The sequence below is a fragment of the Rhinoraja longicauda genome, chromosome 29 (genome assembly GCF_053455715.1).
Source record: "Rhinoraja longicauda isolate Sanriku21f chromosome 29, sRhiLon1.1, whole genome shotgun sequence".
Taxonomy (NCBI): Eukaryota; Metazoa; Chordata; class Chondrichthyes; order Rajiformes; family Arhynchobatidae; genus Rhinoraja; species Rhinoraja longicauda.
In genome coordinates, this window is record NC_135981.1 from 23,884,327 (window position 1) to 23,956,415 (window position 72,089).

The following is a 72,089-nucleotide window of genomic DNA, read 5'->3' on the forward strand; positions in this document are numbered from 1 at the left end:
GCATGTTCCACGGTACTGTTCAGAAATATTCACGTTATAAGACATGCTGAAGAAGCAATTAGACAGGTACACGGATAGGACAGGTTTAGAGGGATACGGGCCAAAAACAGGCAAATGGGACGAGTGTAGGTTGGTCGGTGTGGGCAAGTTGGGCAGAAGGGCCTGTTTCCACACTGTGTGACTCTATGACATGCGTGTGAAGTTTTGGTTCTCATTGGATAGAGGTCTAAAATTTGAAAACTTGATTGTGAAACATGATAATTCTGGAATCCAGCTTCAGAGTCGTACAGTACAGAAACTGGCACTTCAGCCGAACTTGCCAACCAATATTCTCATCTACAGTAGTCCCATTGCCAGCATTTTACCCATATCTCTCAATAGTCATGGAGTCTAACAGATTTTTAAAATCAATCTTCATAAAGCTGTAACATAGTTGTAGGGCTACACATTGAACATAGAACAGCACACAAACAGACCCTTTCGCAGAACAGTGTACTAAATTAAACTAATCCTTTCTGCCTGCACATGATCCATAGACGGCAGGGAAGAGAAAGACATTCTGGCCTTCCATCACAGTGAGGAGGTGACTGGAGGAGACTCACTGTGATGGATTCACAGAATGCTGGAGTAACTCAGCAGGTCAGGCAGCATTTCAGGAGAGAAGGAATGGGCGACGTTTCGGATCGAGACCCTTCTTCAGACTGATGTCAGGGGGGCGTTACTCCAGCATTTTGTGAATAAATACCTTCGATTTGTACCAGCATCTGCAGTTATTTTCTTACACTCACTGTGATGGATGTTTTTTGTTTTATGTTGGTTTTGTGATTGTGTGTTTTATTGCTTTCTTTTTATTGCTTCTTATTGTTGACTGTGGGTAATGTAATTTCGTCCGTGAACATGTTTTTGGATGACAATAAAGGTTATTCTATTCTATTCTCTCTGCATATTCATGTGCCTGTCAAAAAGTGCCTCAAATGCCACTATTGTATCTGCTTCCATCACCACCCTGGAAATATATTTCAGACACTTACCACTTTCTGTGTAAAAAAAGTTGTCTCACATATCTTCTCTGGTATTTAACATCTCCACCCTTGGGAAAAAAGATTCTGACTCTCTACCATATCTATGCCTTTCATAATTTTATAAACTTCTATCAGGTTTCCCCTTAACCTCCGGAGAAAAGAAAATCAGGTTTGTCCAACCTCTCCTTCTAGCTGCTACCGTCTGATCCAGGCAGCGTGCTGGTAACCCTCCTCTGTACCTACTCCAGAACTGCACACTATCCCCCAGATCTTTTTTACAGGATGTTATTTGAAGATCGCAAGTTCAGCTGAGTTGCAATGTGAGCAAGAGTGCCATCACTGGAGAAGGTTTGTACTGCACCCAATTACGTGCTGCCAAAGAAGTTCTCTTTGGCATATTCAGGATCCTGTCCCAGCCCAGACAAATACAAACATTGATAGAAATGCATGGAAGACAATTTATTGACGTGACACAGAACGGCTCAGCACAGGAACTGACCCTTGGTCCACCTGATGCCAAGCGAACTGATCTCATCTGCCTGTGCATGATCCATATCCCTCTATTCCCTGCACTTGTGTCTACCTAAAAGCCTCAAACACCACCATCGTATCTGCCTCCACCACCATCTATCTACTGAATCAGAAGGATTTGAAAAAATGTATAATCAGAAAAGTAGATGGAAGGGACAGGGATTCTGGACTCTTGTCTGCTCTTGCAATTCCTTACTGATTAAGAATCCATCTATTTATGTCTTAAAAATACCCAATCAGTTTCCCTTTGATGAAGAGAGTTCCAGATTCATGAACACCCAAGATCTCACTCGTCACCACATTAAACTGGTTATTTATTTATTCGTGTCATCACACAACTCTTAGTGCCACGTCATTGGCCTCTGCAAGATCCTTTACAGTGCATGTGTCATGCAGCATGTCACAGCTCAGGAGACGTTCCAGTCTGGAGGCCCCGTCTGCGCTCGCAGTCTGCCGCATCTTCAGTATATTCCCACTTCAGCATGTTCGATTTGCTCCTCCCCATGCCTGTCCCCAGTCTGTTGAGACTGCGGCAGGTTATCCACGGTTGGTCGGAACTTTGTGGGAGTTTCACAGAGGGATCAGAGGGACCACACCACACACTGTATCCATCGCTACCAATATTAAACTGCTGATTTAAAGTAGTGACGCCAGTTCTATGCACTGTCAAGACCCCACAGAATCTTAAATGTCTCAATAAAGTTACCTCTCCCTCTCTCTTCTCAAGAGGAGTGGATACAAAGTTAGCCTGTCTAACCTTTTCTCAGGCTACATAAATGTGCAGTGTTTCCCCTCAGAGAACTGGCACATCATCCCTCAGGCCTAATGCAAACTACTCATGACAGATAAATCTGCCAATGTCGTGCTTCCCTCTAACCTGGTTAACTTGCTCAACCCCATCAAGGCTAGTTTCCAAACTGGTGTCAGGTCCAGTTACAAGGTGTCCCCTGTCCCCCCCCTCCTCTCTGTGATGCTTCTGTGCAGGTGGAAACGGGCCTTTCAGTCAAACTTGCCCGCACCAACCAACATGTCCTCTCTACACTAGTCCCACCTGCCTGCATTTGACTCACATCCCTCTAAACCTGTCCTGTCCATGTACTTGTCTAAATGTTTCTTAAAGGTTGCAATACTACCCGCCTCAACTACCTCTTCTGGCAGCTCGTTCCATACACCCACCGCCCTCTGTGTGAAAAAGTTACCCCTCGGATCCATTCGCTGTAAGGCAGCAACTCTACCGCTGCGTCACCTTGCCGAGATACGAGGTACGAGACTATCATATCATATCATATATATACAGCCGGAAACAGGCCTTTTCGGCCCTTCAAGTCCGTGCCGCCCAGCGATCCCCGTACATTAACACTATCCTACACACACTAGGGACAATTTTTACCTTTACCCAGCCAATTAACCTACATACCTGTACGTCTTTGGAGTGTGGGAGGAAACCGAAGATCTCGGAGAAAACCCACGCAGGTCACGGGGAGAACGTACAAACTCCTTACAGTGCAGCACCCGTAGTCAGGATCGAACCTGAGTCTCCGGCGCTGCATTCGCTGCATTCGCTGTAAAGCAGCAACTCTACCGCTGCGCTACCGTGCCGACTAAGTACGTCTATCTGATCTATTCCCTTCATTATTTTGTCATTCCTCTCATGATTTTGTACAAGACAAATATTTGGCAAGTACTTCCTGAGATTCTTCAGTGTTGTTTTGTGGTGGGGCAGTCAGAATATCTATATACTAAAACTCTCGTTTGTTTGTTTGTTTGTTTGTTCCTGAACTACAGCCAAAACGGAACACGATAGCGCAACAATTTTAGGCCCACCTTACTCACCGTTGTTCCTTTGCTGCTAATGGAAGAGGTTTCATTGAGATCGGTGTTATATTTTTTAAGTTATTCACATTTTCAAGTTTAAATCTATCTCCAAGGAAGGAGGGGGGGGGAGGAGGGAGGATAAGGGGGTTGAGGGGGATGGAGTGGGCGGAAGGGGGACGAGCGAGGAGGGGAGGGAGGGAGGGGGAGAGGGGAAGGGGGTGGGTGGGAGGAGGGAAGAAGGGAGGGGAGGGGGAGGAGAAGGGAAGAAGGGAGGGGGAGGGGGGGAGGAGGGGAGGAGAGGGTGCTGCACCAATGCAGGAGAGGTTTGGGCCCAACGGGTCCACTTGGTCTAATATGAAAATATTTATAGATGGGTCATTTTGTTGTTCTGACGGAATATGCATCTTAAAAGTTCCGTGGACATCAGCACATGTTTATTCAATAATTCCTCAGGCTTGGCTGGGTTCCTGGACTGAATGACCACAAGGTCAATAAACAGCTTCTGTTTTGAGACTTTGAAGAGCTGGTTTTGTGAGGTACTTACAATATTTAACACTGATTTTCTTGTCATTAGACAGAAAATGCTGGGGTAACTCAGCGGGACAGACAGCAACTTTGGAGAGAAGGAATGGATGATGTTTTGGGTCGAGTTCCTTCTTCAATCTGAGAGTTGGGGAAAGGGTAACAAGAGATATAGACGGTGATGTAGAGAGATATAGAACAAGTGAATGAAAGATATGCAAAAAAGTAACGATGATAAAGGAAACAGGCTGTTTGCTAGGTGAGAACGAGAAGCTAGTGCAACATGGGTGGGAGAGGGATGGAGAGAGAGGGAACACAGGGGTTACTTGAAGTTAGAGAAATCAATATTAATAGCATTGACTTGTAAGCCGCCCAAGCGAAATATGAGATGCAGTTCCTCTAATTTGCATTTATCCTCACTCTGACAATGGAGGAGGCCTTGGACAGAAAGGTCAGTATGGGAATGGGACGTTAAGAGTCCACATCTTGAGCAACAGATACAGTAGATGGGGATATTGGAGGTGCAAGTGAACCTCAGCCTAGCCTGAAAGGAGTGTCGGGGTCCCTGGACAGAGTCGAGGGAGGAGGTATAGGGTCAGGTGTTGCATCTCCTGCTGTTGCAGGGGAAGGTACCTGGGGAGCTGAAACTGGCATCCTTAAACGTGCGCAGTGTGAAGAGCACTGTGCGATGTGTATCCGCCTTGCAGTACCTGGCCAAGGTAAAGGCGGATGTGACTTTTTTACAGGAGTGCGGGCTGCCACACCTTCGCTGCTATCGGAGGTGGTCGCGATGGTGGCCCCACGGACTGTCGGTATGGTCGGGGGGAAATGATTGTCGTGCGTCCGGTCTGGGGATCTTGCTGCGGGGAGGGGGCTTCACCATCACTGAGGTAAGGGAGGTGGTGGGGGGTCGTCTCTTGGTGGTGGATGTAATGTACCGTGGTTCTCCGCTCCGGCTGATAAATGTGTATGCCTCACCCAGGTGGAGCGAGCGGGTGGCCGTCCTCCAGCAGCTCCCACCGCTGCTGGCCACGTCTAGACCGCTCGTTCTGGCCGGTGACTTCAACTGCATCATCGATGCGGCTGGACGATCCGGCAGTGCCAACCACAGACTGGACGGCACCTCCAAACTCCTGGTGGAAACGGTCAAAGATGCAAAGCTGCGCGACGCCTTCAGTGACCCTGCAGGCGGAGTCCAGCCACGGTTCACCTGGTCAGGACCAAACGGTTCAGCCCAGTCCCGGATAGACTTCCTCTTCACATCGAGGGCCGTCACGGTCAGACACACCGACCTCGCCCCGGTGTTCTTCTCTGACCACTGCCTCCTTCAGGCCACCTGTCACCTACAGGAGGACCGGAAGGCGGGCAGAGGGACGTGGAAGCTAAACGTGGAGCTGTTGACCCCGGAGAACGTTAAGGAGCTAAAGAGGGACTACGCATGTTGGAGAACTGTGAGGCCCCTCTTTGACTCCCAGACACTCTGGTGGGAGGCAACAAAGGAGAACATCAAGAAGTTCTTCGTCTCAAAAGGTGTTCAGAGAGCAAGACAGGGTAAGAGGGAACTGTGTCAACTCCAGACAGATTTGCAGCAGCTACTCCTTCTGCAGAGGAGAGGGGTGGATGTGAGGGAGGAACTGAGAGAGTTGAAGGGCCGGCAAGCTCGGCTCTTTACCTCTGAATCCTCCAAGATCATCTTCCGGTCCAGGGTCCGCCATGTTGAGCAGGATGAGACGTGCTCACGTTACTTCTTCCATAAGGTTCACAGGGGGAGCTCTGTGATCAAAAGCCTTAGGGAGGAGGACGGCTCGGTAACATCCTCGCAGACAGACATGCTCAAGATCTGCAGATCCTTTTATAAGGATCTGTACGATGTAAAGACCACAGACAGCACCGCCTCCCAGAACTTCCTGTCCTCCATCACGGAAGTCTTGGACGACAGCAAGCGGGAGAGTCTGGACCAACCACTGACCCTGGAGGAGCTGACTGGCTCCATCCGTTCCTTTGACTCGAGTAAAACTCCCGGAGGCGATGGCTTACCGGCAGAGTTGTACTCGGCTCTGTGGGACTGGGTGGGCCCGGACCTGCTGGAAGTGTACAACGATATACTCCTAGCAGGCAGCATGTCAGACTCTATGAGGAAGGGCAACATCACCCTGATCTACAAGCAGAAGGGGGAGATGAATGACTTAAGGAATTGGAGACCCATCACATTGTTGAATGTAGACTACAAGATCCTGTCTAAGGCCATCGCCAACCGGGTCAAGTCTGCTCTGGGACAGGTGATCCACCCGGACCAAACCTGTGCTGTACCTGGCAGGAAAATCTCAGACAGCCTGGTGCTGCTGAGAGATACCATTGCCTACGTGCAGGACAGACGGGTGGATGCCTGCCTGGTCAGCTTGGACCAGGAGAAGGCCTTCGACAGGATATCGCACACGTACATGAGGGACGTGCTCTCCAAAATGGGCTTTGGGGAGGGAATCAGGAAGTGGATACAACTGCTCTACTCTGATATCTGTAGTGCAGTCCAAATTAATGGGTGGGAATCAGACAGCTTCCCCGTCAGGTCTGGAGTCAGGCAGGGTTGCCCTCTTTCCCCTGTCTTGTTCGTCTGTTGCATTGAACCCTTTGCCGAATCCATCAGGAAGGATGCGAGCATAAGAGGAGTGACACTGCCAGGCAGTGGGGGCACTCAGGTCAAGGCCTCCCTGTACATGGACGATGTCGCCGTCTTCTGCTCGGATCCAGGGTCGGTCCGCAGACTGATCAGCGTCTGCGACCAGTTTGAGTTGGCCACGGGGGCCAGGGTAAACCGCAGGAAGAGCGAGGCCATGCTCTTTGGCAACTGGCCCGACCGATCTTCCATCCCCTTCACCATCAAGCCTGACTTCCTGAAGGTGCTGGGGATCTGGTTCGGGAAGGCTGGGGCATGTAACAAAAATTGGCTGGAGTGGATAGCCAAGGTGGGGAAGAAGCTGGAGCTGTGGAAGCAGCGCTCCCTCTCCATCACGGGGAAAAACCTGGTCATCAGGTGTGAGGTGCTCTCGGGGCTGCTGTACTTGGCGCAAGTGTGGCCCGTCCCTCCCTCCTACGCCACGGGGATCACCCGGGCCGTCTTCCGTTTCGTCTGGGGGTCGGCGATGGACCGGGTGCGACGAGCCACAATGCACAAGTCGGCAGACAACGGGGGTAAGACGTGCCCAACGTCGCCCTCATTCTGATGGCCACTTTCGTGTGTGGCTGCATCAGGCGGAGCATAGAGCCAAAGCACGTGGGCACCAAATGCCACTACCTGCTGAGGTTCTACCTGTCCCCGGTGTTGCGAAGGATGGGCCTGGCGCAGATGCCACGCAATGTGCCAGTCAGCTGGACATTGCCGAACCATCTGTCGATTGTGGACAGGTTCTTCCGGACCAACACCTTTGACCACAAGTCCATCGGGCAGTGGTCAGCACGGAACGTCCTGCAGGCACTGCAGGGGAATGACTCCATGGATCCTGTGGCGTGGTTCCCAGAACAGACAGCCCAGCTTGTCTGGCAAAATGCCTCATCGCCAGTACTCACCAACAAGCACCAAGACCTGGCTTGGCTGGCGGTGAGGGGAGCCCTCCCAGTCAGATCCTTCCTGCACCGCCGGAACCTCACTACCAGCGCACGCTGCCCTCGGGACGGCTGCTACGGGGAGGAAACGGTGGCCCACCTCTTCAAAGAGTGTGGATTTGCCAGGAGAGTCTGGAGAGGTCTGCAGGGGTCCCTGTCACGATTCATTCCGAGCAGCTCCGTCACAGAGGACTCTGTGCTCTACGGACTGTTCCCAGGGACGCATTCCGAGACTGACATCGAGTGCTGCTGGAAGGTCATCAACTCGGTGAAAGACGCTCTTTGGTCTGCCCGATCCTTGTTGACCTCCCAGCGGAGCGAGCTGTCCGTCAAGGAATGTTGCCGACTGGCCCACTGCAGACTGCAGGAGTACGTGCTGAGGGACGCTCTGAAGCTCGGTGCAGCCAACGCCAAGGCCCTGTGGGGGAGGACCACAGTCTAGGGTCCTTCCGCTGCTGGACATGGGGGGCAGGGTGTGGTGGAGAGAGACGCCCCTCCAAATAAGGGATATGTATGTAAATGTATGTAAATGTCTAAGTAAATGCCTGTATTGAATATGTAACCTCCGGAAATGTCGGATGGGTTTGTTTAAAAATGATGTTTTGTAAATGATATTTATAACTTGAATAAAGTATTTTTTGATAAAAAAAATAAAAAGGTACCTGGGGAGGGGGTGGTTTGGTTGGGAAGGGACGAGTTAACCAGGGAGTTGCAGAGGGAACAGTCTCTGCGGAAGGCGGAAAGGATGGAGATGGGAAGACGTGACTAGTGGTGGGATCCCGTTGGAAGTGGCAAAAACATCAATTATGTGTTGTGTGCGACTAGGGGGAAGGGGAGCAAAGGCGCTAGCAGCGGGGTACCAAGGAGACATGTGAGGGCCTCATCTATGATGGAAGAGGGGAACCCCCGTTCCCTGAAAAATGAGGACATCTCAGATGTTCTGGTATTGAACACCTCATCCTTGGTGCAGATGCGGCGTAGACAGAGGAATTGGGAGTAAGGGACAGTCTTTGCAGGAAGTAGGGTGTGAAGAAATGTAGTGGAGATAGTTGTGAGAGTCATTGGGTTTGTAATAGACATCAGTCGATAGTCATGTCCTATGATGGAGACGATGAGATCAAGAAAGGGGAGAGAGGTGTCGGAATGGCAGGAAAGAGGGGGGAGGTGTCGGAGATGGTTTCTTCAGTGTAAATCAGCATCTGCAGTTCCTTCCTACATATTTCTATTGTCATTATTGAGTGCAATACTCCAGATGTGGTCTCACCAGACAGGGCCCGATACAACGGCAACCCTTGCAGTCCCTCTCTCTCCATCCCTCCCCCTTCCTAGTTTTCCCGTCCAGTCTGACTGTCCCGTTTAAATTTGTATGTTTTCTGTGTTGTCGCCTTCCCCTAGCTAACAATAATCTATTCTACATTTTCCTTGAGCCGCATCGCCTTTGATGTCTCGTTTTCACACCTTACATTTCCTTATCTCTGTCCCCCTCTCCCCTGACTCTCAGTCTGAAGGGTCTCGACCCGAAGGGTCACCCATTCCTCGGTTTTAACCAGGAGCTTCAGTTCCTTCCTACAAAATTCTCACTGTACCTTGGCATACATGGCGATAATAATGAAAATATTGATTTATAATCCTGCCGGGTCTTTTCCCTGACTGGATAGCAGCAAACAAACTTCTTCAATGTACCTCAGTACACTTGACAATAACAAGGCCGCCTCCCCCTGCCACGTGGTGTCGTCCCCCCCCCACCACATGACACCGCCTGTTCCTCCGCCTCCCCAGACACGTGACACCGCCTCCCCACCTCCTGGCCTCACCGTTCCTCCCCCGCCACGTGACACCGCCTGCTCTCGCCGTTCTTCCGCCCCCACCACGTGACACCGCCTGCCCTCACCGCGTCTTTCCGTCTCCTCCCCCCGTCTCTCCCTCCTCCCCCCCCGCACCACGTGGCTCCACCTCCCCGTGCCACTTGATTCCCCAAACGCTCGCGCGCACACTCCGCCTCCCGGGACCACGTGACTCCGCATCCCCTCCACCCGCACCACGTGACCCCCAGGAGCAAACACCGCTGGGATGACGTGGCCGCTCCGCGCGCGCCCGCCTATCACCACGACAGGCCCGGGCGGGCACGCACCGCAGCGGAAACGCGCCTCCCAACCGTCACCCGAGGACCCCACCTCCCCCCTCCCTGCGCGTTGCAGCCCTGAGCGGTGCCGGTTTATTTACACCTCCTTTATCTCAAGCTTCAAATCCTCCTCTCAGTGCCTCCCGCCCACTCTTCCCCCAAAACTTTTGTTTGTTGACAGTGGAGGGTGAAGGGCCAGACGGGGGAGGTGTGTGAGCGGTTCGGATGCGGCGGGCGGACAGGCAGGCGGGCGGACAGGTGGCGAGGCTGGGTCCTGGCGGCTGATGCCGGTTGCCGGGGAGCGGGAGTGGGAGCGGCCGGTGCCGCCGCCACCGGGCTCGGGCTCCGTGTCGCTGCTGCTGCCGCCACTGCCGGGGAAGCCCAGCACCGCCGGCTTCATGGACACCATTCCCAGCGACCGCCTGCGCCTCATCTTCTGCTTCCTCGCTGTCTTCGTCTGCTACTTCTACTACGGCATCCTGCAGGAGTCCATGTGAGTGGCGCCGGCAGGGAGAGAGGGGGAGACGGGGGGAGAGGGGGGGGGGAGAGAGGAGGAGGGAGAGAGGGAGGGGGAGAGAGGAGGAGGGGGAGAGAGGAGGAGGGGGAGAGAGGGGGGGAGAGAGAGGAGGGGAGAGAGGAGGGGGGAGGGGGGGAGAGAGGAGGGGGGAGGGGGGAGAGAGGAGGGGGGAGGGGGAGAGGGAGGGGGAGGAGAGAGGAGAGAGGAGGGGGGGAGGGGGGAGGAGAGGAGGGGGGGAGAGAGGAAGGGGGAGGGAGAGAGGAGGGAGAAAGGGGAGGGGGAGGGAGAGAGAGGAGGGGGGGAGAGGGGAGGGAGGGAGGGGAAGAGGGGGAGGGAGGGGAAGAGGGGGAGGGAGGGGAAGAGGGGGAGGGAGGGGAAGAGGGGGAGGGAGGGGAAGAGGGGGAGGGAGGGGAAGAGGGGGAGGGAGGGGGAGAGGGGGAAGGGAGGGGAAGAGGGGGAGAGAGGGTGGATGGGGAGAGGGGAAGAGGGGGAGGGAGGGTGGATGGGGAGAGGGGAAGGGAGGGAGGGTGGAGGGGGAGAGGGGAAGAGGGTGGATGGGGAAGAGGGGGAGGGAGGGTGGATGGGGAGAGGGGGGAGGGATGGGAAGAGGGGAGAGGGGGGGAGGGAGGTTTACACTGCTGGGTGGTTAGCTCACAACAGAAGCTTTGACAATAAACTCAACTGAAGATGCTGGAGTATCTCAGCGGGACAGACAGACTCTCCGTCTGAAGAAGGGTCTTGACCTGAAACGTCACCCATTCCTTCCCATAAGGTCATTAGTGATAGGAGCAGAATTAGGCCTTTCGGCCCATCAAGTCTACTCCGCCATTCAATCATGGCTGATCTATCTCTCCCTCCTAACCCCTTTCTCCTGCCTTCTCCCCATAACCTCTGACACCTGTACGAAGATGCTGCAGTTAGATCTGTTGATACTTAGATCTTTGGTGTCAACCAGCACCTGCAGTTCCTTCCTACAGAGAGAGGGAGGTTTCCTCGTACGGAGGGGCGAGGTTGTACGTTGAGCTGAGCTGCCGTCATGTGGGGATGTTCCTACAGAGAGGACAGAGGTTGTACAGCATCTCCCTTCTCTACAGAGGCCCAATGGGGGAATGCATCTTCCTATGTCGCACTTTGTAGTAATCGCAGGGCTATCGTGGCATTCGGACCTAACTCATAAGTGATAGGAGCAGAATTAGCCCATTCGGCCCATCGAGTCTACTTTGCCATTCAATTATTGCTGATCTAGCTGATGTAACTAGTAGAGTGGGACGATGTAACTAGTGGAGTGGATAAGGGAGAACCAGTCGATGTGTTGTATCTGGACTTTCAGAAGGCCTTCAACAAGGTCCCACATAGGAGATTGGTGTACAAACTTAAAGCACACGGTATTGAGGGTTCAGTGTTGAGGTGGATAGAAAATTGGTTGGCGGACAGGAAGCAAAGAGTAGGAATAAACGGGTCCTTTTCGGAATGGCAGGCAGTGACTAGTGGGGTACCGCAAGGCTCAGTGCTGGGACCCCAGTTATTTACAGTGTATATTAATGATTTGGACGAGGGAATTGAATGCAACATCTCTAAGTTTGCGGATGACACAAAGCTGGGTGGCAGTGTTAGCTGCGAGGAGGATGCTAGGAGGCTGCAGAGTGACTTGGATAGATTGGGCGAGTGGGCAAATGCATTGCAGATGCAATATAATGTGGATAAATGTGAGGTTATCCACTTTGGCGGCAAGAACAGGAAAGCAGAGTATTACCTGAATGGTATAAGAAAATAACTGCAGATGCTGGTACAAATCGATTTATTCACAAAATGCTGGAGTAACTCAGCAGGTCAGGCAGCATCTCGGGAGAGAAGGAATGGGTGACGTTTCGGGTCGAGACCCTTCTTCAGACTGATGTCGGGGGTGGGACAAAGGAAGGATATAGGTGGAGACAGGAAGATAGAGGGAGATCTGGGAAGGAGGAGGGGAAGGGAGGGACAGAGGAGCTATCTGAAGTTGGAGAAGTCGACGTTCATACCACCGGGCCGCAAACTGCCCAGGCGAAATATGAGGTGCTGCTCCTCCAATTTCCGGCGGGCCTCACTATGGCACTGGAGGAGGCCCATGACAGAGAGGTCAGACTGGGAATGGGAGGGGGAGTTAAAGTGCTGGGCCACCGGGAGATCAGTTGCGTAGATCAGTTACCTGAATGGTGACCGATTAGGAGAAGGGGAGATGCAACGTGACCTGGGTGTCATGGTGCACCAGTCATTGAAAGCAAGCGTGCAGGTGCAGCAGGCAGTGAAGAAAGCGAATGGTATGTTGGCATTCATAGCAAGAGGATTTGAGTTTAGGAGCAGGGAGGTTCTACTGCAGTTGTACAGGGCATTGGTGAGACCGCACCTGGAGTATTGTGTGCAGTTTTGGTCTCCTAATCTGAGGAAAGACGTTCTTGCCTTAGAGGGAGTACAGAGAAGGTTCACCAGATTGATCCCTGGATAGAGAGGGAGTCTGAAGAAGGGTCGACCCGAAACGTCACCCATTCCTTCTCTCCCGAGATGCTGCCTGACCTGCTGAGTTACTCCAGCATTTTGTGAATAAATCGATTTGTACCAGCATCTGCAGTTATTTTCTTATAGACTAGGCTTGTACTCGCTGGAATTTAGAAGACTGAGGGGGGATCTTATAGAAACATATAAAATTCTTAAGGGGTTGGAGAGGCTAGATGCGGGAAGATTGTTCCCGATGTTGGGGGAGTCCAGAACCAGGGGTCACAGCTTAAGGATAAGGGGGAAGTCTTTTAGGACCGAGATGAGAAAACATTTCTTCACACAGAGAGTGGTGAGTCTGTGGAATTCTCTGCCACAGAAGGTAGTTGAGGCCAGTTCATTGGCTATATTTAAGAGGGAGTTAGATGTGGCCCTTGTGGCTAAAAGGATCAGGGGGTATGGAGAGAAGGCAGGTACAGGTTACTGAGCTGCATGATCAGCCATGATCATATTGAATGGCGGTGCAGGCTCGAAGGGCTGAATGGCCTACTCCTGCACCTATTTTCTATGTTTCTATGTTTCCTTCAACATCATTGCCCTGCCTTCTCCCCACAACCCCTGACATCCTTACTGATCAAGAATCTGTCGATCTCTGCCTTATTATTGACTCGGCCTCCACAGCCAATCTGTGGCAATGTATTCCACAGATTCATCACCCTCTACGTCCTTTTATTCTGAGGCTGTGGTCCTAGACCCTCCCACAGGTGGAAACATCCTCCATATACACTCTATCCAGGCCTTTCACTATTTGGTAAGTTTCAATGAGGTCTCCCCTCATCCTTCTAAACTTCAGCAAGTACAGGTCCAGTGCCATCAAACACTCATCATATGCACTCAATTATTCCTGGGCTCATTCTTGTAAACCTCCCGACCCTCTCCAATGGCAGCACATCCTTCCTCAGATATGGGGTCCAAAACTGGTTCTCTGCACAGGCATGTATCTTTCCATATAATCATATGTTGTATAATCATATGTTGTATAATTTAGCAATTACTGCGTTGGCATGCATTGCAACCTAATTTAATTCAACGTTTTGAACGATACTTTATTGTCACGTGTAGCTAGGTAGAGTGAAATTCTTTGTTTTGCATACAACCTGATAAAATCATACCTGGGCAGAGATCAAAATCACGTAGAAGTAAATAGGACATGCAAAGGAGAGTCAGTGGATGTTGTTTACCTAGATTTTCAGAAAGCCTTTGATATGGTGCCGCATGTGAGGCTGCTAAGGAAGATGAGAGCTCATGGCATGAATGGGCAGATACTGGTATGGATAGCAGGTTGGCTGGATGGCAGAAGGCAAAGAGTGGCGATAAAGGGGGCTTTTACTGATTGGCTGCCGGTGACTAGTGGAGTTCCGCAGGGGTTGGTGCTGGGGCCGCGATTCACGTTGTATATTAATGATTTGGATGAGGGGATTGAAGGCTTTGTGGATGATATGAAAATAGGTGGAGGGGCAGGTAGTGCAGAGACTCTGCAGAAGGACTTGGACAGGTTAGGAGAGTGGACAGAGAAGTAGCTGATGGAATATAGAGTAGAAAAGTGTGGCGTCATGCATTTTGGTAGAAGGTATAAAGGCATAGACTATTTTCTAGATGAGGAGATAATCCAGAAATCAAAGGTGCAAAGGGACTTGGGAGTGCAGGTGCGGGATTACCAAAATGTTACTCTGCAAGTCGAATCGATGGTGAAGAAGGCAAAAACAATGCTAGCATTTATTTTAAGTGAACTAGAATACAAACACAGGGATGCAATGTTGAGGCTCTATAAGGCGCTGGTCAAGCTACATTTGGTGTATAGTGAGCAATTTTGGGTACTGTATCTGAGGAAGGATTTGCTGGCCCTGGGGAGGGTCCAGAGGAGGTTTACAAGAATGATCCCAGGAATGGGTTAACATGATGAGTGTTTGATGGTGACTGGGCCTGTACTCGCTGGAGTTTAGATGAATATGGGGGGGGGGCTGATTGATACGTACCGAATAGTGAAAGGCTTAGATAGTGTGGATGTGGAGAGGATGTTTCCACTAGTGGGAGAGTCTAGGGTCATAGCCTCAGAATTAAAGGACAATCCTTTAGGAAGGAGATGAGGAAGAACATCTTTAGTCAAAGGGTAGTGAATCTGTGCAATTCATTGCCGCAGAAGGCTGTGGAGACCAATCAATGGATATTTTTAAGGCAGAGATGGATAGATTCTTGATTAGCATGGGTGTCGGGGGTTATGGGGAGAAGGCAGGAGAATGGGGTTAGGAGGGAGAGGTAGATCAGCCATGATTGAATGGTGGCGTATTGATGGGCCGAATGGCCTAATTCTGCTCCTATCACTTATGACCTTTTACAGCAGGCCTCACCTAGGCACTACCCAAAGAGATGCCATGTTTCTGGCTCTGACAAAGTTACAAAAAGTTCATTGGACAATCTTATCTTCTTGCAGCAGCAATCCAGGCCTGCTGCCGCATGTCTCCCTCCTCGTCGGGTCCCCCTTTTGATCTCGGCGACCCCCCCACTGGTTCCTCCCATCATTCTCAAATTTTATTAATAAAATAAAAAAAGTTTTTGACTTTAGGGAAAGCGTCCTGGTGGGGGAAAAAAACATGTATGGGTCGTGCTATGTGTACATATCTTGTGCTGTTACAAGTAAGAATTTCTTTGTTCATTTCAGGATATATGACACAAAATCCTCCTCATAACCTACAAAGCCCTCCATAACCTGGCCCCATCCTACCTGACCGACCTCCTCCACAGGCACACTCCCACCTGCACCCTCCGCTCTGCCGCTGCCAATCTCCTATCCCCCCACATCCGGACTAAACTCAGATCCTGGGGGGACAGGGCTTTCTCCATCGCTGCTCCCACCCTATGGAACTCACTACCCCAAACCGTTAGAGACTCCCCCACACTCACCACATTCAAAACATCACTGAAGTCTCACCTGTTCAGTACTGCCTTCAACCACTGAAGGTCACCTCACCTTCTGTCTCCTTTCTCTGTTCATTTATTTATTTACTTATTTATCTATTTATTAATTTCCCTATGTTCCCAAAATCTCTGTAAAGCGTCTTTGAGTATATGAAAAGCGCTATATAAATAAAATGTATTATTATTATTAAATGCTCTTGACTTGAACAAAACCACTCGAAAACAATATTTACAAATATAAACAATTGTTAAATTGATTTTATTAAAACATTTTGATGAATTTCTGTCTGATGTGAAGAAGCATTGAAAAGATATTTTGAACATGTAAATCTCTGGTTAGTTTGCAGACTCCTGTCCTGGAATAAGTCTTTCTTCCACGTTAATTAATCTGCATGTTCAAAGTTGCATTTGGGCTTTGGCCCTGCATTTGCTGTGGTAGCTCCATAATTTGTATTTATTTGCATGAATATTTGATGGTTTAATCCCCACTAAAATTATTGCAAATTAATCCAATTTCAAGAATTTCAATGTTCTGTAGCTGATGCGTATGACGGTTAAACACTTGATACTTAATTGCACTCTTTATCCTTGTATTTGTGGGACACAAACTTGGATGGTTATGGTGGGCCAACTAGTTTAGCTGTTTACTGTCTGATCTGGATCACACAAAACACTATCAAGCACTTCTCTGCTAACTCATTCTCAGCCTGAAGAAGAGTCCTGACCCAAAATGTCACCCATCATTTTTCCCCAGAGATGCACTTAGTTATTTCAGCACTTTGTGTCTATCTTTGGTGTAAATCAGCATCTGCAGTTCTTTGTTTCTAAGTCAAACTGTTTGTCCTGAACTTCATGCTCATGAACAATGAGACTAGGCTGGATATTTCTTTTTTTCCCAAAGAGCCAAATTTTACCAACACTACCAGCTGCCTTTACAACTCCTGCCCCACCATGTGATGTCAATGTGAAGACTTTAGACACTTTTGAAGGTTGTTATTGTGTGCTGAATATGGTACAAAACCACTTATCACTCGTACCCGTATATGTCACTGGTCCTTGTACATGCAGACATGGGCTGAGTCATTATCCAAAAATGTAAAGCAATTCTTAATAAATGCCCACCTCATCTTTTGCCTTGCTTGGTTTTTGTAGTTGGAGTAATGGGGGAGCCTCAGAAATCTTGCACAAGGTTTTTTTGCTGCATATTTCTGATTACTTTTACTCTTTATTAACATAGCTCTGAACTTGCAACACTCTGGTTTTACTCCTTCCTTCCTCAATCCTGCTTCAACCTCGTCTTGTCTTTGAGTTCCACCATTTGATCTCACAATCCTACGACCTAGACAACCATGGTAACCAGTTATTTTTTTGTTCAATACATGACGTTATTGCCTCCCAGGTCTGGGCCCCATCCTTGTCATTTTCCTGTTTAGAACCTTAGCATTCAGGTTGTCAATCTTGCAGCAGTACTGAAAGGGGTCTAATCAAAATTATGGAAGACTTGCTCTGTGGATGTCTGTAATGTACCATGTCTCATCGTCATCCTCAATTTGTCCAAAGTTTTTGTGGTTGATTAGAAAAATCCTCTGGTGGGGTCGCAAGTCGCAAGGGAGATGTCACACACACTAAGACGAAAGGTCTTGATAACATCATTCACCATGTGTTTTGTTGGACATGATGGGATGAGAGTAAATTTAGAACCTGCTGCCAGGTAGAGGGGAGGGAACAGATTTATAATTAGAAGTACACCTAACTCTCCTTCATCAAAACACACAGTGGCATCTGAAAACTTTTGAACTTAATCAACCATGGTATCCCCAACATACCTAAGCCATTGATATCTTTATTCAGCATTCATGTTGCCTTTGATAATGAATTTTCAGTGAAGTGGTGCCAGGATAATAAATTAAAAGACCCACCGGAATTTTGCTTGCGTCTGGTCAATTTTCTCTGGATTTACTCCAGTCTTTCCTCAACTCTGACGGACACAGAATTGTGCTAGTTACTCAGTCATTGTTATATTGGAGGCCTTTGGCTGGCTGTGTAGTAGCATCTGACAGGTTGAATGTGGGCACCACAGATTTGGAGAAATTGGTAGAAGATTCGATAGAAGTTGAGGAAAGACATTTTTGCTTGAATAGTTGGAGATCAGAAACCTTTAACACATTTAAAGGATAGCTGAATGAGCAGTTAATGTGTCTTTTGCAAGAAAGGTTACAAGCCAAGAGTAATATGGGATTGGTCGCTATTGCGCGGTTTCAAATTGTGTGGAAATTTGATGAAAGGGATGTCTTCAGTAGTTGAGTAATATAATATAATATAATTATAAGATTATTAAGATTAATTATATGATTATAGATATATTTGCTAAATATAATCTTTACAACTATCAAATGTCTTCCTCTAGCCATAAATAATTTCTATAAGTAAATTCCCCCTAGTGTGTGTAAGGAGTGGAAGAGAAAATGGGATAACATAGAACTAGTGTGAATGGGTGATCAATTATTGATGTGGGCTGTGGGCCTGTTTCTGTGCTGTAGCTCTAAACTAAAACTAATTCTGATTTATTTTTCTCAGGTTTGATTAGTTTAAGATGCAAGGAATGTAAATTGAATTTGATTTGTTCTGTTAGACCTAGAAAGTCGTGTATATTGTACCCACAGTGAATGTGCTTGCGGTGCACATGACAAATTGGTTCACTTTACATACTTCCCCAATCAATTTGATATCAAGTTTGTTAGTGACGCTTGTACGAAAGCAAATCATGTGGATGGTACTAATCTTTTAGAACAAACAAAATACTGGAAATAATACATCAGAGAGAATCTTTTGGAGAATCTGCTGAGAAACATTAGTTCTTGTTTCTCTCTCCACAGATGTTGTATATATCAAGCATTTTCTGTTTCCATTGTGGAATTGGTTAACTTTACGTACTTAACCAATCTTCTTTGTTCCAGAACCAGAAGCAAATATGGAGAGCAAGAAGAATCATTCGTATATGCAAAATCGCTTGTATTTGTCCAGTGTGTTATTAATGCTATTTTTGCCAAACTAAGTAAGTAATTTCAAGCTGCTTCAAAAAATTGCATGAGTTGTTCAATAGATATTCTTTAATGGTTAATAGGCAATATCCTTTATCTGCAGTCATTAAACTGAGCAATGAGAAAAGAAAAAAGTCACAACTGTTTTAGATCAAAGACTGAAATTGTATTTTTCACATGTGCAACGGCATAGGAATGCGATATTGCTCGGTGGCAATCAGGAACAATTAAAATTGAAATCAAATGTTCTGGAAGTACATTGGGTCCAGTCCCGAAACGTCACCAATCCTTTTTATCTGAAGATGCTGCCCGACCCTCTAGCACTTTGTGTCCATTTTTGGTATAAACCAGCATCTGCAGTTCTTTGTTTCTACTTCTTAATATTATTATAACCTAATGGTGGTTTATTTTCAATTATTCCAGACAAGTAAGACATTCATAGTGGCAAATAGTTTGGTTTTAATGCTAGGTCTGATTCACAAAGTTGGGATGTTATAGAAATCATCAGAGAAACAATAAATAGCTATTTCAGGCCAATTTACAGATATACTTTTAAGTAAATCTGAACTATTTTTTGTAGTTGTTTAAATGATATATTTTCTAAATGTAAGTTTTACGACTATCAAATGTCTTCCTCTAGCCATAAATAATTTCTAGATATATAAATATGTTTGCACCATGTTTAAGTGACAGAATTTAATATTTTGAAAGACAACTGTTTACTGTACTCTGAATTGTTTTAATAAAATATTTTGTGTATCTTGTTCTAGTAATACAATTATTTGAAAAGCCATCAACTGAACGGACGCCACACTGGCTGTATGCAGTTTGTTCAATGTCTTATTTAGGGGCAATGGTCTCCAGTAACTCTGCACTGCAGTACGTCAACTATCCAACACAGGTTGGTATTGGATATTATGTGCAATTTGAAAGAGAATACATCCTTGAACTCCATAGATATTTATTTAGTTTTTTAGTTTGGAGATACAGCATGGAAACAGGCCCTTCGGCCCATCGAATCTGTGCCAACCAGCGATCCCCGTACACTACCACTATCCTACACACACTAGAGACAATTTACAAATTTACCAAGCCAATTAACATACAAACCTGTACGTCTTTGGAGTGTGGGAGGAAACCCGAGCACACCAATGCATTTGACATTTGGGAGCAAATAACCTTCAAGCAGTAAATTGGATAAGCAGTGCAAGATTCTTTGAAATAATTCCTTTTCCCTTTCTTCCACTTGCTGAATACTATAATGTAACTAAAAATAGGAAAATCTCGTTGCTCTTCCTTTTTTAAAAAGGTGCCTCAGTGGAGCATCAGGTAGTGCTGCTGTCATAGTTCCAGTAACCTGGGTTCAGTCCTGATCTTTGCTCAGGTCTAGTCTGTGTTCAATTTGCACGTTCTCCTTGTTAACATCTTGACATCCAACAAAGCTGATGGTGGTTTGCCAGTTATAAAAATCGTAATTGATTTCAATAGATTTTAAGTGTCTGAGATTCAGCGATATTCCCCGTACTTACGTAATTTTTAATAAGATTAACTAAAATGCATATGACATTTATTTAATGCATTTTTTTTAATTGCTCCTTACTGTTCCATTTGCCTCCTAATCTTGGCCATATAAGCTTAGAAATCACTAGGTCTCAGCTGATCCTGAATGTGGAGGAATTCTTCCTATCTTCTGATCCGGTATAACGCTGGAGAATACAAGTCAGAATCCACCTTTCACAACACATCCCCACATGGACTCCCACAGCTGAGAAAATGGACAAATTGTCCTCCTGAATATGTTATAGGAGGACAATTTATTTGTATAAAGAAGCCCTGGATTTGCTTCAGTTGCAATGACTGAACATTGACAATCTTGTGCTGTGCCTATTCCTCTGATTTAAAACAAAAATAACCTATTACTTGAATTGGAAACATTCTGCCAAATAAGTCATTCTCTTAAGTGCAAATTGTGATAATTCATGTTTAATGTATGTTTCATTACACTCAAATGAAAACATTTTTTTTCTTTTTGATGTTAGCTAATGGATATTTTTTCTATTTTAGGTTCTAGGAAAATCATGTAAGCCCATTCCAGGTGAGTTAAAATGAAGCGAATGCAAGAACCTGAACTGATTAAGTACTCTTTTGATGACAATTTGCATGATGTACATGGTATTTAACTGTTCGGCAATATTTGTTGCCGTACAGCCAAAGGGATTTCAACATCATTAACCGAACCAAATAATCAGATAATGGGAGTGGGTACATGGGATTAGAACAACTGCAAGTTTCCTCCAAGTCACATGTACATTTTGAAAAAAGTTTTGCCATTCCTTCTTTGTCACTGGGTCAGATTACCCGAACACTAACCATTAGCAATGTGCAAATATCTCATCCTAAATACTGCAGCTGTTCAATGTGGTCATTGAGTCATAGTTGTACAGAACAGAAACATATTTTGGCTCACCACATACATGCTGACTTTTTTTGTCTGTCTATTCTAATTCCATTTGCCTACCTTTCCTATTTTCTGCGTTTATCTAAATGCCTCTTAAACTTACCTTTCTCAAGAGTGTTTTATTGTCATGTGTCCCAGAGAGAACAATGAAATTCTTACTTGCAGCAGCACAATAGAATGTCAGAATATTGAGTATAAGTGTCAGGAAGTCCTATTACTGCTGTATACAACTTTAATTAAGCTATGTTTAGAGTATTGTGTGCACTTCCTGTGGCTGCTCTACAGGAAGTATGCGAAGATGTTGGATAGGGTTCAAGGAAGTTTGTCAGGATGTTTTCTGGATTAGAGAGTATTAGATGGAAAGGTTGGATAAACCTCAAGAGCATTTGGGGCTGAGGGGCAACCTGACGGAATCGCATAAAATCATGAGAGGCATCACTAAGATAGTCTTTTTCTTAGGGTAGAAATGTCAAAAACTAGAGGGCAAAGATTTAAGGTGAAAGGGACAAAGTTTAAAGATGATTTGTGAAGCAGAGAGTGGTAAGTGTCAGGGAAGTTGGCAGAAACAGTATTTAAAACCCTTGTGGACAGGCACATGAATAAATGGGATGGAGGGATGTAGACCATGTGCTGGCGGTTAAGATTAGTTTAAATTGCCATCATAGTCAGCACAGGCACCGCGGGCTGAAGGGCATGTTGCGGTGTTGTATTGTTTATGTAGTAAATGTATCTAATTCCACCTTGTGGAGATAAATCACTGCGTGTTTGTGTATGTTAAAAAAAACGTTAGCAACTCAGATCCCCTTTAAACCTCCATTCTTTTACTTTAAACCAAAAGCCTTTAATTTCAGATACCCTGTCAGGGGAGTAAGATTAGAATATTTACTTTTGTATGCCTCTGATAATCTTATACTTCTGTCTGGTCACCACTCGACCACCTTTGTCCCAGGGAAAACAAACCTCATCTATCCAATCTCTTTGCATAACTAAAATCCTCTAATCCAGGCAGCATTCTAGTGAATCTCTTCTGCATTCTTCACATCCTTCGTCAAGGGCATTTAAGGGGTTGATATTGAATGCTAGTTTTATCAGTAAAGACAAAATCCCATGTATGTATATATTAAAAAATCCAGTTTACAGGAAGGCAAAACTGTCATAATGAGACAAAGAGAGAGAAGAATATTTCATAGACTAGATTTGCAGGGATAGATGACCTGGAGTGTCTGGCCGCAGAGGTATTGGAATGCAATGATAATATAATATTTTCTAGGTATATAGAGAATGGGGGTGGCTGGAGATCATTGAAGTAACTGTGGAAATGGAAGAAACATGGAGAAAGGTTTAAGGGGCAAACGGACAACAAAACTGAGTTACTATTGTCCATGTGGATATGAACCTGCAAGTTCCATATAATTCTTGCACCCAGTAGGTTGAAGATGTAGGTAGTTTTCAAAATTGCCCTGCCAAATAATATTAACCCAACATTATGCTCCTGTTCTCCAAATGCATCTTTTCTATATGCTGATTAAAGGTAAAAATAAATGTGTTGATGCCATATTTGGTTAGAGAATCTGTTGAGAGACCTGAGAATTTTTCGTCCTAATCCTATTAACTGTTTTTCTCTCCATTGATGCTAGCTGACCTGTTAATAATCGCAGTTTTGTTTTTAAATTGCGAATGCTGAAAGTCTTAAATACTCCAAGATGGATTGGATGTTCTTTTAAAACTTCCTTACTTATTTTAATTTATATTACAGTGATGGTTTTAGGAGTCATTATTGGAAGGAAAAGGTACCCCTTGGCCAAGTATCTTTGTGTGTTGCTCATAGTTCTGGGAGTGGCTTTATTTATGTATAAACCCAATAAAGGGATGGACAGTGCAAATGACCATTTATTTGGATTTGGGGAAATACTATTAGTAAGTATATGCCTTTTTCTATTGTATTTAAAAAAAGAATGATTGTTTTATTATGCATTAACTTTCATCATTGGCAGACAAATACTTACCTGCTGAATAAGCCAGCCTTAAGTTTATAATGGCGAGGGTTAGAGTTCGGGAAGGATAATATGGAATTTAAATTTTTTTAAAATAAAAGTTAACATTTAAAATCCTGTTTTACTAATTTCACATGTTTTTCCTCTTCCCATTCTCTTACTATCAGTTATTTCTACTAATTATTTTTGGAACACCGAAAATCCTAAAATGATTCTTATTTCTTTATTCAGAGTCCATTTTAGAGAGAGGACTAGCTTTCAAAAATCACTGGTCCAAATTCATTTTTAGAGCCTTTCTGATGTAAAATTATGCCTGATGTGGCAGGCATAAGTTCAAATGTTCCAAGGCCTATACAAAATAAAAATCAGCTGTGATATCCTGAATATGGCTAAAAATATTCCATTAAAATTAATTGCACGTTAATTCGCCATTAATCAATTCGGCATTGAATACAACTGCAATTTTGCTGATCTCAATTGCTTCTGTAGAATTCCTAAAGAACTGGGTATATATTAGTTTAGAGATACAGTATGGAAACAGGCCCTTCAGCCCACCGAATCCATGCTGACCATTGATCACCCATTCACACTTGTTCAATGTTATCCTACTTTCCCACTTCCTATACACTGAGGGCAATTTGCAGAGGCCACTTAACCTACAAACCCATACTTCTGCCAGTTTCATTTAAATTCTTGCAGTCTTTATGTAAAATCCTATGCTCAGGAGACTGAATATTTGGTTTGTGTGGCCCAAATTTGGCATTTGTCTCTTGTGTCTATTCAACCATTCTAGTTGGGTATTTGTCCTCACAGGTATTCTACTGATGATATCATTCATAGAGCTGTGTTATGTAAATATTTTCCAATTGGAATTTCGCAACATTAAGAGTATCATTTCCAGTAATTTGATTATTTGTATATTTTTATTTGTATGTTTTTATTTATTCAATGGATGTTCAATTTTTTTCTAGTTGGTCTCCTTAACTTTGGATGGATTGACTGGAGTAGCACAAGAACACATGAGAGCTAATTTCCAGACTGGTTCAAACCAGATGATGCTAAATATTAATGTTTGGTCCAGTTTGTTCCTGGGAATAGGTAAAAATATTATTTTTCTTAAGACCTTATTCAACCAAGTAACATGGAAATAGAAAGAACATAGAAATTGTAAATAGAGAGCATGTGAGGATAAGTAAGTTGACAAATGGAATGGATGCCCCAATTAGTCCCTTAGGCAATAATTAATTTAAAATATATATTTTTAACAATGGTAATGTCTTGAATCAGCTTCTGAACTTGAGCTATTGTTTGAATACTGTGTGCGCTTCTGACCTGCTCTCTCATTGCATTAAACATTCACTATCTAGTTTAACTATCATGGAAGAAAGTTGTGCATGTACAGCAAAGCTCATACATATAACAAACCAGAAAACCAATCGCAATAGTGCAATGATAAACTGTATCACAGGTGTCGTAGCTTTCTATTTCTGTACTAAAATTCTAGTTTGTTTGTTCCTAAACTAAAGCCAAAACGGTACACGATAGCACAACAATTTTAGGCCCACCTTACTTACCGTCGTTCCTTTGGTGCTAATGGAAGGGAGGATGGGGGGGGGGGGGGGAGGAGGAGAAGGGAGGGGAGGGTGCTGCACAATGCAGGAGAGGTTTGGCCCAAGGGGTCCACTTGGTCTAGTTACAAACTAAAATCATACTCTAAAGGAGATTTTGCCAATTTTAAGTGCCTTAACGCATGAATTGAAGTGGTACTTAACATTTGTCATAAGTGACCCACACAGATTCTCACCCTGGCTGAATGAACGAAATGAAAGGGAGAGTTAAAACCTCTATTGACTTCAGTGCATTTAACTTATTTTCAGAATTGTTCATGGTAGCTATTTTCAAATGTTCCAATGTTTTGGTTACATTAATTTCTATAAATGTAAGCTAGCTCAATGAATGTTAACAGCTCAAGTACAAGCCTTGGGAATTTTCTGTGCTTTGCATCCGTCTGATAAATATTTCTTGAAATTTTCGCACATTTTTATTATTGACATTCCATGTATAAATAAGTAAAGTCGACAATGTTATGGACTCTTTTTGTGAAGGCCATTCTCCCCACACACCTGACCAGCCAGTAATGCCTTATCTTAAATTTTGTGTTGCTATATATTACCTGCTACTGGATATGTGAAAAAAAACTTAAGGATGCATGTTTGCTTTGCTACCACTTCAATTCATGCATTGGCAAAATCTCCATTGGAGTATCATTTTAGTTTGTATTAGAAAGCTACAACACCTGTGATATAGTTTACCATGGCACTATTGCAACTGGTTTTCTGGTTTGTTATATGTATGAGCTTTGCTGTACATGTACAAGGTTCTTCCTTGATAGTTAATGTTTAACGTAATGAGAGAGCGGGTCAGAGGCGCACACAGTATTCAAACATTGTGCTGAAGCTATAATTACACAGTATTCTGCATCTCCATTGAATGGAGTGAGATCAGTTTCCAAAGGGAGGTATTTCTATTCTGACTTGGGTGCCCTCTGATTAAATAAGCACGTTGTTTCTTAACCAGCTTTGGGGGAAAAGTGGTCTGTTTGGTAATGGAAAATTACACCTGTTATACATTTTATAGCTTGTTTTTATAGCTATAGCTTTTATAGCCAGAACAATGGGCCACAGTTTATGAATAAGTGGTAGGCCATTTAGAACTGAGATGAGGAAAAACTTTTTCAGTCAGAGAGTTGTGAATCTGTGGAATTCTCTGCCTCAGAAGGCAGTGGAGGCCAATTCTCTGAATGCATTCAAGAGAGAGCTAGATAGAGCTCTTAAGGATAGGGGAGTCAGGGGGTGTGGGGAGAAGGCAGGAACAGGGTACTGATTGAGAATGATCAGCCATGATCACATTGAATGGTGGTGCTGGCTCGAAGGGCTGAATGGCCTCCTCCTGCACCTGTTGTCTATTGTAGAATTATGCCATAATTCAGTTGCAATTGGTACGGGTACAGATTAAAAGAACCAGTTTGATGTTGTTTAATTTTTTTTTGCAAAATGTGGTTCGATAGTTTAAGTATTGAATCCTGGCTTGATGGGTAGATATATGCTCCTCTAATCCAGAAGAGGGTGCTGAAGCAAAGGTTCTGAATTCTGAAGGTTTTCCAACCAAGCTTCAAATTTGAACTCTAATTTTGTGTGGTACATAGTGCACTTTATTTTTTAAAATCTTAATTTGCTGCATGAGCTGTGGCCCATTCTTGTATATAATGATTTAGATTTTGGGATTTTTGTTCCACGCTGGGAAATTGAACATGAAGTGTAGGTTGGCAATCCAGTAGAGAATGGGAGGTGCTGCCCTTCAGATGAAACGCTCAGTCAAGGCAATGTGTGCTTACTTGGATGGACATAAGATCACATGTGTTTTAAAAAGAGCAGGGTGTTCTCCCAATGTCCTACTGTTTTTTTAAACTCTCAATCAACATCAAAATGGATGATTTAAATAAATCTTGCTATAATGATATAGTGTAGATTGCATTGCAATTTCTGCATTTAAAATAGTAAATTTCTTGTCTAAAAAAAAAGGGACCTGTTAAGATTGTGAAAAACACTATTTAAGAAGAGTAGGAAAATAAGCATTTGTTAACTGGAAGAAGATTTACAATTTGTATTAAACCAGTTAAAACATTATTGCGAGCATTCTGGCATTACTTTGTAGCCGAATCCCTTCACTGCAGGTTTTTGCTCTCACAGATGACAATTTTGCATGCAAACCCAGTTTGTAGCCTAACCAGTTCTCAGACATGCAGTGATTATGGGACAGCAGCCCCATTTAACATGGATGGTATGGGAGTGCTTTATGTTTTGCCTTTCAAATATGCCAAATGGCAGAGTGGGCAGGAGTAGAGTTGCTGTTCTTCCAGATTCAACAATGCAGTGACCTGAAACTTCCAGCGTGTTCAGTTTATTGATAGCCATGCTCAAATGTTTTTTAATATTCTTTAGGAGGAAAGGAGTTCAAAAAATCATAATGTTATGTGAAACATTGCTGCAGTTTGTTGTATAATTTAACTTGTATGTTAGTGAATGATATTGACAATTCAAAATATCTTTAGCAATCTTTTGTATTGAAAGGAAAGTAGGCCATTCCAGCAGGGATGTTGAAGATAAAATGATTGCTCTAAAATCTGAGGTATTTATTTCACAAAATGCTGGAGTAACTCAGCGGGTCAGGCAGCATCTCAGGAGAGAAGGAATGGGTGACGTTTCGGGTCGAGACCCTTCTTCAGACTGATGTCAGGGGGGCGGGACAAAAGAAGGAACTTTGGTTCCTTTGGACAAAGGAAGGTCCCGCACCCCTGACATAGGTCTGAAGAAGGGTCTCGACCCGAAACGTCACCCATTCCTTCTCCCGAGATGCTGCCTGGCCTGCTGAGTTACTGCAGCATTTTGTGAAATAAATACCTTTGATTTGTACCAGCATCTGCAGTTATTTTCTTGCTCTAAAATCTGAAATCTATTAGCTAAATATAGTTGTAATAACATAAGTTGTTGAAAATATTTCATTTCCCGCATGAAGTAAGTAATCTCTTCTAAGAGCATACCCTTTTCTCAGAATTGATGCCAATGATTTCACTGTCTTCCAGTTGTCGGCTTCCCCTGGGTGCTCCAATTCCCTCCCACATCCCAAAGACCTGTGTGTTTGAGGGTTAATTGGCGCCTCTCAATTGCCCGGAGTGTAGGGAGTGGATGCGAATGTAGGATAATATAGAATTAGTGTGAGGGGGTGATTGATGGTGGGCATCGACTCGGTGGGCTAAAGGACATGTTTCCAAGCTGTATCTCTTAACTGGATTATGTTCACCAGTGGAGTGAAAAATCAGCAATGGATCCAGGGAAGCTTGGCTTTGCAGAACCTGATTCCATGGTGTATTTCAATCAATTTATTAAACAAATGTTAGATTTTACAGCTATTCTGATTTTTGTATGGGAAGAAATAGCTTGTGCTGGTGTTTATGGCACAAAGTTAGCATGCTATCAGATAAATTATAAAGAAAAACACGTTTTTCATCTACATTAAATTTGTAACTGGGAAGGCTTGAGGATATTTTACATTATTTGTTATTTCAGTTTTATTAAATGTAAACATTTGAGGTATTAAAACAATTTAGCACTTAGGACAAAAAAGGAGAGGATCATCAAACATCTTGAGTTTTGACCTGCAGGTTGAAGCAGGGTATTAGAAATCTAAGTAACATGGAAATTATTATTTTTTTCAAAACTATCAGTTTTCAAACACAAGCGTATTATTTTCTAATTGAGTATTTTCATCCTAAGTTAATTTGTTATAAATGTTAAATGGAAATTCCCATTCATTTAAATTGGCTTTGTAAGGACTCCCATGGATTTTAATTTTTGTCAAAAAATGACACGTGCTCGAGTAATTCAGTGGGTGAGGCAGCATCTCTGGAGAACATGGATAGGTGACGTTTCAGGTTGGGACCCTTCAGGTTGATTGTGGGGAGGGGAAAGAAAGCTGGCAGAGAGTAGGGACAGGACAAGCCCTGGCATGCAATAGGTGGATATGGGTGAAAGGAAGGGGTGTTGATAGGCATATGATTGGACAACGGCCAGAGACTAGGTGTAAATTGTACCCCTAAGCCCACACCTCAGCAAGTTCCAGGCCATGTTCCCAGGAGATGCCACCTGCCTGCTGAACAGCTCTAGCAGTACTCCGGCAATTGATGTCTTTTTGTAATCCAGCATCTGCTGTTTATTGTTTCTATAATATAATTTAGTTTTGAGATACAGGTCGCAAACAGGCCCCTTTGGCCAATCGTGTCTGCGCCGATCAACGTTCCCTTGTGCACTAGTTCTATCCTACACACTAGGGACAATTTACAAAAGCCAATTAACCAGCACGTCTTTGAAATGTGGGAGGAAACAGAGCACCTGGAGAAAACCCACGCTGTCGATAGACAATAGGTGCAGGAGGAGGCCATTTGGCCCTTCGAGCCAGCACCGCCATTCAATGTGATCATGGCTGATTATTCTCAATCAGTACCCCGTTCCTGCCTTCTCCCCATATCCCCTGACTCCGCTATCCTTAAGAGCTCTATCCAGCTCTCTCTTGAATACATTCAGAGAATTGGCCTCCACTGCCTTCTGAGGCAGAGAATTCCACAGATTCACAACTCTCTGACTGAAAATGTTTTTCCTCATCTCAGTTCTAAATGGCCTACCCCTTATTCTTAAACTATGGCCCCTTGTTCTGGACTCCTCCAACATTGGGAACATGTTTCCTGCCTCTAACGTGACCAACCCCTTAATAATCTTATACATTTCGATAAGATCTCATCTCATCTTTCTAAATTCCAGTGTCATAGGGAGAACGTACAACTCCGTATGGTAGCATCAGTCAGGATCGAACCCGGATCTCTGGCGATGTAAGGCAGCAAGTCTATGTAAGGCCCCATCCTACCTGACCGACCTCCTCCACAGGCACACTCCCACCTGCACCCTCCGCTCTGCCGCTGCCAATCTCCTATCCCCCCACGTCCGGACTAAACTCAGATCCTGGGGGGACAGGGCTTTCTCCATCGCTGCTCCCACCCTATGGAACTCATTACCCCAAACCGTTAGAGACTCCCCCACACTCACCACATTCAAAACATCGCTGAAGTCTCACCTGTTCAGTACTGCCTTCAACCACTGAAGGTCACCTCACCTACTGTCTCCTTTCTCTGTTCATTTATTTATTTACTTATTTATCTATTTATTAATTTCCCTATGTTCTCAAAATCTCTGTAAAGCGTCTTTGAGTATATGAAAAGCGCTATATAAATAAAATGTATTATTATGAGATGTGGTATTATTTTAAATTTTATTCTTTCATATTCTACTTGAAGTTACAAATCGATCATTGTTTCTTTAACATTCTGTTTTATCTTTCAGGAGTACTTTTCACTGGAGAAATATGGGAATTTCTGAATTTCACTGAACGCCATCCCAGTATTCTCTACAAGATACTTCTGTTTAGTTTAACTAGTGCTCTGGGCCAGGTTAGTATCAGTTACAAAATTTAAGAGGGGGCAAATTCATTATTAAATTACTTTTTGAACTTGTTTTCATACTGCAAGTGGTTTGTGGTTTAAAAAATATATCTTAATGAGCTGATGGAATTTAGCATTTCTTCTTTGGCCTGATGACTCCTGAGAAGCTGGTGCTGAACCATCGTCTCTACCTATTGTAATCTATTTTGAGAACTGTCGGTAGGTAAGAGTTCCCGAATGTTGACCCTTGAATATGTGACATGCCTTCCCTGTTACATTATGATGTATTTCTAATGGGGGAAACAAAGTCCTACAGAGGGGAATGTGCATGTGTTTTTTAAATTCCAGTTGCTCTCTGCCTTTGTCATGCAATACTGGTCATGTGTTTCATAAATTATGTCAAAGAACCTTAGTCAGTGTGCCACGCTGTACTTTGTAATTGCTACTTATTTTCCATCATGTGTCATTATTGGATCAAGCAAATGCTTAAAATGGCAGACTGCTTTCAAGCAAAGCTAGTCTTATTTGGATGTTGATGAGTTGCTTGAATAGTGGAACTGCATTCACCCACACAAGCTATACTTGTCCATCGCATTCCTAAAGTGTGCACTGACACAGAGAAAGGAAAATGGAGTGGAGATGATTTGCTTACTGACATGCTTTAACCATTATTTTTGCAGCTGGCAGATTCTAGTTAATTGTGACTCCTCTGTCCTCCACTAGCCAAAGAATAGGATGGCATGGGGTTGTTGTCGTATATTTTATGTTAGAGATAATATTTATGCCAGGCTCGGGTTCAATCTGAATTTTTTACCATCTGGCACAAATTATTTGATTTTCTGCAGAATTCCAAATTGCCACTATTCTAACAATTTGGAATACTGACAGAGGTAGAGCTGCTGCCTCACAGCACCAGAGACCCAGGATTGATTCTGACCGTCTCTGCGGAGTTTTCACTTTCTCCCTGTGGCTGCATGGGTTTCCATCTGGTGTTCCAATTTCCTTCTATATCTTAAAGAAATTGACCTCCGTAAAATGCCGAGTCCGAGCCGGTTGTGGGCGACGGTCGAGATCGGAAGCCTGGCGGGTAGAACGAGCACGTGGGAATCCAGACTTTGAACTTGATGAAGTGGCTCCAACACAGCGCCGCAGCCATTATGTGCAAAATCAATTCCACTTTGTAATGGTTAATTGCATATGTGACAATAAATAGCCATTGAACCCCTCGTATAAAGGGAGTAGATGAAAAGTGGTGTGGTGGTCAGCATGGACGGTGGGCTGTTGCCATGTTATATCTCTAGGCTCTGAAGCTGCAGTTTATGAACAATGATCTCCCATTTTTGACATTGTTGGATAATGAAGATAGTTATGTCAAATCCCCTGAGGAACACCTGTAGCAATGTCATTTGGGGGGGGGGGGGAGTGATTAGCTTTCAGCAACCATAACTATCTGGTGAACAGTGTGTTATATTCCCAGTTGATATTCAATTACTTCAATCTTATCAGAACTCCATGATGTCAAGTGTAGTGAACCTTGTCTCAACCCTTCTTGTCCATTCTTGGACCGAGGCTGTTAGTGGAAGTCTGATGTTGAATATTCTTGGGAAAACACAAATTTCAGAACAGTGATCAAATTAATAGTGATTAGGTGCTCCTTAGAGCAGTGTTCACCATGACGTTCATCATTTTGAAAATTAATAATGTACTGATGTGGTTGTCAACAATATGTGTGTAGGATACTGGTGTGAAGCTATGACAATATAAATTATCTTTTTTAAATTATATCTTTTTCATGATGTGTTATTCTACAAAATATACCTGATATCAGACTTCATTATTCAGCATTGCCCAGGGTAGGGGACTATTGGTACCAATGAATCAAAACTCCAGTACATTAACACCTAAAATAAAGTAAATATTGTTTACAGAAATGCTGTATGATTTGGGAACAGAAAAAAACAACAACTTTATTCCATTTTATTCCCCTCCAGAGTTTCATCTTCATGACTGTTGTTTACTTTGGACCTCTGACTTGTTCAATCATTACTACAACCAGAAAGTTCTTTACCATCCTTGGTTCAGTGCTTATTTTTGGTAATCCCATTAGCTCCTTGCAATGGATGGGAACGGTCTTCGTATTCTTAGGTAAGTATTCTTAGTAGTCTTAGGTAAGTGACACAAACTTTTGCTAGAAGTCTGCAAAACCAACCTCCCTTTTCCTGGCTGGTTTTATTAAGGAGATGCTCCAAGTGGAGGGGTAAAATATTTGGCTCTGGCAGTATTACCAATGCTGTGGTTTAGCTATTGTGATGGAAAGTATATAACAAAAGTTTTTGATTCCCGAACAGAAATTCATTTGTTGAGAGATATGAATATCTTGAGGTTTGAAAATGTATTTTCTCATCTTTTTTTATGGAAATCCCTAAAGGCTTAGACATGGATTTAACTTGATCTAGTATCATAGAGCTGAAATATTGATGTAACATGATGTATATATTTGTTCATTTATAACAAAGGGTTCTAGTTGTGGGCCCAAGTCCATAACCACGTGTTGTCTTTGTGAATTTCGGTTTGGAAATTTATGCTCATATTTGTTTAAGGGTGAAGAAGAGGTTTGCTGAAAATGCTGTCTAGATTACAGGGGTTTTAGCTACAAGGAAAGGTTGGACAAACTCCGATTGTTTTCTCTGGAGTGTCAGATGCGAAGCAAAGACCTGATAGAAGTATATAAAATCATGTGACACATATATATGGTAGACAGAACCTTTTTTTCCAGGGTATATATGTCAATGACAGGAGGACATAGGTTTAAAATGGGCAACGCAAAGTTTAAAGGAAATGTTGGGGAGGCTTGGAGTCAGAGTGATACTGTGTGGAAACAGGCCCTTCGGCCCAACTCGCCCACACCGGCCAACAATGTCCCAGCTACACTAACTAGTCCCACTTGCCTGTGCTTGGTCCATTTCCCTCCAAACCTGTCCTATCCATGTACCTGTGTAATTATTTCGTAAACGATGGGATAGTCCCAGCCTCAACTACCTCCTCTTGCAGCTTGATCCATACACCCACCACCCTTTATGTGAAAAAGTTACCTCTCGGTAACAATAATCCCAAATGCTGTCTCACCAACGGCTTATACAACTGCAACATGTCCTCCCAACTTCTCTACTCAATACTCTGACTGATGAAGGCCGAAGTGCCAAAAGCCTTTTTGACCATCTACCTGCAACTCGACCTTCAAGGAACCATGCACCTGCACTCCTAGATCCCTCTGCTCTACAACACTACCCAGAGGCCTACCATTTACTGTGTAGGTCCTGCCCTTGTTCAACGTCCAAAAATGCATCACCTCACACTTATCGGTATTAAATTCCATCAACCATTCCTCCGCCCACCTGGCAATCCTTCACAACCATCTTCATTATCTGCAAAACCAGTCACTTTTGTATCATCAGCAAACTTGCTAATCTTGCCCTGTGTGTTCTCATCCAAATCATTGAAACAGTAACGGGGCCCAGCACCGCACCCTGAGGCACACCACTAGTCACAGGCTTCCAGTCTGAGAAGCAACCTTTCACCATCACCCTCTGCTTCCTTCCATGGAGCCAATTTGCTATCCATTCAGCTATCTCTCCTTGGATCCCATGCAATCTAATCTTCCAAAGCAGCCTACCACGCGGAACCTTGTTGAACGCCTTACTGAAGTCCATGTATACAACATCTACAGCCCTGCCCCCATCAACCTTTTTGGTCATGTCTTCAAAAAAATCAATCAGATTTTTTGCGATATGACCTCCCACGTACAAGACTATGCTGACTATCCCTAAACAGCCCTTGCCCATCCAAATGCCTGTATCCCTCAGAATACTCTCCAGTAACTTACCAAGCCCACCGGCCTATAGTTCCCAGCATTTTCCCTGCAGCCCTTCTTGAAAAGAGGCACATCATTTGCCACTCTCCAGTCTTCCGGCACCTCTCCTGTATTTGAGGACGACTCGTAAATTTCAACCAAGGTTCCCGCAATTTCCTCTAGTTTCCCGCAATGTCTGAATATATATACACAGAGTAGTGGGTGCCTGGAATGTGGTGGAGGCAGATACGACTGTTGCATTTAAGGTACTTTTGGATTGGCATGTGGATATGCAAGGAATGGAGGGATATAGACCATGAGGAGGCAGAGAAGATTACTTTAATGCAAGGTCATGTTCAGCAAGGACCTTGTGGGCCAAAATCCTTGTGTTGTACTGTTCTATGTTAACTCTGAATATATGCTTTAAAACAATATTCTTTGCTATTTGACAAGTAAATTATCTTTTAATTAAGGGAAACCAGTTTGAAATGCCTCTTGGTAAACCAACACTGCATAAAGATAGTAGCAAGGCCAGTTCATGTTTTATGAGACTGTGGTTTCTAATTTTTCTTTTCTCTTCTCTATTTAGGTCTTGGTTTAGATGCAAAATATGGAAAGACACCCCAAAAAAATCAATAGATACTGAAGAAATTATTCACTCGACGGTTTTGTTCACCAAAAATACTGCCTGAATTTCGTTCTGTGACATTTTTTTCAAAATCCCATGCTCCAGCTGTAAATTGGTTTAAATATTTAGCTCGTTTTACTTTTTTTTTTTTAAAAGCATTTTCTGACAAGCTCCATGTGTCTGTTTATTTCAAAATGTTGCACTTCATGCAATACAAAACATGGTGTGAGGCTCCTAGTGCCATCATCAGAGCTTTAGAACTAGTTATTCTGCAAATTTGGCCTGATTCGCAACTTAGAAATAATGAATTTCTAAACTGACATTGTTAATTTTTGAAGTGTGAAAATAAAACCACAGATGCTGGAATTCTGGAGTTAAAGGCAAAATGCTCAAAATAGCCAACAGGTCACAGACTATCTGCAGAGAGAGAGAGAGAGAGAGCGAGAAACAGGTACAATTTCAGGTCAATAACTTGATGATAGGTCATCATCCTGAAATATTAACTCGGTTTCTCTCTTCATGGACCTTACTGGATCTGCTAAGGTTTCCCAGCATATTCTGCTTTTGTGTAGAAGTCCCCATACAATCATTTTACTGAGATTAGTTTTTTTAATAGTCCATTGAAAATAAGTCAGAAACCTGCTCTTGGGTTTTAAAATTACATTTTATATACTTCCATAAGAAATAATGATTCTGCACAATGTTTATATGGTACAATTATAGTTGAAACTGATTATTTAAATGCCTTTTTTTGAACTGTCTTAAATGTTTATTTCAATGTAACGCCCAAGTATTTTAACAGCTTCAATCTTAAAAAAGATTTGCCAAAATCTAACACAGTTAAGAACTGTTAGAATAAAATAAAATCACCTTAATTTAAAAAAGAATTGATATACATTTCTCAAAATGTTCATGTTATTTAGATCACTTCTCTATCCTCTGATGTACAAGTAGTTGTAGATTGCTATGTGACTGTAAATCTGAGCATAGATGAGCAGATCTATCATATATGAGCATATTTATCATGTACTTTTAAACGCACTATATGCAAAATGATCTTCAGTTTTAGCTACTGCGATGGTGAATGGAAGGAGAGCCACTGTACATGTTGAGAAATTAGTCTGTTATTATATTTAATTCAGGACATCCCATGTTAGTGAGCCATCCTTTCGTTGCCCACCTCCCACTTAATTTACGGAAGTTTTACATAAGCAATTTAATATCTATTTTCAAAATAAAAACAAAATTAGTGCATTTGTTGCAGTCTACTGTGTACGTGTAGATTGTATGTAGGAAGACAAAGTGCTGAGGCAACGTCAGGCAATACCCCTGGAGAACATGGGGTGGGACCCTTCTCAAACATGAGTCTAATTGTTTGTTTCATTGATAATACATAAGTAACTAAGTTTCTTATTGTTAGGTTATGCTTACAGAATACTTGCAATGTAGCTTTTAGTCTGGAAACTAAATTGCTGGCCAGTGTTGAATATGGATATGATCACATGCTGTGGTGTCCACTTTGGCTTCATCCCCCATGTGAACAGCAACACGAATCCAATGTACCCAAATTGATTCTGGGAAGTGCAGACAAATAAAGTGAAAGCTTTTCATGAAAATGAATTGTAGTAGCAACTGGTTTTGACTCAAGATCACTCTCGGGTAACATTCTGACTTTGGAATAAGGGACACACTGAATCGATATTTTCTTTTAGCAGCATTTTTATCTTGTGTCAGAAGATGCAACAACAATTTATGGTTCTCCAAATACCTACTGAACTAGAATTATATTCAGCTGTTTTTTTAATTCCTAGAAACAAATGATTGAAACAACTTAATTGCACTTTTGGTTTATGGTATTTTAAAATCACTGTTACGTAAGTGTAGCTGCGGTTAAAATTGCATTAATTTTATATTTTAATTTGGCATGAGCTGTATTTAATCCAATGTTTTCTGGCAGTTTTAGTGATGCAGCATGTTTAAAATCAAAATGCATTGGCATTTTGTGTTTTGGGGTCTCAAAGTCTAACAAATAAACTGATTTAGATAAGAGACTTCTGTAGTAGAGAATGTTCTTTCGTCTCTTGCATAAGGACCAGTCAGCACTTCTTCACAGGGATCCACAGATCCCGATTCTATGGTGTAAATCAGTAGCTCATTAAATTCTGATGAAGCAAGCTGATGGTTATACACTTGGTCACAATATTTAGTGTGATAACATTACAGTTGAACCTTTTTGTAATGTACTGCATCTGTCTAATACTCTGACCACATTCACATATATAACATCTGGCTGTTAAGCTGTCTGGAATTCAAACTGTATAGATCCTTGCATTTCAGTTTACCCATATTCGTCAGTGCAAACTATATCCCAAATTTATACTTTGAATTCAGAATATATTTACGATTGAGTTATTTATAATTTTTGATCTACAATTAAGATGCAAATAATTAAAATTTCACAACTTAGAATCATGTTAGTTTCTTACCTGATTTATATTTTAGTTTGCTTTAGGACTGAGTACAGTTTAAGGTGGCACCTATAAACGTCAGAAGTTTCTGTTCCTTGAGAAATGTTCTCAAGGCCAAAACTAGTTCTCAGAAGCAGTGATAGACTTTGCAATATGTGAAGTGACACTTTTAGTTCACGGCATAAAATCTATTTAACTGGATTTCAGTAAATAACTTTGTTAACATGTAAGTAGTTAGACCTTATGCAATCTCCACTAGACGATCTCAAATGTAATACCAAAAGGACATGTGTTTAGTAACAACTGCAGTAAAAACAACAAATGGCACTGCTTTTACAAAATATAAATCTTAATTTGAGGCTATTTCATGACTTTTTACAATAAGCATTTTAAATTTAATTCAGCCACACCCACACCTCAATGTGAATCTCAGCTATAAGAATGCAAGACTGGGATATGAACCTAAGCTGCCAGATATCCAGATAGGAACAAGATAGTTTAAAGATCTGGAACAACTTGTGCTTTATTGCTATCCTTACTGTGTCCCTTGATATAATTGTGGTGTTGAAAAAATCTATCAAGTTCAAGCCTACAAGATGACCAGTAAAAATCTTTATGCAATACATCACATGCAAATGAGGACACCTTCCATATTACATTGCCCCAATTGTGTAGGAAAATAATGCAGATGCTGGTCCAAATCGAAGGTGTCACAAAAAGCTGGAGTAACTCAGCGGGTCAGGCAGCATCTCAGGAGAGAAGGAATGGGTGACGTTTCGGGTCGAGACCCTTCTTCAGACTGATGTCGGGGGAGACGGGGGGGACGGGGACGGGGGACTTTGTCACCCATTCCTGCTCTCCTGAGATGCTGCCTGACCCGTTGAGATACTCCAGCTTTTTGTGTTACCTTTGACATTGCCCCAATTACTCCCCTGGCTCTCAGTATTTGGTCTACAATGAATTCGGATTTGCCATAGAGCAAGGAGATCATCAGGGCTCGGACAATGCTGTTTGGTTTTATAGATGCCTATAATATTGCATGTGCGTGAATTGTTTCCCAAACCACCATCAGTCATGCTCAATAGACCCAAACTTCCATGAGTAGTTTGGGAACCAGAATACACATTATTACAAAGTAACAACTGAATTAGCTAAACAATGAGCCCATCATAATTTAGCTATCGTAGATGTGCTAGGAACAAGACATATTCCTTCTAAAAACATGTTGTGATCTCTAAGATGAGAGCAAAGTTAACTGGCATTAGCCAGGGCAGCTGTTAAATTGATACATATGGTCTCACTGCGTTGATTATAGAGTTGCAAAATAATCAAATGGCTCTTGTTCCTGTTAATTACTAGATCTTGGAACATGAATATGCATTATTATGAAGTGCAAAATTGGGCTCAGCTGTGATGCATCAGTCGTTGAAAAGGTTTTGGACAATCACTATGTGCTTCTGCATAATGTTGGTAATTGAATTAGGTATGAGAGGGATTTGCTTCGTAGCATTGAAATTCTGATAGAAGAAAATGAACAGTGGAAAATTCTTCATTTGTGCAGCTTTCCTTCAAATATTTTCTGTTCAACTTAGTTGGGCAGTTACTTTTCATATGAAATGTCCAAGACAGAATTAAACGGCAGTCTGAAGAAGGGTTCCGACCCGAAACGTCACCTGTGCCGTTTTCCCAGAGATGCTGCCTGACCCGTTGAGTTGTACCAGTGCTTCAGAATTAAACAGCATGTTTGTTCAGAAATGAAATTCCTAAAAAATATTTTGATGTTATTGCTGATTACTTGAGGTTCAAAACATAAACGATGCATTTTCTATTTGCTCATTACACAAGCATGTATTTACTGATGCATAGCTACTTTTATCCTGTAAAATACTATGTAAGGTTGATGCAATTGACTCAAGTAATATCATCTAGCCTTCAAGTGAACTTGCATGGGAACATATAAAATGTTCAACGCACAAACAGGCGATGCTGTGTTTATGTCGATTTCTCAGCCTCTTCTGGGAGGATTTTGGTCTCTACTCACAATGGGAGTTCAATTTCCTCAAGTAAATTTTTCAGGATCTGAGTATTTTCATGCACCTGAAACCCATATTATCCTTGGTGATACCAAAGGTGACCATATTGTCGGGCACTCTCGAAGTAGACCAGCCAAGTAACTGTAATTGTACAGGACCCTAGTGAGACCGCACCTGGAGTACTGTGTGCAGTTTTGGTCTCCAAATTTGAGGAAGGATATTCTTGCTATTGAGGGCGTGCAGCGTAGGTTTACTTGGTTAATTCCCAGAATGGCGGGACTGTCATATGTTGAAAGACTGGAGCGACTAGGCTTGTATACACTGAAATTTAGAAGGATGAGAGGAGATCTTATCGAAGCGTATAAGATTATTAAGGGGTTGGACACGTTGGAGGCAGGAAATATGTTCCCAATGTTGGGCGAGTCCAGAACAAGGGGCCACAGTTTAAGAATAAGGGGTAGGCCATTTAAAACGGAGATGAGGAACAACTTTTTCAGTCAGAGAGTTGTGAATCTGTGGAATTCTCTGCCTCCGAAGGCAGTGGAGGCCAATTCTCTGAATGCATTCAAGAGAGAGCTAGATAGACCTCTTAAGGATAGTGGAGTCAGGGGGTATGGGGAGAAGGCAGGAACGGTGTACTGATTGAGAATGATCAGCCATGATCACATTGAATGGTGGTGCTGGTTCGAAGGGCCGAATGGTCTCATGCACCTATTGTCTATTGTAGATTGGGCATACAGCACTCACTGATGGCGGAAGGAGTGAAGGCTTAATGTGAGGGAAAGGATACCAATCAAGAGAGCTATTTTATCCGGAGTTGCATTGGGATCCTTGAATGTTGGAGCTGCACATATCCAAGCAAGTGAAGACTATGCCTGATTTTTGCCTTGTAAATGGAGGAGATCTTTTGGGGTATCAGATGCTGAATTACAGTCCATAGAACATCCAGCTTCTGACCTGCTCTCGTACCCACAATATTTATGGGTCTGAAGAAGGGTCTCAACCAAAACTATCATCTACCCATGTCCTCCAAAGATGCTGCCTGACCCACTGGTTTACTTCAGTATTGTGTGTCATTTTTGCAAACCAGCATGTGCAGTTCCTTATGTCTAAATGGGGCTGGTCCAGCTGAGTTACTGATTGATAGTGACCCCTTGGATGCTGATGGTGAGTCATCCGTGTTGGTAATGCAACTGAATGTCAAAAACAGCTTTGTTTGGTGGTGATGGTCTTTGCTTGGCATTCCTGCAATGTGCGATTTGCCACATATCAGTGCATGCCTGAATATTGACAAACTCTGCTGCATTCTGCATGAGCTGTAAATGGAAATTAAACTGAAAGAATTTGCAATCATTGCTAACATTGGCATTTCTAACCTTATGATTGTAAACAATGTCATTAATGAAGCAGTTGATGTTGGTTGGGCCTAAGCTTGCCTTGGCAAATTTCCTGGGGCTTGGATGATTGCATTTTCAGCTATCACAGCCATCTTCCTCGTCTGGTTTATGACTTGGGCCGCTGGAGTGATTTTCCCCTTGATGTCCATTGATTTCAGTTTTACCGAGGCTTATGTGAATCACTAGACTTGGACATACAATTGACCTCCTCAGGCCCCTATATAATTTCAGGAACGCATTCAAAGTTTGTGCAATAAGGGCTAAGCTACCATCTGCTTCCAAAATACTTGCTGTTTTGAACATTAACTTAACAATGTTTCATAGGCAAGGATTTACTAAATACAGTAGCTCATTCCCATGTTGGTTTCTCCATATACTGATCTGGAAAACAATCTAGATTCACACGGAAGATAGACACAATGTTGGAGTAACTCCACGGGACATGCAACGTCTCTGGAGAGAAGGAATGGGTATTTTTGGACTGAAGAATGGTGTCAACCCGAAATGTCACCCATTCCTTCTCTCCAGAGGTGCTGCCTGTCCCGCTGGGTTACTCCAGCATTAAGTGTCTATCTTCGGTTTAAACCAGCATCTGCAGTTTCTTCCTACCCTAGATTCATACAGCATGGAAATATACTCTTCGGCTGTCGACCAAGTTGTCTACCTGAGCTAGTCCCGTTTGCCTGCGTTTGGCCCAGTTCACTCCAAGCTTTCCATATATGTCTTTTTAATGTAGTTGTCTACATGTCTTTTAAATGTTATAAGCATACCCACCTTTGACAGCTTGGTCCACATACCCACCACCTTTTATGGGGCCAATTTTGGTGTCATCTCTAATACAAAGCATGAATTCACCCTCCATGTTATATTCACAAAATGCTGGAGTAACTCAGCAGGTCAGGCAGCATCTCAGCGGGTCAGGCAGCATATAGAACTGCTGCCTGACCTGCTGAGTTACTCCAGCATTTTGTGAATAAATACCTTCGATTTGTACCAGCATCTGCAGTTATTTTCTTACACTGCATGTTATATTAATCAATACCTTTTCTTTGACTCACCATTTTAAAAAAACTCTTAAAAAGTGGATGTCTTCATATTTTTCCACATGATGTTCCATTTTCACATCCTTGTGCAGATGTCACTTGAAGTTAGTCTGCATCCTCCATGCCACCCAGCCCTGCATCATCTGCAAACTTGAGCATGTTAAACGGTGATCCCTTCATACAAACAACATGTGAAGAACTGGAGCTGCAAGATGTATTGAGGCAGTTTAAGTGAGTGAACAAGAAGTTGTCAGCAAGCGTATGATGCTGGAAGATATGAGGTTACCCACTTTGGATGAAGTATAAGAAAGCAAATTAGTTACTTAGAGTAGCGAGAGACTGACTGGCTGAATCCTGGACTACTTCCGTATGTTCTCATGCTAAGGGGAATAGATTAATTGCCCAAATACTATCTCGGTTCCTCACAATTTTATACATGTTAGTTATGTCTCACATCAGCCTTTTCTGTTCGAACTATTGTAGGTGGGGCATGTTGGTCGGCATAGGCGAATTGAGCCGAAGGACCTGTTTCCATGCTGTATGACTATGACTCTATTATGTTCTGATTCACATCTGCAGGAACCACTAAGATTGAGCTGCTTGGGTTTAGGATCAGCATGGAGTTAGTTACAGATCTGGGCCATCACGCTGACAATCAGAACTTCATCAACATAATTGCTTCCATCTGCTAACATGATGTTTATTTCCCATTTAACAGATGCACTGGCTAGATATTGCAAACACGCAATGCTTTATGGATTAGATGGGCTGTACTGACTTTTAGTTTAGTTTAGAGATACACCATGCAAAAAGCCTCCTCAGCCCTTTTAGTCCACGTCGACCATCGATCACTCGTTCACACTAGTTCAATGTTATCCCACTTTCTCGTCCACATTGGGGCCATTTTACAGAAGCCAACTAATCTACAAACCCATACGTCTTTGGGATGTGGGAGGAAACCGGAGCACCCGGAGGAAAGTTATGTGGTCACAGGAAGAATGTGCAAACTCCACACAGACAGCATCCAAGGTCAGGATTAAGCCCGGGTCTGTTACCTGTGCGACAGTGCTGCCCTACAAATGAGCCCTACTTCTAGTATTCTTACTGCAGAATAAAATACTTCAGCATTAAATGGTCACCCCACTGACATCTCTGCTTGAAAAAATGCAGAGCTAATGACAGCCAAGAAGCCTCCGGCAATATCAGTGACTGATAGTGCATGATATCTTGCAATGCATTATGACATGAAGCCTATTGAAGATGTGATTGTGACAAGCTTTTGATTACAGATCAGATATCAGGGCAGCTCAGTGGCACAGCGGTAAAGTTGCAGCCTTACAGCGCCAGAGACCCGGGTTCGATCCTGACTACAGGTTCTGTCTTTACAGAGTTTGTACATTCTCCCTGTGACCATGTGTGTTTTCTCTGGGTACTCTGGTTACCTCACACATTCCAAAGAGGTGCAGATTTGTAGATTAATTGACCTCTGTAAATTGCCCCTAGTGTGTAGTATAGAACGAGTAATTACTGGTTGGCGCAGACTCGGTGGGGCACACGTAGGGCCTGTTTCCACGCTGTCCTGAAATTAAACTAAACTAAGATATTCCATGGTTGAGTATGTGTGATAAGGAACGAACATTGAAATGTTTATCATATCATATATATACAGCCAGAAACAGGCCTTTTCGGCCCACCAAGTCCGTGCCGCCCAGCGATCCCCGTACATTAACACTATCCTACACCCACTAGGGACAATTTTTACATTTACCCAGCCAATTAACCTACATACCTGTACGTCTTTGGAGTGTGGGAGGAAACCGAAGATCTCGGAGAAAACCCACGCAGGTCACGGGGAGAACGTACAAACTCCTTACAGTGCAGCACCCGTAGTCAGGATCGAACCTGAGTCTCCGGCGCTGCATTCGCTGTAAAGCAGCAACTCTACCGCTGCGCTACCGTGCCGTTTATGAAGAACTAGCAAAGATCCATGGTAAGTGTCAATAGTTTAGCAGGCAAACGTCTCCATCACATATATCAGAGTCATCAGACTGGTCTTTGCTACAAAAGGCGGCCTCACCATTGCCTCTTCCGGGATCGTGTTCTTTTTGCTGTCGCAGTTCTTGCAAGGATTAGCCACATCATTGACTGTGGTCGACAAATCCTGCCATACATGCAGCACCTCTTCACTCAGGTTAAATGCCCAAAGGTCTCATGGTATGTCAGAGAGGATTCTCTTGAACTTCTACAGGTTTACAGTAGAGAGCATATTGGCTGGTTGCATCACGGCCTGGTTCGGCAACTTGAATGCCCAGGAGCAAAGAAGACTGCAAAAAGTTGTGAACACTGCCCAGTCCTCACCGGCTCTGACCCCCCCCCCCACCATCGAAAGGATTTACCGGAGTGGCTGCCTCAAAAAGGCAGGCGGCATCATCGGAGACCCACACCACGCTGGCCACACATTCATTTCACCCCTGCCATCGGGAAGAAGGTACAGGAGCCTGAAAACTGTAACGTCCAGACTCAGGAACAACTTCTTCCCTACAGCCATTAGGCTACTAAACACGACAACCACAAATAAGCTCTGAACTACATTGACTATTATTGTTATTGCACTATTATTGCTTTTTTGTGTGTGTACGCGTGTGTGCATATATATACATTTGGGTGTATTTGTGAGTAATGTGTCTTTGTGAGTATGTGTATATATACACACTGAACTTTTTTTTCTCTCGTTTATTATATTGTTTAGAGTGTACTACGTTTGCATATTCTGCTGTGCTGCTGCAAGTAATGATTTCATTGTTCAATCTGGGACATATGACCGTAAAACACTGTTGACTCTCACTGAAGTACCTTCACTTCACTTCACCAGCTATCACTAATTGCATCGTATGGAAGGTGCATTCCCAATCTCGTACAATGACAATAAGGATATATTGTATTGTATTGTATTGTATTGTAATGATGCACTGTGGTGAGTCTTGACTTGGTCCATGAATATCTGCTTCTTCACCTTGAGTTTGCCAACACTTATCTTGACCTATGCGGGTCAATGCAGTATTTGGAATTGTATTTTTAGTACAACTTTGAAAAGTTGCAAGTGTTTATCTTTAGTTTGGAGACAGCTTTTTAATTCTAGCCATTACCATGTCAAGGACGCTTATTTCCCAGTACTGTCCTCATGTGCTCAAGCTACAGTCTTTGTAATTTGGAAGCAGCAATCTTGCACAAATAGCAATGTGATAATGATAAAATAATCTATTTTAATGATGTTGATTGAAGAATAAGTTAGAGAACATTATCCTAATCGGAATTCTAAATATATATGATGTTCTTGTTCCTGTTGATTTTAAGGGCTAATTCTGTGGTCTGATCTGGGAGCTAAACTCAATGGGAGCTCAATGAGGCAAATTAAGAATGCACTTAACCATGCTCTGCAGACTATTAAAATAAATTGATAGAAAATCATAGACTGTACTCCTGCACTTCACCCACTATGAACACAGGATTTGCAAGCAACATCACATCAACCTACTCTGGCAATGATTGAACATGCACTTGAAAACATATATTGATAAATACTGTGAAATTAATCAAATCTGTTCATGAAATGACCTTTCACCAACCATTACCGAGGTGATATTACCTGGGATGCCTGCACCAACAACGGAGAGGACACCACAGACCCCACTGTGAAACCTCCGGGATTTGACCTCCATCGCAAGCAATGCCTAACCCTGAACAGGATCCGCACCCTCCATGCAAGAACAGCCCATCACCTGCACAAGGGGGGTGGATGACAAACAGCCCTGCTTGTGACTCCGGATGTCCAGACCAGACCAGACCATCCCACACATCGTGAATGACTGCTCACTGAGGCTTTTCCCTGGTGGCATCAAGGCCATCCACCCAGCAACTGCTGCTGCTGCCCTGGCCTGGCCTGGATGTCTACCCTTGGCCTACAACTTTAGGCTGTGAATGCCATACGCAAGAAGAAGAAGAACCTGGGAACTTTGCCTGGTATCCATTGTGTGAACAGGAGTCTCCGTTGATTCAATGATACTTTACTGTTGCATGTGCCTGAGTACCGTGAAATTATTTTGTTTTTGCATACGATCCGATAAAATGATACAGCAGACTTTGCCCAGGCAGTGCAAAAAGAGTCGCCAAGTTTCTGGCACCGACAAGGTTTCAAAAGTTCTTAGTACAGTCTTATTTCCTTGTGGTGGCCTCCCGCTGGATAACTCGCGTTTATCGCTGGTCCCCTGCTGGGGCCCTCCTTGCTCCTGGTGGCCCCCTGTTGGGTCCCTCCTAGCTCCCGGCGTCCCCCCACCCGCTCCCCGGCTGGGTCCCGGCTGGGTCCCTCCTTGCCCTCGGCCCCCTGCCCCCCCAACTGCTGGGTCCCACCTTGCTCTCAGCGGCGCCCCACTGGGTCAGCCTAAAGACAATTCTGCACTGGAGAATTGTGCTGTTATAAAATAAATAAATATCAACACAAGTCCATAGGAAGACACAAGTGCGGGAGTAACTCAGCAGATCAGGCAATATCTCCGGAGAACAGGGATAGGTGACATTTTGGGTCGGGACCCATCTTCAGACACACTTGGGAGTGTTGTGTTCAGTTTGGTCACCCTGTTATAGGTTACTGAAGAAGGGCCCCGATCTGAAACTTCACCTATCCATGTTCTTCAGAGATGTTGCCTGACCCACTGAGCTACTCCAGCACTTTGTGTCTTTTTATGTAAACCCGCATCTGCAGTTCCTCGTTTCACGCGTGTTCCAAAACCACCAATCAATGCAAATTAAAATATATTAAAACAGCCTGAATCAAATACATTTTATTTACTAGTTCATGGTATATGGGAACAAATGGCAAAGCAGGCAGTAACTGTTCATCCCCCATTGCCCCCGAGGGTGAGACACCTTCTTGACCCTCTCCTGTCTGGTCGTTTGAAAGGCCAATGCCAGTGTTCTGGAGTAGGGAGCCCAGGACTCGCCAATCTTCATTAATAATAAAGATTGTAAATGCCAGCATTCCATGTGGAATTAGCCGTTTAATGCTGAATACCTACCCTGAACTCAGTGTTCCTCGATGAACTTTCTATCTTCTATTTCTTAGAACATAAAGAAGTACAGTGTGTAGGAAGGAACTGCAGATGCTGATTTAACACAGAAAGATCAACACACAAAGCTGGAGTAACTCAACGGGACAGGCAGCAGCATCTCTGGAGAGAAGGTTTTCGGCTCGAGACCCTTCTTCCGAAAAAGTGTGTCGACCCGAAACATCACCCATTCCTTCTCGCCGGAGATGCTGCCTGTCCCGCTGAGTTACTCCAGCTTTTTGTGTCTGTAAAGAAGCACACAGCAGAGGAACAGGCCCATCGGCCCACAATGTCTGTGCCAAACATGATGCCAAGATACGACTTGTCCTTTTCATACCTTTCATTTATTTGTTCTTTGTCCCTTTTCATACTTCTAGTTTCCCTCTCCCCTGACTCAGTCTGAAGAAGGGTTGACCGAAACGTCACCCGTTCCTTCTCTCCAGAGATGCTGCCTGACCCACTGAGTTACTCCAGCTTTTTGTGTCTATAAACTAATCTCATCTGCCTGCACTTGATCCATATCCCTCCACATACTGCGATCCATGTGCCTATTTAAAGCCTCATAAACATCACTATTGTATCTGCCTCCACCACCTCCCCTGGCAGCACCCACCCTCTGTGGGTTCCAGGCACCCACCCTCTGTGTAAAAGAACTTGCTGTGTACATCTCCTTTAAACTTTGTCCCTCTCAACTTAAGGTTATGCCCCCTAGTCTTTGACATTTCCATCCTGAGAAGGTTCTGACTGTCTATCCTATCTATGCCTCTCATACTGAATTGGTGCATTTGAGACAATTACCTTCTCTCAAAATAACATTGCTTCCTTAAGACTTTTTAATGCTTTGACTCATCACTACCCTATGGGAAAGAAATACAGACGACCACAGCATCTGTTGTGACATTGTAATTAGCAGTCAGTTGTTGTCTAAGATTTATATGACGAGATTTATTTGCTACGTACGGTCCCTGGTCTTGAGAATGAATGCCAACAGTAAAATGCACCCCAAAATGTAATTTCTAAATTTCTGACATGGTCCATTCTACTCTTGTCTGCCACTGTACACACTATTCCAATTTATAGAACATTGGCACATTGGCATGCAAGTCTTGTTTGCAGGTGTCACCAGATTGTAGATTGGATCTGACTGCTCTGCGTAGATATCTGCTGCACAGACCTAATCAATGAGTGAGAGCCAGAGATTTTTCCAATTAGACCTGGAATCAGAGAGTGTTGTCCTTCCTTTTCAGTCTTATTTCATTACTGCACTGAGCCCCTTGGCAGGCTATCATCCTTGCCGCTTATCAGCAGGATGAAGGGCATGTTACCTTTCCCCTGACTTTAGTCTGAAGAAGGGTCTCGACCCGAAACATCACCCATTCCTTCTCTCCAGAGATGCTGCCTGTCCCGCTGAGTTACTGCAGCATTTTGTGTCTATTTCTGATAGCTGTATCTTCATGGGGCTACTTCAGGAGATGGGTGAATACTTGGTACATAAATACAAGGTTTTATCTCCTATTTTACTTCTTATCCACATTGAGGAAGTTGGGATTTTCTGTACTCTCTGAGCAGTTGCAGGCTCTTCCATCAAAATCAATGGAGTGCATGCAGTTTTTAACCCAGGATAGGGGGAATCAAAAACCAGAGAGCATAATAATAATAATAATAATATATTCCTTTATTCGTCCCACACCGGGGAAATTTACAGAGTTACAGCAGCAAAGTGGATAGCAGGGGAGAGCAAGAGATCATTCATTATAAATAAAAGATACATAAATTGTCATCAGTTTTCTGTGTGTTCTTAGCTGTTGACTCGTCTGCTGGGAGCAGTGCTGGTTGTGCAGTCTCACAGCAGCGGGAAGGAAGGACCTCCTATATCTCTCCTTCACGCACTTGGGGTGAAGGAGTCTGTCACTGAGGACAGTGCAGTGACAGTGTCCTGCATGGGGTGGGAGTCGTTGTCCAGCAGCAGTTAGCTTTGTCATCATCCTCCTCTCTCCCCCCACCTGCACTGAGTCGAGGGGGCAACCCAGGACAGAGCTGGCCTTCCTGACCAGCTTGTCGAGTCTTCCCCTCCGCCGCTGAGATGCCGCATAGAAAATGGCCGATGCAACCACCGTGCTGTAGAAGGTCCTTAGGAGTGCCCCCTGCACTCCAAAGGACTGAGTCTCCTTAGCAGATAGTCTGCTCTGGCCCTTTCTGTATAGCACATTGGTGTTTTCAGTCCAGTCCAGTTTATTGCTGAGGTGGACACCCAGGTTCTTATAAGAATCCACCCTCCCGATGTCCATTCCCTGGATGTTCACCGGTGTCGGGGGGACCTGGCTGTGCCTGCGGAATTCTACGACCATCTCCCTGGTTTCCCCCGCGTTGATCCGGAGGCAGTTCCGCTGGCACCAGTCCACAAACTCCTTGATCAGTTCTCTGTACGTCCTGTCCTCGTCGCCCTTGATGAGGCCGACGATAGCAGAGTCGTCAGAGAACTTCTGTAGATAGGAGTCTGCGGAGCTGTGCCTGAAGTCCGCCGTGTACAGGGTGAACAAGAATGGAGTGCTGCGGAACCCCAGTGCTGCAGCCCACCCTGTCCGAGACCAGGTCCTTTGTCCTCACATACTGTGGTCGGTTGGTGAGGTAGTCCAGAATCCAGGATGTGAGGTGGTGATCCACTCCTGTGCGCTCTAGCTTGCCCCCCAGACGCCCCGGCTGGATGGTGTTGAATGCACTGGAGAAATCAAAGTACATGATTCTCACAGTGCTATCTGGCTTTTCATGGGTTTAAGGTGAGAGTGGAAAGATTTATTAGGAACCTGAGGGGCAACTTTTTCATACAGAGTGTGGTGGGTGTATGGAACGAGCTGCCAGAAGATGAAGTTGAGGCTGGGACTAGAACGGCATTTAAAGGACATTTGGACAGGTACATGGATAGGAAAGGTTTCGAGGGATATGGACCAAATGTAGGCAGGTGGGACTAGTGTAGATGGGGCATCTGGTCCACAGGGGCAAGTTGAGTTGAGAAAAAGATGAGAAAAAGAAAAAGTAGAGAAAATGTTGTGGTGCTGGCTCGAAGGGCCAAATGGCCTCCTGCTGCACCTATTTTCTATGTTTCAGAAAAAGAATAGATGACGTTTCGGGTTGGAACCCTTCTTCAGGCTGAACGTAGAGGTGAGGAGGAGAGGTGGGGGGCAAAATAAACAGGTGGTGAAAAAAGGCCAGAATAAGTCAGGGCCGGCAACGATGACCTCAGGAAGAGTGGAGCCCACAATGGCCCATTGTTGGCTGGGGACGGTGTGATAACAAAGGGTTTCAAAGATGTGAACAGTGGAACTGGTAGGAAGACTAGGGTGAGGGAGGTGGGAGGGAGGGGTGGGGGGGGGGGGGGGGGGGGGGGGTAGTGAATGCAGGAGTTACTTGAAATTAAAGAAATCAACGTTCATACCGTTGTGTTTTAAGCTGCCCAAGCGAAAGATGAGGTGCTCGAAGGTGCCCAAGCAGCTCACATTTATATATGATATTGATGTACAAAACAAATGACAACATTGCTGAGTTTAGCTTGCAGATTTCATGGTGTGGCACAACTCCAGAATTAGGACCGAGTAACCATGAACTGGTGGGGAAGTAAACTTATAATCTAAACAAACATGTTCGATTTACCATCTGTCCATGGAACTTCGTTTTAGTTTAGTTTAGAGACACAGCGTGGAAACAGGCCACTCGGCCCACCGAGTCCGTGCCAACCAACAATCACCCATACACTAGTTCTCTCCGATACACTAGGGACAACTTACAGGCGCCAATTAACCTACAAACCTACAAGTCCTTGGAATGTGGGAGGAAACCGGAGCACCCGGAGAAAGGTTACAGGTAAAACGTACAAACTCCGTACAGAAAGCGCCTGTAGTCAGGATCGAACCAGGGTCTCCGGCGCTGTATGGCAGCAACTCTACCCCTGCGCCACCGTGTCATTCTTCCATGATTCAGTCATGAACTTCATTCAATCTTCTGTTGCAGTTTCAGTTTATACATTTACTGAATGCTGCCAGGATCAGGGGGTATGAACCACAAGGAGAGGTTGGAAAAGCTTGGATAGTTTTCTCTGGCATGTCACTGGTTGAGGGGAGACCTGGCAGAGGTATATAAAAATGATGAGAGAAATAAACAGGATAGAGTCTGAACCTTTCTTCCCCGGGTGGAATCGTCAAAGACTAGAGAGGGCATAGCTTTAAGATGAGAGGGGCAAAGATTAAAGACGTGCAGGACCAGGTTTTTTTTACACAGAGGATGTGGGTGCCTGGAATGCGCGGACAGGGGTGGTGGTGAAGACAGATACGATAGTGGCATTTTGGCATTTAAGAGACTTTTGGTTAGGCACATGGATATGCAGGGAATGGAAGGGTATTATTGCAGCATCGTTCAGTGGGCTGAAGGCTGTACAGTTCTATGTTCCATAATACCCCATAATGGTTCTGAACAATTTATTACTTGAGTTATGAAGTCAAAAGGTTATAGATTATTAAAACTAGTACTGTATTATTGAGGGAAATGTAAAATTTGACAGGCGAGGAAGTATTTATTCTTCTCCAATTAATTCGAAGAGAAGATTGCCGAATCTAAGACCGCAGAGCTACCATTACCCTTGGTGTCATCTGCTGTTCTCATTGTCTTGTGTTTGACTTTAGCTGAAGATGAATCGAACCTGGCAAGTTAATCCAACAAGTGACTGACAACAAAGGTTGGCAGCCTCCAGCTTTGCAGCAATAAACCATCCACAGTCCCCCTGTAAAGACAACGGCTTTTGTTCCATAACTACCTAATGACTTTCCCCCTCCCTCAATTTATTAAAAGAGACATTTCCTTTTAGTGGCTGTGATGAGAACTTAAATAGAAGCTGTCAAGGGGAAACAAATGCACAGATGCTTTGGGGGGAGATGTCAAAGAAGTGATGTGTAGTGAGCTCAGAACAATCAGGATCGTATACCATAATAACCATTCAAGCCTAATTGGAAAATCTGTACGGTCTTCAAAGGCCTTCTCATTTAGGATGCTTGCATCTCACCTGCATCTATCTATTTTTTCACACACATCAATAATCATGCTCAAGAATTACATGAAGTTTTGTTTAGTTTAGTTTAGAGATACAGCATGGAAACAGGCCCTTCGGCCCACCGAGTTCATGGCAACCATCGATCGCCCGTTCACACTGGTTCTATGTTATTCCACCTGCTCATCCACTTCCAACACACTAGGGGCAACTTACAGTCAAATTAACCCACCGACCCGCACAACTTTGGATGTGGGAGGAAACAGGAGCACCCAGAGGAAACCTACGCAGTCACAGGAAGAACGTGCAAACTCCACATACACAGCACCCGAGGTTAGGATTGACCCGGGTCTCTGGCACTGTTAGGCAGCAGCTCTACCAGCTGCCTGCGCCACTGTGCTGCATGTATTCCTTCCAGCTTATTGTGGTAGGAATTTTAATAAGTCCAAAATAGTTCCCTTTGGTGCAATATGCAACACTCTAATCTTCTGCCAAAAATATTAAATGCCCGCATGTGTAATATGTGCAAAATGAATTTTGCAGTGCAGTTGCATATGTAACAAATAAATCACTATTGACTATTAACATTTGTCAAAGTGTAGGTAACAGTTTTATAAATTCATTGATGTTTAAGTTGATGAGTGAATGTAAAAGAAAATTCAGTGGAACTAAATATTGGCGTTGGCTTTTTAGGGACAGAGCATCAATACGTTCTCACTTCCCAAGCTTCATTCTTTGTGACCGTTATTAAAGTTGTCACTTGGAATTGCTTCAATTGTCCTTGCATTGCAGTCTCTACTGCATTATCAGATGGTAAATTGGTGAGGTTCTAAACTGGATTTGGACTTATTTAGAGAAAGAACATTTCAGAAGATGCCCACACTCCTCTCCAACTCCAAAGACCAGACCATTGCATCTGAGCCACTTCCCCCATCCGGCACGATCTGGTTTCTTAATATCCTGGAGTTAGGTGCGAACTGCTAGCTGATTCTGTGGCTTCATGAGTTTCTCAGCAAGTTGATGCTCATCATGAGACTGCTCCAGAAAAATAAACTGGCCCAGTTCATCAATGCAGTCGCATCACGATTAAAGTAATAGGACGTGGAGAGGTAGACAGGAGGCCTGGAGCACCAGGTTCATCAGTCGTCTGGCCACTGCCTCCCAGTCAGGGTCATAATTCTCTCGTATCTGGGAGCACGTCATCAGCGAAGGAAGAAAAAGCTAAGAAACGGCAGAAAGTTACTCGCCTACTAGAATGGCGTGGCCCACATGTGTAAAAGGACCTCCATTTGTGGCTAATTACATTTCTAAGATGGATTGCACTGTCTTCAATAGTTGGCATATTGAATGAGCTGCCAGAGGAAGCGGTAGAGGTGGGTACAAGTACATTGTTTAAAAGACATTTAGACAGGTATATTGATAAGAATAGTTTAGTGGGATCTGGGCCAAACATGGGCAAATGGGCACTCGGGTAGGCCCCTTTGTCAGCATGGATGAGTTGGGTTGAAGGCTTGTTTCCCTACCATATTATTCCATGTGTTGAGGCTTGCTGGAGCAAAAGCACACTCACATACAAACATTGAAACTTTATTTTTCTCTGTCATATTTTCAGAACTCTTTCGAATCAAAAAACCACACTAATGAGACACTGCTTCTTGGCATCTATTTAGACAGACTTTGAGAATTTGGAGGTACAGTGTGGAAACAAAGAGGCCCTTCAGCCATCCGAGTCTGTGTTGTCCAGCAATCACCCTGCACACTAACACTATCCTACACCTGAGGGACAATGTACAATTTTACCGAAGCCAATCTGTATGTCTTTGGAATGTGGGAGGAAACCAGAGCACCCGGAGAAAACCCACGCCACTAAAACAAAGCCACAGTTCCTAGTGCAATCAAGGCAGTTCATAGTTTGGTGAAAAGGAGACAACGGGTATTAGATAAGGAGAGAAGAGGAGTGAAATGTAACACTAGGGGGATATGGGTGGAAGTCTGAAGGTTAGAGTCTGTGAGAAAGCCTGGAATTGTGCCATTTCAGGAATTAAAAGACAACTGCAAACCTGGCCAAAAGCTTAAAATGTAGAGCAGCCCAACAGTTCCTCTGGTGACGTGGAAGTTCAGGCTACAAACTCCAACGCACAGATATTGAAACTGAGTCCAGAAATCAGGCAACTGAACCACCCTCCCAACAACTAGAGAGCAGTCCTGAACTACTATCTACGTCATTGGAGACCCTCGGACTATCTTTGATAGGACTTTACTGGCTTTATCTTGTACTAAATGTTATTCACGTTATTCCCTTTATCTTGTATCTATACACTGTAGATGGCTCAATTGTTATCATGTATTGTCTTTCCGCTGACTGCTTAGCACGTAACAAAAGCTTTTCACTGTACCTCAGTACACGTGACAATAAACAAATGACTATGACTATGGAGTTTATGGACTGGTTGAAGATTTGAGAAAGAGTGCTTACAGAAAGGAAAACATATTATACTGAGTAGGCATTCAGTTTGTATTGCAATGAGCAATAAAAATATTTTATATTGAACCCTTTGATTAATTTAACAATACACATAATTGGTACTGAAGAAGACTATTATTAATCATTTAACTGGACTGCCAGCTTTTGGTTTAGCAAGTAATTCATGGGCATAATCCATGATGTGTAGGTCTGTCATTTTGAATCACTTTCCAGAAATACAGTTGAGTAAAATGATGCAGATTGTAGTAAATTACAATTCACACATGCTCACAGAAATGGGACTTTGTTATTTACTGACACTTATGCTTGTATATTCTTGACACTGTTTCTTCAGTAAGCTGTCCTGCATTTAATTAATCATGCTGATCAAGTTAACTAAATGTCTTCTGCACCCTCAGCTTCATTAAATCTGCCTTCACAATGCTTTCTCAGTCTGAAGAAGGGTCTCGACCCGTAACATCACCCATTCCTTCTCTCCAGAGATCTGGCCTGCTCCACGGAGTTACTCCAGCTTTTTGTGTCTATCTTTGGTTTAAACCAGCATCTGCAGTTCCTTCCTACACATTCACAACGTGAAGACCTATTGTCACAATCTTATAAATATTATTTTTATTGCTTTTTCAAATAGCTAACAAAAACATTTAACATAACAGAAAATAACATAACATAACAAGGCACATCAACAGCAAGGTCACTTTTAGGCACCTAAAGGCACTTTAAATATAAAGGAGGTAAGGCATGTTTCTGCTATATATATCTGCTATATATATATACTGCTCCCACCTTTAATAACCTAACCAGACAATAATCACAATGAAAGTAAAGACAGTCAGCAGTTCACTACAAGGCCTCAGTAAAATCTTTCCCCTCCAGAAATTTCATAAACGAGCCCCAAATCTTTTCAAAAGTGTCGTATTTCCCCTTAACTATATATGTAAGTTTCTCCAAAGCAAGACACTGCAGTAATCCATCAACCCAACTTTGCTCGTTTGGTCTATAAACTGATTTCCATGACAAAGCAATTTTTTGTTTAGCTTCAAGATGACAAAATATAATATTGTCACAATCTTAATTCAGATTCAGATTAATTTATTGTCATATATACCAAAGTGAAAATTAATTCCATGTTCACATGAAGCTCACAGAGTAAACAGTGTGCAGACAGTAATGATAAGTGCAGCCATATATACAAGGATGAGTGCAAAACAGCAGAATGGTGCAAGATTGTACTGCCAAAAGAACTAAAGTTTAATCATGGAATAACCAAACGAGGTAGAGTTAAGATTTAACCCCTCCAGGAAGGGGGTAGGAAAGAGGTCCTTTCCTGAATGTTAACCTATCCCTGTTCTCCAGAGTTACTGACTGACCCGCTGAGGTACTGCAGTATTCTGTGTCTTTTCTTGCAAACAATCATCTGCAGCTCCTCCTGAGCTCCACTATTCCTACTGAGCTTAATAAATAAATAAAAAGCAATTTATTAGTCAAACATTCTTAAGATGCTTCAAAAGTTAAAGCTGAAAAATTACCTAAAGTTGCTTGAAGCCTGTTATCCAAATGGAAGAATAATTTAAACTAATTTGTTCCTTTTTCACGCATTCTACATTTCTCACTCATGAAACCTTTACTTCTTAGCACCACAGAATATTTTAATTACTATAATGAGCTCTTTTAAGTCCAACGCTGAAATTCTCTGAAGATCAAACTTTGCACATTAAAGCACATTCAGACAGATGTATTTTATGTTCCATCTGTTAGCATGTTGGCTTCTAAACTCAGCAGATGGGACTATTATCTCCCCTCGGAATGCCAACTTCCACCGTTGCCTTTTTAAGGCTAATTTCATGCAAATTATGCATGGTTCATTCATTTTTTCTTTTGCCAATATGCCACACTAGATCATAAAAAAAGCACACACATCATATGAAATTAATTCACAAACAGAAATTTTGTTTTAAATAAAACTCTTCGGGATGGTTTAAAAACGTGCTTCTCAGCAATATAAACTTTATTTTGTGACGATCAAACCAAATTCTTTTGCTTTTACTCTTTACTAAATTTTTCACTTTTAGCAGGAAGGAACTGCAGGTGCTGCTTGATACGGAAGATAGATACAAAATGCTGGAGAAACTCAGCAGGTCAGGCAGCATCTCTGGAGAAAAGGGTTCGGGTCAGAACCCATTCTCACACTCAACATGGTCTGAAGAAAGGTTCTGACCCGGAACGTCTCCTATTCCTTTTCTCCAGAGATGCTGCCTGACCCCCTGAGTTACTCCAGCATTTGTGTCTATCTTATGTTTACTCCCAGCGGTATTGACATGCGCATGCATTTATAGTTAACTGACAGAGTTCCGATTTCTACATTGACTCCTCGCATGGTGAGTTCTTGGTTACACTTGATGAGACTGCTGGAACATGACGATAAGGCTGCCAACATCATCTGCTGTCTTGCCCCGCCGAGCAACTATCTGAAGACTGCAAATGCCAGGAATAAGTTGCACGCCCTATTTTGGCTGGAGACAAATGTAAAATTTGAAAAAAAATACTTGTGTGTTAGAAGTAAAAATGATGACAGGGAAAAGGAATAGGGAATTGGAGAGCAAAGCAAGCCCAACAAAATGTTAGTGAAGAATAAATGCAGATTGAGTGCTTGATGGAAAGATACAGCAGGGAAACAGGCCCTTCGGCCCACCAAGTCCACACCAACCATTAGCACTAGTTCTATAGGGAAATAACTGCAGATGCTGGTACAAATCGAAGGTATCACAAAATTCTGGAGTAACTCAGCAGGTCAGGCAGCATCTCTGGAGAGAAGGAATGGGTGACAAAGAAAGGATATAGGTGGAGACAGGAAGACCGTGGGAGAACTGGGAAGGGGGAGGGGAAGGGAGGGACAGAGGAACTATCTAAAGTTGGAGAAGTCAATGTTCATACTGCTGGGCTGTAGGCTGCCGAAGCGAAATATGAGGTGCTGTTCCTCCACTTTGCGCTGGGCCTCACTATGGCACTGGAGGAGGCCCATGACAGAAAGGTCAGACTGTGAATGGGAGGGGGAGTTGAAGTGCTCAGCCACTGGGAGATCAGGTTGGTTAAGGCGGACTGAGCGAAGGTGTTGAGCGAAACGATCGCCGAGCCTGCGTTTGGTGTCGTTGATGTAGAGAAGTTGACATCTGGAACAGCGGATACAATAGATGAGGTTGGAGGAGGTGCAGGTGAACCTCTGTCTCACCTGGAAAGACTGTTTGGGTCCTTGGATGGAGTCGAGGGGGGAGATAAAGGGACAGGCGTTGCATCTCCTGCGGTTGCAGGGGAAAGTGCCCGGGGAGGGGGTGGTTTGGGTGGGAAGGGACGAGTGGACCAGGGAGTTATGGTGGGAACGGTCTCTGCGGAATACAGAAAGGGGAGGGGATGGAAACACAAGTTCTATGTTATCCCACTTTCGCATCCACTGAGGACAATTGACAGAGGTCGATTAACCTGCTAACCTGCAGACCTTTGGGATCTGGATACATAACTGGTAATCAGGTCAAGTGCAATGATTTTGAACTAAATTTTATCCCCTCCTTTCACATTCAAGCAGAGCTAGAATCTCGACCGGAAACGTCACTTATGCAAGTTCTCCAGAGATGCTACCTGAACTGCTGAGTTGCTCCAGCACTTTGTGTCCTTAAAAGCTAAGTCCTTGTTTGGATATTTCCCCATAAACCACTACCATTTTCAGTGAAGCTGCTTGAAGAATTCTGTCCCGGATTAACAATTGTTAAATCCCCTGTTAATTATCCCCGGAAACAATTAAAGGAGAATCGTGACTGTTTCTCTGCTCCCACTCCACCTCCATTCCTTCCTCTAGCTTCTCAATTCACAAATTTTCAATTATTCTTGTCTCACACCTACTGTCTTTTCATCTCTGGCTTTTGCCCCAATTATCTGCCCATTAACCCCCCCCCCCCTCACCTGTATCAACCTATTACCTGCCAGGCTTTGTCCTGCCCCTCATTTCTTCCACCCCCCCCACCCCACAATCAGCCTGAAGAAGGGTCCCAGCCCAAAATGTCGCCTATCCATCTTCTCCAGAGATGCTGCCTGACCCTCTGAGTTACTCAGCGCTTTTTGTCTTTTTTTGTAAACCAGCGATCACCCCGTACACTAGCACTATCCTACGCAGTAGGAACACTTTTACAATGTTACCGAAGAAAAATTATCCTACAAATGTGTACGGCTTCGGAGTGTGGAAGTTGTGAATCTGTGGAATTCTCTGCCACAGAAGGCAGTGGAGGCCAATTCACTGGATGTTTTCAAGAGAGAGTTAGATTTAGCTCTTAGGGCTAAAGGAATCAAGGGATATGGGGAGAAATTGGAACGGGGTACTGATTTTGGATGATCATCCATGATTATCCCCGGAAACAATTAAAGGAGACGTGACTGTTTCTCTACTCCCACTCCACCTAGGGCGGCACGGTAGCGCAGCGGTAGAGTTGCTGCTTTACAGCGAATGCAGCGCCGGAGACTCAGGTTCGATCCTGACTACGGGTGCTGCACTGTAAGGAGTTTGTACATTCTCCCCGTGACCTGCGTGGGTTTTCTCCGAGATCTTCGGTTTCCTCCCACACTCCAAAGACGTACAGGTTTGTAGGTTAATTGGCTGGGTAAATGTAAAAATTGTCCCTAGTGGGTGTAGGATAGTGTTAATGTACGGGGATCACTGGGCGGCACGGACTTGGAGGGCCGAAAAGGCCTGTTTCCGGCTGTATATATATGATATGATATGATCAGATTGAATGGCGGTGATGTCTCGAAGGGCCGAATGGCCTCCTCCTGCACCTATTGTCTATTGTCTATTATCTATTGATTTCTAATTGTGTATTTTTGCACGAATGTCTTGTTTTCCATATAATCTTTTCTTTTCACTGCATAGTATAATTTAGATGTCATTCATATTTCCGTGTGTTATCTGAGCTATATTGCGATGCATTTGCAAATATTATTTTCATTGTATCTGTACATCTCCGTACTTGTGTACTCGACATTAACTAGACTAGATTGCTAAGGCTGATTTTCTAGCTCAGGTAGCAACTGTCCCAGCTATGATGAACTAACCTGGCACCCCCTCTATTTTCGTAGCCACTTAACACCTTCCAATACACCAAAATATTATTACAATAGTATAAGCCTGGAAAAAAAAGCCCAGAAAATATTGATACTCTTTTAATTGATTTGATAAATACCTCTTCTAAAATTTGAAATTATTACCAAGGCATTTTTTCACACCATTTTTACCGGCAAATGAATTGCAAACAACATAAAAGACCCAAATGAAATAACACTCATAATATTTGACAAACATTGAAACTTTACAACACTCTTACTCCCAGCCTCTTCCACTGATTCTTAAATCAGCATTAAATTTTTATGTTGTCTACTTTAAGCCTAGCCAGGAGAGAATCATGAATAATTTCTGTACAAGGATTTGTAAGATGTCAATATTACAGATATATAATAATAATAATAATACATTTTATTTATATAGCGCTTTTCATATACTCAAAGACGCTTTACAGAGATTTTGAGAACATAGGGAAATTAATAAATAGATAAATAAGTAAATAAATAAATGAACAGAGAAAGGAGACAGTAGGTGAGGTGACCTTCAGTGGTTGAAGACAGTACTGAACAGGTGAGACTTCAGCGATGTTTTGAATGTGGTGAGTGTGGGGGAGTCTCTAACGGTTTGGGGTAGTGAGTTCCATAGGGTGGGAGCAGCGATGGAGAAAGCCCTGTCCCCCCAGGATCTGAGTTTAGTCCGGATGTGGGGGGATAGGAGATTGGCAGCGGCAGAGCGGAGGGTGCAGGTGGGAGTGTGTCTGTGGAGGAGGTCGGTCAGGTAGGATGGGGCCAGGTTATGGAGGGCTTTGTAGGTTATGAGGAGGATTTTGTACTGGATTCTCTGGGGGATGGGGAGCCAGTGGAGTTTATAAAGGACGGGGGTGATATGGTCACGGATCGAGGTGTGTGTGAGTAGACGGGCAGCGGAGTTTTGAATGTATTGAAGTTTATTGATGATTTTTGAGGGTGCGCCATAGAGGAGGCTGTTGCAGTAGTCCAGACGGGAGGTGATGAAGGCGTGGATGAGGGTTTCTGCAGCTGTGGAGGAGAGGGATGGACGGAGACGGGCAATGTTTTTGAGGTGGAAGAAGGCTGTCTTTGTGATGTGTTTGATGTGTTTGTCGAAGGAGAGGGTTTGATCAAGGATGATTCCAAGATTCCGGATGTGAGGTGAGGTGGATACTGGGAGACCATCAATGTTGAGGATGAAGTTTGGGGTGGATTTGGTGAGCATTTTTGGACCAATGATGATGATTTCAGATTTGTTGCAATTGAGTTTGAGGAAGTTTGATTGAAGCCAAGATTTTATTTCAGTAATGCAGTTTGTCAGTGTAGAGTGTGTGGTGGAGGAGATTGACTTGGTGGAGATGAGGAGCTGGATATCATCGGCGAAGCAGTGGAAGTTGAGACCATGACGGCGGATTAATTGACCAAGGGGGAACAGGTAGAGGATGAAGAGGAGGGGGCCAAGGACTGAGCCTTGGGGGACACCTTGGGGGAGGGGAGCGGTGGGGGATTTACAGTTGTTAATGGAGATGAACTGGTGTCTGTCAGAGAGGTAAGATTTAAACCAGGATAGGGCTGTGCCGGTGATGTTAAGGGAGGTTTCAAGTCGGGTGAGGAGAATGGAGTGATTTATGGTGTCAAAGGCGGCGCTGAGGTCAAGTAGGATGAGGATGTTGAGGTTGCCAGCGTCGGAGGAGAGGAGAATGTCGTTTGTGATTTTGAGGAGCGCAGTTTCAGTACAGTGCAGTTTCAGTACAGTGGTTTGAGCGGAATCCAGATTGGAAAGTTTCATACAAGTTTCATATATCTGGTGGAGACTTCAAAACCAGCAGCAAGGTAAAGATGCCCAGGTTAACTCTACCAGTGCAATATGAATAGGGTGGCACAGTGGCCGAGCTGCTGGAGCCACTACCTCACAGCTCCAGTGACACAATCTCCCTGTCACCATATGAACTTCAAGATTCAAGATTCAAGATCAAGATTCAAGATATCTTTATTTGTCATCCAAAAAACAAGTTTTTTGGACGAAATTTCGTCACCCACAGTCCAACAATAAGAGCAATAAAATAAGCAAATTACACAACCCCAACCAACACAAAACCCCCCAAAAAGAAACATCCATCACAGTGAGTCTCCTCCAGTCCCCTCCTCACTGTGATGGAAGGCCAGAATGTCTTTTTCTCTTCCCCTGCCGTCTTCTCCTGCGGTCAGGCTGTTGTCGTTGCCATGTTCCAGGCTGCGCTGGATGGTGAAATGTCCGCAACGGGCCGACCCAAGCCCCGCTGCAAGTCGGGGCGGTCGGGGCTCCCGACATTGAAGCCCCCGCCGAGCAGAGAAAATTCCGTGGCCTATTTCAGGCCGCGCCGGACGGTGAAATATCCGCGGCGGGCCGACCCAAGCCCCGCAATCCGGGGCGGGCGAACACGCTGCCGCTGCCGGAGCTCCCGATGTCGGCATCCACGCGGCCCGAGCCTAAGGCGAGTCGCAGCCGCTCCCGCAGCCTCCGAGAACGGCCGGCTCCGCTGATGGTGAGTCTGGTCCGCGGGCTCTGCGAACCAGAGCCCTGGAGGCCGCCAGCTCCAGGAGTTGGGCCGATGGTAGGCCGCAGCAGGAACGGAGACACGGCCCAGAAAACAAAGGTCGGGTCTCCGTTCGGAAGGGATACATATTTACAATGTTACAGTTCCCCCCCTCCCCCCCCACACCCACACATAGTACACAAACACAAAAACACCACATCACAACTACAATTAAGACAACAAAAACAACAAAAACACAAAGACAAATGGACTGCAGGTAAGCCGCAGCTGCTAGGGCAGCGCCGCCACAACTTCCTCCAGATGTTCTGTTTCTCTCCCACACCCTAAGCGGGTGCAGGTTAGTGGGATGATTGACCACTGTGAGTTGCCCCCCTGTAAGTCTATGGTAGAATTGTTGAGAAAGTGGGAAGGTTAGTAAGTGAATGGGATTTATCCTTGACCTAGCAAGCTCCTTGACCGTTGAAAGTGAGGTGGATTGTCGTGAGCATAGGGGGACCATCGAGAGCGAGGAGGGGGACCGGCGCTGCAAGAACTACCTAGTGGGGCGCCGCCGAGAATAAATTGGAACCCGGTGGGGTGGGGGGGGGGGGGGGGGGGGGGGGTCTACACCACATGCGAAGGCAGGCAGAAGAAAGGACTTTTAAGGTGAACTTTTGTAACTTTGTCAGCACCAGAAATCTGGCATCTCCTGTGTACTGCTTAGGTGAGGTCTGCTGTAAACTTTTACCGGGTTGTATACAAAACAAAGAATTTCACTGTACCTAGGTACATGTGACAATAAAGTACCATTGAATCATTGCATAGACTTCATGGACCAAACATCTTAATGAAATATGGATTATAGGATACAACAATTCTGCAGTTCTTGGATTAACGTAGAAACATAAAAAATAGGTGCAGGAGGAGGCCTTCAAGCCACCACCGCCATTCATTGTGATCATGGCTGATCATCTACAATCAGTAACACGTGCCTGCCTTCTCCCCATATCCCTTGATTCCACTAGCCCCCAGAGCTCTATCTAGCTCTCTTTTAAATTCATCCAGTCAATGGGCCTCCACTGCCTTTTGTGGCAGAGAATTCCACAAATTCACAACTCTCTGGGTGAAAACGTTTCTTCTCACCTCAGTTTTAAATGGCCTCCTCTTTATTCTTAGACTGTGTCCCCTGGTTCTGGACTCCCCCAACATTGGGAACATTTTTCCTGCATCTAGCTTGTCTAGTCCTTTTATAATTTTATACATCTCTATAAGATCCCCTCTCCTCCTTCTAAACTCCACTGAATACAAGCCTAGTCTTTCCAACCTTTCCTCATATGACAGTCCCTCCATCCCGAGGATTAACCTTGTGAACCTACGCTGCACTGCCTCAATAGCAAGGACATCCTTCCTCAAATTAGGAGACCAAAACTGCACACAATACTCCAGATGTGGTCTCACCAGGGCCCTATACAACTGGTGAAGGACTTCTTTGCTCCTGTACTCAAATCCTCTCGTTATGAAGGCCGACATGCCATTAGCTTTGCAATGCAAACTGTTTTAATGTTAATTTAGAGAACAAAAATAACAAAATCAAGATTGAGGATGAATAATTAATGTTAACAAATTGATCCTTAAGTGTGAATAGGTTCTTGTGAAACAATTTTGGTCAATTATTTCCTCCATTTCAGCAGAGTTCTGATTGAATGAGCTTGTTTGCATTCTTCATTGTAGATGCAGCATATAATTGTGCAACCAATTAAAGACCCCTTCTGAATGCTTTAGCTATCCACAGGATCTCAATTTTCAGTTGCCGCATGTAATATTGCTTTCAGATGGCAACTTGTCAAGGAGTCACAATTTGAATCCCAAAATATCTCCAGGACAAAAAAGTACCACTTGATTCCACATCCCGCAACACTATTGCAATTATAAATCATCAAAATCTTCACAGGGGATAGGATGAATAAACAGATAGCACAGGTTACAAATGAGATTCCGAACAGTAGAGAAATTTATAACATTGAACCTAATTTCTGACAAGGATTCAGTGAGAACTCTCAAGAAAAAAGTTCAATAAAACATTTAGCTGAGCAATCTAACAAAAATACTGATTTCTTAAAAATTAATTTAATACTTTATATTGTTAAAATTATCTTTCAGTCTTCCTTCCTCGCATAGTTATTCTCAGGCCGTGAGGAAATATGGATTGGTTTTGTCCATTTTCAGTTGCTTTAGGCAGTTCGTGAACAACATTTGGCACGTTGTTATTAGCAGGGAGTTAAAGTGACAGCACGTTACCCACCAAGTTGAGCTTGAGGGGTTTTGTTTTCTTGCCAAGAATCTGAAAGTAGCTTGTTTCCTTCTTTCTGGAGAGAAACACGAATGTGACAATTTCTGGAATGAATAAGTGCACTCTTGAAAATTTGGCTGGGAACTGATGCATGGACACAGCCTCATATGTTTATCATGCCAGTTGTACATACAATGATATCATTTCTAATGCAACACATCCTTTGGATGGCAGGGAATCATAGAACATAGAACAGGCCCTTCAGTCCCACGATGTTTGTGCTGAACATGATGCCAAGCTAAATTCATCTCATCTGCTTGCACATGATCAATATTCCTCTGTTCAATGACACCAGATTGTCACATGTACCCGGGACAATATTGTCAGCTGTACGGAGGCAGAGAGGAAAGCTCTTCAGCGGGTAGTCCATAGAGCTCAGAGGACCATCGGAACACAGCTACCAGCCTTGGAGGGCATCTACAACACACGATGCCTCAGAAAAGCCACCAGCATCCACAAAGACTCCTCACACCCCTGCAACAGTCTGTTCGAACTCCTTCCATCGGGCAGACGATACAAGGCCTTCTACGCCCGCACCTCCAGACTCAGGAACAGCTTCATCCCCAGGGCCATAGCTGCTATGAACCGGTCCTGCTGAGCCGGATGGTCACATCGCACAGTGAACCGGCACAGATCTACTTGCACTTTATTCTGTTTTAAAACTGTTCTAATTTGTTTCATTGGGTTGTTTAAATTAATACTGATTAGCTAATTAATTTATTGCATCGTATGGAAGGCGCATTTCCAATCTCGTTGTACCCCTGAACAATGACAATAAAGATATATTGTATTGTATTGTATTGTATTGTATTGTATTGTATTGTATTGTATTGTATTGTATTGTACAATGAGATTCATTGTTTTTGCATACAACCCTCTAAAATCATACAGCAGTCTTCACCTCGGCAGTACACAAAGAGTTGGCACATTTCTGGTGCCGACAAAGTTTCAAATGTTTCTATTCTCTGCACTTTCATGTGCTGATCTAAAAGCCTCTAAAACGCCACTATCATATCTGCCCCCTCCACCACCCCAGGCAGCATGTTCCAGGTTCCCACTGTCCTTTGTGTAAAAAACTTGCTCCGTACATCTCCGTTAAACTTTCCTCCTCTCACCGCATAGCTATGCCCTCTAGTACTGGACATTGCCACCCTGAAAAAAGGTTATGACTGTCTACCCTATCTATGCCTCTCGTAATTTTATATACAGTGCATTCAGAAAGTATTCAGACCCCTTCACTTTTTCCACATTTTCCTACGTTACAGCCTTATTTTAAAATGGATTAAATTCATTTTTTAATCATCAATCTACATACAATACCACACAATAAAAAAGTGAAAACAGGTGTTTCGAAATTTTTACAAAGTAATTAAAAAGAAATAACTGAAATATCACATTTACATAAGTATTCAGACCCTTTGCTATGACACTCAAATTGAGCTGATGTTCATCCTGTTTCCATTGATTATCCTTGAGATGTTTCTACAACTTGATTGGAGTCCACCAGTGGTAAATTAAATTGATTGGACATGATTTGGAAAGGTACACACCTTTCTATATAAGGTCCCACAGTTGACAGTGCATGCCAGAATCCCCCCCCCCCAAAAAAAACCCACAAGCCATGAAGACGAAGGAATTGTCCGTAGACCTCCGAGACAGGATTGTGTCGAGACACAGATCTGGGGAAGGGTATAAAACAATTTCTGCAACATTGCAGGTCCCGAAGAGCACAGTGGCCTCCATCATTCTTAAATGGAAGAACTTTGGAATCACCAGGAACCTTTTTGGCCACCCGGCCAAACTGAGCAATCGGGGGAGAAGGGCCTTGGTCAGGGAGGTGACCAAGAACCCGATGTTCACTGACAGAGATCCAGAGTTCCTCTATGAAGCTGGGAGAACCTTCCAGAAGGATAACTATATCTGCAGCACTCCACCAATCAGGCCTTTATGGTAGAGTGGCCAGATGGAAGCCACTCCTCAGTAAAAGGCACATGACAGCCCGCTTGGAATTTGCCTATAGGCACCTAAAGGAATCTCAGACCATGAGAAACAAGATTCTCTGGTCTGATGAAACCAAGATTGAACTCTTTGTCCTGAATGCCAAGCGGCACCGCTCATCACCTGGCCAAAACCATACCTACGGTGAAGCATGGTGGTGGCAGCATCATGCTGTGGGGATGTTTTTCAGCTGCAGGAACTGGGAGACTAGTCAGGATCGAGGGAAAGATGAACAGAGCAAAGTACAGAGAGATCCTTGATGAAAACCTGCTCCAGAGCGTTCTGGACCTCAGACTGGAGCGGAGGTTCACCTTCCAACAGGACAATGACCCTAAGCACACAGCCAAGACAACATAGGAGTGGCTTTGTGACAAGTCTGTGAATGTCCTCGAGTGGCCCAGCCAGAGCCCGGACTTGAACCCGATCGAACATCTCTGGAGGGACCTGAAAATAGCTGTGCATCAACGCTCCCCATCCAATCTGACAGAGTATGAGAGGATCTGCAGAGAAGAATGGAAGAAATTACCCAAATACAGGTGTGCCAAGCTTGTAGCGTCATACCCAAGAAGACTAGAGGCTGTAATCACCGCCAAAGGTGCCTCAACAAAGTACTGAGTAAAGGGTCTGAATTCTTATGTAAATGTGATATTTCAGTTTTTTTTTAATTACTTTGCAAAAATTTCTAAACACCTGTTTTTGCTTTTTTATTATGGGGTTTTATTATGGGTGTGTAGATTGATGATTAAAAAAAAAAAGAATTTAATCCATTTTAAAATAAGGCTGTAACGTAACAAAATGTGGAAAAAGTGAAGGGGTCTGAATACTTTTTAAATGCACTGTACTTCTATCAAGTCTCCCCTCAACCTCCGATGTTCCAGAGAAAACAATCCAAGTTTATCCAACCTGTCCATGCAGCTGAAATTGCGGGAGCCCTGGTTGAAATTTACAAGTCGTCCTTAAATACAGGAGAGGTGCCGGAAGACTGGAGGGTGGCAAATGTTCTACCTCTTTTCAAGAAGGGCTGCATGGAAAATGCTAAGAATTATAGGCCGTTGAGCTTAACATCTGTAGTTGGTAAGTTACTAGAGAGTATTCTGCGGGGTAGGATATACAAGCATTTGGATGGGCAAGGGCTGATCAGGGATAGTCAGCATGGTTTTGTAAGTGGGAGGTCGTTTCTCACAAATCTGATTGATTTTTTTGAAGATGTGACCAAAAAGGTTGATGAGGGCAGAGCTGTACATGTTGTATACATGGACCAGGCTTTCGACAAGGTAGGCTGCTCTGGAAGGTTAGATCGCATGGGATCCAAGGAGAGATAGCTGAATGGATAGCAAATTGGCTCCATGGAAGGAAGCAGAGGGTGATGGTGGAAGGTTGCTTCTCAGACTGGAGGCCTGTGACTAGTGGTGGGCCTCAGGGTTGGGTGCTGGGCCTGTTACTGTTTGTCATCTACATCAATGATTTGGATGAGAACATACTATATTATCAAGTTTGCTGATAATACAAAAGTTAGTGGTTTTGCAGATAGTGAAGAAGATGGTTGTGAAGAAGATGGAAGATGAAGATGTCCTCTCACACATCAAATCCAGCATACCTGACTCACTGGACCCACATCAATTTGCATACAGGGCAAATAGATCTACAGAGGACGCCATCTCTCTGGCTCTTCACACTGTCCTGACTCACCTAGAGAGACAGGGCACGTACGTGAGGATGCTATTCATAGACTATAGCTCCGCCTTCAACACGGTCATCCCCACCAAGCTCATCACCAAACTCCACCAGCTAGGCCTTAGCTCGTCATTATGTGACTGGATCCTGGACTTCCTGCTGGAACGACCGCAGGCAGTGAGAATGGGCCCGCACCTGTCCTCCACTATCACCCTGAGTACCGGCACACCACAGGGCTGTGTTCTGAGCCCCATGCTCTACTCCCTCTTCACACACGACTGTGTTCCTGCATTCGACACCAACACCATTGTCAAGTTTGCAGATGACACAACGGTGATCGGGCTGATCACCAACGGGGATGAAACAAACTATAGAGCGGAGGTGCAGAACCTGGCGGACTGGTGCTCGGATAACAACCTGTCCCTAAATACCACCAAGACCAAGGAGCTGATCATCAACTTCCGTAGGTCACATAACGGGGAATATGCCCCGATCTCTATCAATGGGGTCAGTGTGGAGAGAGTGTCCAGCTTCAAGTTTCTGGGCACTCACATTTCGGAGGACCTAACATGGTCCAATAACACTGCTGCGCTGGTCAAGAAGGCACAACAAAGACTGTTCTACTTAAGAACACTGAAAAAGTCTGGTCTACCCCAACAGCTGCTGAAGACCTTCTACCGCTGCACCATAGAGAGCATCCTAACGCATGGAATCCCTGTGTGGTACCTCAGCTGCACGGAGGCAGAAAGGAAAGCTCTACAGCGGGTAGTCCATAGAGCTCAGAGGGCCATCGGAACACAGCTACCAGACTTGGAGGGCATCTACAACACACGATGCCTCAGAAAAGCCACCAGCATCCACAAAGACTCTTCACACCCCTGCAACAGTCTGTTCGAACTCCTTCCATCGGGCAGACGATACAAGGCCTTCTATGCCCGCACCTCCAGACTCAGGAACAGCTTCATCCCCAGGGCCATAGCTGCTATGAACCGGTCCTGCTGAGCCGGATGGCCACAACGCATAGATCAACTTGCACTTTACCCTGTCCAAAACTGTTACAACTGTTCGTTTCGTTGGGTTGCTGCTGTCTAAATTACCTAAATTAGTGCATCGTATGGGAGGCGCATTCCCAATCTCGTTGTACCCCTGGGTACAATGACAATAAAGATATATTGTATTGTATTGTATTGTATTGTATTGTGAAAGATTGCAGCAGCATCTGGATCGATTGGCCAGGTGGATTGAGGAATTGTAAATTTCCCCGGTGTGGGATGAATAAAGGACTATATTAATATAGAGAAGTGTGAGGTGTTGCATTTTGGGACGTTGAACAAGGGCAGGACCAACACAGTAAATGGTAGGCCTCTGGGTAGTGTTGTCTAGCAGAGGGATCTAGGAGTACAGGTGCATGGTTCCTTGAAGGTCGAGTCGCAGGCAGATAAGGTGGTCAAAAAGGCTTTTAGCACTTTGGTCTTCATCAGTCAGAGTATTGAGTATAGAGGTTGGGAGGTCATGTTGGAGTTATATAAGCCATTGGTGAGACCGATTTAGAATATTGTGTTCAGTTCTGGGCACCATGTTATAGGAAAGATATTGTCAAGCTTGAAAGGGTTCAGAGAAGATTTACGAGGATGTTGCCAGGACTAGAGGGTGTGAGCTCCAGGGAGAGGTTGAGTAGGCTGGGTCTCTATTCCATGGAGCCCAGAAGGATGAAGGGAGATCTTATAGAGGTGTATAAAATCATGAGAGGAATAAGTCAGGTAGATGCACAGAGTCTTTTGCCCAGAGCAGGGGAATCGAGGACCAGAGGACATCGGTTCAAGGTGAAGGGGAAAAGATGTAATAGGAATCCAAGGCGTAACTTTTTCACACAAAGGGTGGTGGGTGTATGGAACAAGCTGCCAGAGGAGGTAGTTGAGGCTGGGACTATCCCATAGTTTAAGAAACAATTAGACAGGTACATGGATAGGACAGGTTTGGAAGGATATGGACCAAGCACAGGCAAGTGGAACTAGTGTAGCTGGGACATTGTTGGCCAGTGTGGGTGAGTTGGGCTGAAAGACCTGTTTCCACACTGTATCACTCTATGACTCTCTTTCCTAACCCCATTCTCCTGTCTTCTCCCCATAACTTCTAACACCTGTACTAATCAAAAATCTGTCTATCTCTGCTTTAAAAATATCCACTGACTTGTCCTCCACAGCCTTTTGTGGCAAAGAATTCCACATATTCACCACCCTCTAAAGAAATTTCTCCTCATCTCCTTTCTAAAAGAACGTCCTGTTCTATGAACTCACCTGAAACTCTGTGGACCGCATACAAATTTGCACTATTCTTTTTGCTCATTACTCCTTTGGCCATTTTCCAAGAATGTTTCTTGCGCACCACCACCTTGATTTAAAAATTTTCAATCTGGTTTTCAAATCGCTTCCCTAACCATCCCCATGTGGTCTCTGTAACTTTCTCCACCTGCACCGGGTTCGATCCTGACTACGGGCACCGTCTGTACGGAGTTTGTACGTTCTCTCGGTGACCTGCGTGGGTTTTCTCCGAGATCTTCGGTTTCCTCCCACACTCCAAAGACGTACAGGTATGTAGGTTAATTGGCTTGGTAAATGTAAAAATTGTCCCTAGTGGGTATAGGGTAGTGTTAATGTGCGGGGATCGCTGGGCGGCACGGACTCGGTGGGCCGAAAGGGCCTGTTTCCGCGCTGTATCTCTAAACTAGACTAAAGTAAACTACTTCAATTCCAGCCTTTTGTGTATTGTTGGTTTTCATCACCACACTGCAAATGTCAATCTCAAAAGCTGCCCCTATCTTCTCTGTTTCTGTCCCTTTCTTTATGAAGGTACCATCATCATCCTTCTCCCTTCACTCAGCTTTTGGACACAACATAGTCAAGAAAGGACTGGTGTCCAAATATAAAAGGATTCTTCGAACACCCCAGTCATAATGTCTCCTTTTATGGCACAGGTGTTAACATTTGGTTTAATGATACCCTTGTAAAGAATTTTGGAATGTTTCACGTCAATAAGACAATGTTAAATGTGTTTAGTTCAGAGATACAGCACAGAAACATGCCCTACGGCCCACCGAGTCCACACAGACCACGAACCCCGCACACTAACACTATCCTGCACACACGAGCGATAATTTACAATTTTACCAAGCCAATTAAACCTACAGACCTGTATATTTTTGGAGTGTGGGAACTGGAGCAACCGGAGAAAACCCATGGGTTCACAGGGATAACGTACAAACTCCGTACAGACAGCACCTGTAGTCAGGATTGAACCCAGATGCCTGGCGCTGTAAGGCAGCAACTCTACCGCTGCCGCCCAATTAACCTACAAACCTGAACGTCTTATTATTATAAATATTGGTTCATTTAAAAGTAGGCATAATATTAAGTGGAAACTGTAGAATTTGCATTTTTGGTGGAGCTGTTTCGAGCTGAGATTTTCCACATAAATCTCACCAGTAATAATTCAAACAATACGATTTTATAATGAGGCTCAATTACGTTCTTAATGTACCAATCTGCTGCTCATTACAACAAGCACATAAAGCACAAGATGTTATGTGCTGAATAAGGCAGGTATTATGTGGGTACGCGCTCAGAGCTCTGCAGCTAACTACAGCTAGCCACATCCACACATCCGCCTTCAGTTAATAACAGGACTAGGGAATATATTTATATCAGTTGAAGTTTAGATGGCTTCACTCTTGCATCTCAAAAAGTTGTGAGTTCAAGTTTCACTCAACAGAGTAATTCGGTAATTACCCTCCACTGTAATTCGGAGGCATCAATCACCATGCTGCCAAAAGCATGGTCCTGTGGATGAGTTGTTAAATCTGTTCTGTCAGATGTATGCAAAGGATAACACTACAAAGAAAGGAAGATGTCCAGATGCTGGTCAATATTTATCTGTCAATGTGGTGAGTAAAGATCACCCAGTGATCTTTAGTGATGCAGTGCTGGAGTTGCTGCCTTACAGTGTCAGAGACCCAGGTTCGATCCTGACCACAGGTGCTGTGTGAACGGTGTTTGAACGTTCTTCCTGCGACCGTGTGGATTTTCTCAGAGTGCTCTGGTTTCCTCCCACAATCCAAAAATGTGCAGGTTTGTATGCTTCTGTAAATTGCCCCAGTGTGTCGGATAGAATCTAGTGTAGGAGTGATCGCTGGTTGGCACGGACTCAGTGGGCCGAAGGGCGTGAGTCCAGGCTGTATCTCTAAACTAAGCTAAAACAAATTTGTTGTTTCATTTTCCACATTCCAATAG

At 43.9% G+C, this 72,089-nt stretch overlaps 1 protein-coding gene across 1 annotated transcript; it reads left to right on the forward strand.

Annotated features, from left to right (window-relative positions):
* Positions 1–9,614: 9,614 nt before the first annotated feature.
* On the forward strand, positions 9,615–36,644 carry slc35b1 (solute carrier family 35 member B1). The gene is made up of 9 exons (XM_078424522.1): positions 9,615–10,105; positions 18,532–18,629; positions 19,386–19,516; positions 20,680–20,710; positions 22,830–22,990; positions 24,039–24,165; positions 30,018–30,124; positions 32,107–32,260; positions 34,555–36,644. Exons 1-9 carry the CDS (start codon positions 9,897–9,899, stop codon positions 34,602–34,604), a joined length of 1,068 nt encoding a protein of 355 aa, XP_078280648.1. The 5' UTR covers positions 9,615–9,896; the 3' UTR covers positions 34,605–36,644.
* The last annotated feature ends 35,445 nt before the right edge of the window (positions 36,645–72,089 follow it).

What these genes read in the sequence shown, in the direction of transcription:
- slc35b1 (XM_078424522.1), top strand. Translation starts at nt 9,897, where the DNA reads ATGCCGGTTGCCGGGGAGCGGGAGTGGGAGCGGCCGGTGCCGCCGCCA. An exon ending in TGCTATTTTTGCCAAACTAA is followed by an intron (nt 18,630 to 19,385) that starts GTAAGTAATTTC and finishes ATCTTGTTCTAG; the next exon opens with TAATACAATTATTTGAAAAG. An exon ending in ACGTCAACTATCCAACACAG is followed by an intron (nt 19,517 to 20,679) that starts GTTGGTATTGGA and finishes TTTCTATTTTAG; the next exon opens with GTTCTAGGAAAATCATGTAA.